Source organism: Thamnophis sirtalis, unplaced genomic scaffold (genome assembly GCF_051295495.1).
Source record: "Thamnophis sirtalis isolate CommonGarterSnake01/CBP01778 unplaced genomic scaffold, rThaSir2_p1.2 scaffold_3, whole genome shotgun sequence".
NCBI classification, from domain to species: Eukaryota; Metazoa; Chordata; class Lepidosauria; order Squamata; family Natricidae; genus Thamnophis; species Thamnophis sirtalis.
In genome coordinates, this window is record NW_028261383.1 from 131,518,088 (window position 1) to 131,590,176 (window position 72,089).

The following is a 72,089-nucleotide window of genomic DNA, read 5'->3' on the forward strand; positions in this document are numbered from 1 at the left end:
CGACGCTGTCCGCCGGGGCTGGCCCCTTCCCTCCTTCCATTCTTCCGTCGCCATACGGAACTGTCCGTGCTCCAGGGCTGCCTCCTTTGGAGCACCCGTGTGGTCGTTCCTTCCTCCCTCCACCAAGCTGTCCTCACCCGCCTCCATGAAGGGCACCCAGGCATTGTCCGCATGAAAAGCCTCTGGTGGAGCTATGTCTGGTGGCCCTCCATGGATGCGGACATTACAGCCTGGGTGCAGGCTTGCCCGGCGTGCCAGCAGGTGCAGCCCGTTGCCTCCCGCTGCGCTGCACCAGGACTGGTAGCTGCCCCATGCCCCATGGAGCCGGCTTCATGTCGACTTCCTGGGTCCTATTGAGAGTCTCAATTTCTTTATTGTCGTGGATGTGTGGTCCAAGTGGGTTGAGCTCTTCCCCATGAAGAGCACAACCTCTGGGGCCACTATCCACGTCCTTGACTCCCTATTCACCACCCATGGCCTTCCGGACGTACTGGTCTTGGATAACGGCCCCCAGTTCTCCTTCTCTGAATTCCAGCTCTACCTGTCTGGCCTTGGCATTCGTCATGCTCCTGTGGCCCTGTTCCACCCTGCGGGGAATGGCTTGGTGGAGTGCGCTGTGTGCTCCGCCAAGGAGGCCCTCCATCGCATGGCTCTGCTGCCCTGGTCTACCCGGCTCTCCACTTACCTACGTTCCCAACACACCACTCCTTGCCCTGTCTCCAGTAAATCTCCTGCGGAGCTCCTTATGGGTCGCAAACTCCGCACTACTTTAGACCGTCTGCACCCCCACTACACCCCTTCCTCTGTTTTCCAGCCTCCCCCCCTCGGGCTTTTCTGGTGGGTGAGGGGATGTTCACCCGGAACTTTGTGGACGACCCAAAGTGGATTCCTGGTGTCATCTCAGACATAACCGGGCCCTGTTCCTACAGGGTCCTTCTCGGCGATGGGAGACATTGGTGGAGGCATGTAGACCAGCTCCGCCACCGAGTTGCGGAGGGGCCCATGGACCATCCAGCCATTCCAGAGACCTCCAGCCCTAACAACGCCGCCTGCTGGCCCAACCAACAAACCACAACTAGCTCTGACGCCACACAGCCTGCCTCGTTCTCACCGGGACATTTACCTTTGCAAACTGGTGCCATGGCCAGGGTGGGCCCTCCAGCGTTGTTCCCACAGCCAATCCAATGGCACAGAGATGCTCACACTCCTCCTTCTTCGATGGCTGCCACACTCTTACTGAGACACTCTCAGCGCATGCACAGATGCCCGGACTACTTTCACGAATATGCTTATGCAGGCCAAGGGAAAGGGGTGTTGTGTCCTGGCCAGCAGATGGTGCTGTGCAAGGTGCCTCTGATTGGCCAGGACGCGCCTGCCTCTTGGCGGGAGAAACCCTGCACTCCCATTGGTTCCCTGTCTGACAGCTCTCTGTATAAATAGCTGCCAGGCAGGGTTTTTGTTGCCTGTTACTTGACTTAAGTTCTGTTGAATAAAACCATTACAGTTGTTGTTAACCAGTCTCCTCAGTCATTTACCTCAGAACGTAAAAATTTCCAGCCTCCAGAGGGCCTCCAAGAGAGCTGGGGAGGCCATTTTTGCCCTCCCCAGACTCCAAGAAAGCCATGTGTGTATGTGTGGGGCAGCTGGGGGGGGGGTCACACGTACATACGCAATAGGCAAAGCATGAGGGGATTAAGTTATGGGATGGATATGCAAGCACACTCGATAATGCGCAGGCTCGTGCTTTTGGCACCCAAGGTGAAAAAGGTTCACCATCCTTATAACATTCCAGACAAATGGCTGCCCAGTATCTTCTTGAACACCTCCAATCAGGGGTGGGTTGCTACCGGTGTTACGGCTGTTTTGCTTTGCACATGCTTTGCTTGCATGTGCCACGGGTTGCCTGTAAATTGTTACATGCATAGCATTAGAAAATGACTAAAAACATGCCGGCAACAGCATGGGTGACTGGGGAACCGATTCGGGGGCGTGGCCAGCCTGCTGTCCCTACCGGTTTGCAACCCAATCTCTATTTCCACTACCAGTTTGCCTGAGCCGGTGAAAACCGGTAGCAACCCACCTCTGCCTCCACTGATGGAATACCCAGAGGTAAGCAAGGTAGGGATCTTGCTATGTAGAGAACTCTGTATTTTTGGTAGGCACAAGGGGTTCTCTTTTAAAAAAAATATTTCTTTATACTGGGGTGTCTAATGGGGGATAAAGAGGAAGAGTTGCAGGGGGGGAGTGGGAGCCACATCTGCCCTTTTTATGTGCATCATTTTGACAGCACAGTCATGGATCCTTTCTGAAAGACAGACGGATGTAGAATTATAATTTTTCATTACAATAAAAGTACATTAAAAAAAAAGATGGAAAATAAGAAAAAGAAAACAATAATAAAATACAGTATTGCCTTCCACCCATCTTTCTATTGTGTAATTATTCTTTTTCTCATCGTCTTTGGGCATTTTTAATCCCCAGATTCAAAAACTATCAATTTTATTTGATTTTTTTTCTTTCAATAGAAATTCCATATAAGGTTTCCAGACTTTCAAAATAATTCATTGTTTTCTGCAGGTTCGGTTAAATTTATGATCCAATCTTCCACTGTAGATATCTCATTACTTTAGCAGCTTTTTGTAAGCAATGATCTTTCCACAGTTTCCCTTTTTTTTCTAATTCTCTGCCTATAAAACTCAATAGGAATAATTCTGGATTCATCATGACATGACTTGCATTTTGACTTTTCACACACACACTCACAGAGAGAGAGAGAAAGAGAGAGAGGGAGGGAGGGAGGGAGAGAGAGAGAGAGAGAGAGAGAGAGAGAGAGAGAGAGAGAGAGAGAGAGAGAGAGAGACTGCAGACACCCCTAGCATGATTGATAGGACTCTTGTGTCTCAGGCAATCTAAAATTTTCCAGGATAATTCCATCCCCTACCAACTGTATTCATAAGCCTATATAACAAGGCTTTGACCCACTCCACAAATTATTCCAGAGATGTATTGATGCCAGATGAGTCCCAATATTTTAAAAGCAAGGCCAAAGCTCCCATTATAGGAGTTAAAAAGCAATAAGGAATGGAGTGCCATAGAGATAGCCTGGAGATGCAGTTGACGCTTCTTGTTTTATCCTGAGCCCCAGTGACCAGCAGTCAAAGAGGGAACTGGCCGCTCCAACCACAATCTCGGGTACATTGGAAAGAAATGCCTTTCTCCACAAAACACAACTCCTTGAAGACACAACAATTGAAGAAGTCCCTTCTCCCATTCAAAAGAGAGATTGTCAAGATGAGCTCAGAAAGATCATCAACTGAATAACAAGGAAAGGTGGCAACAAGGGAAGAAGGATTTGCATGTTAATTTTGCCAAATAGACTTGTGTTGTGCTCTCTGGCTATGCAAGTCCATCTTTGATGTTTATAGATGCCAACTGAGGAATTAGTTTCATTGAATCTAATGAGGTTTTGTTCTGAGTCTGGGACAACAACAAAGGAAAATTGATAATGATTTGCCAAAGGGGAAATGAAAACAAGGAAGGTTTGTTGGAGATATGAACAGCTCCACTCAATAGGAGGTATTATAAATAATAATCCTATAAACCAAATAACAAAAGGCCTTTTTTAATCTTCAGAAATACCCCAATCTGATTGAAGAGAGGAGGAAGCCTCCCAGGGCTGTTGTGGCTGCTGTGGCTGCTAATGAAGTTGCTCTTCATTCAGAAAGGGCTCTGGAGGAAGAGATGAGGAGGAGGCAGCCCAGTCAGTAGTGGCTGTCCTTTCCACTCACTTGCTCCTTCCTTCTATATTACTTCTCTGCTGTGGCTCCTATTGTTAGGGCATTTACCTGGGCTGCAAAATTTGGACAACCACTTTATCTGCAACTAATTTCAGGCCACTGTTCTGTTCACTAGGTCACTTTTTCTCCATCCTGGGTTGAGAAGAAACTGGATCTGCACCCAAACTTCTTATTTTCCAGTCAATGACTATTGACATTCTTGTGTTCCTCTTCACAGACTTTGCCAACCAAAAAAAAAAAAAACTAAGGCTCATGCAGCCCACATTCTACGGCACAGGTTTTAATGCATAACTATCTACTTCATCAAAAATGAAGTTCAAGAATCTCCTAATAAGCAGCTAGTTATGCATTTAGATACACCCGACTTTTTCTTCTTGTTTCCCCGTTCATGACATCTTGATTGAACCATAATTCAGTTACTGTACACATCCTGCCTTTATAATCACTGGAATGTTTAACACAGACAACAAGCACCATGAAAAACCAATATGAAAATGAATAACAATGAAAGCAAAGATAATGTCTCTTAACTCCTCTCCTAAAGTAGAGACAGTGGGGATCAAATGCAGTTTCCTGACCAGTGGTTTTCCCCAAGTTGGAAGAAGGATACAGAAGGCTCTCTCCCACTAAAGGGGCCTCCTTAGAAGGTGTCCCTGAAAATCTGAACACCCAGGAGCATCCGTAATGAGAGAGGTGCTCTCGCAGACAATCAGACTCTAAACCTTTTTATCAATATCAATACTTTTAAGTCATGGCCAGAAAGAAATCAGCAATCACTGCAGCTTTTTTAACAAGGATTCACTTGATCTCATGGACTTCTGAAAACAAGAGCATTGCAGAGCAGTAGGAGGGCTGGTGTGTGGGAAAGGCTGAGCTACGCAGAAGATGAGGGCTGCCATCATAATTATAGGTCCTGATATGAAGTTCAAGCACTTGCAAAAGCTTAGTCAACAGATAATAATTGGTAGTACGAAGCCTGTATATTAAATCAACACCACTTAGGGTGATGCACCCCCGGATGAGAGACAGACATGGGTTGGGGAGGGAAGGGGAGGCTGAAGTAAGAGAATGGGCCACAGGAAAATTGAGATGAAAGTGGAAGGTCATCAAGAAAGACTAAGTTAGTTATCCGAGTTCTCAGAGAACAAGAGCTACATATGGGAATTGAATGTGGATTGAGTTGATTGAGTAGTTTGCCAGAGTACCAGCCACCTGGCTACCAAGTAGAGACGTAGTTGGTTAGTTGGATGGATGTTGGGGAAAAGACAGATCTTCAAGAGGTTAGGAAAGTTGTAGAGAAGGTAATAGGGATAAAATGCAAAAATCTTTAAAAGAAGATAATCTGGAATTCCAGATCCTTTTCATTTGGAAGGTTTAGATTGAGTATGAACGGAAGTCACTGCTGTATATAAAAATGAACAGATTTTCTCAACCAGACCACCCTGGAGAATTCTATTTCTAAAGTCTACTTTCCTAAGGGAAAGAACAGAAGTAAAAAGCAAAATTGAAAGCTTTGCTCTCCAACAGTTTATTGGAAAAGGAAGAGATACACTAATATACATACAATATTCCTATAGCTGAAGGATTTAATAACTGTAGCTTAGCAACAGGAGAAAGACACAATAAAAGTTTCCTGGATTTTCCCTTTAGGGGTCTCACTGACCAATCAGTTCAAATATCCATTTTCTCCAAGACATTTCTTTGCCACATAGAGATTCATAAATTAATAGTTGCGTGCAGCCGAGTCCACTAGTAGTTTCCAGCAGGGCAATGTTAAAAGTATATGTGTATATATACACATGCATGCACACATAGAGATCCATGCATTTATGGAATATTAAGGAATATTAAGATTTAAACCTTTATATTTAATATTTCTGTCTCAAAATATATTGCTGAAAACCCCACCAATTTGTATTGCTGAAGTTATCTATTTTGATAGTGAAACATCTGTAAGTAAACATCCAGGCTGAGAGAGCATTAAGGACTACACAGTTATTCCTATAATTAAAGGTAAAGAGTTGTAAGTACTTTGTTGAATCAACAAAAAAAAAGAATAAGCAATCCAACAAAAACAGTATTCAAGTTCTTTGCTCTTGCAGTAATTTTACACCAGTGACATTTATCATGCTTCTAAAAATGTTGAGTAAAGAAAGATTGCTTTTAACTTTTTGTGATTTTTTTTAAAAAGGGTACAATGTACAAAAGTAGCTGTTTTGTTATAGCTGTCAAATAACAAAATGGAATCAACAGTTTAATGACCATAATCTAGAGACAACACATTTCCTGACATTTTGCTAGCAATTTTGGCTGGCATCTTATCTCTGAAGATGCCAGCCACAGTAGCCAGTGAAATATCAGGAAATTTGTTGTCTATACCACAGTCATTAAACCCTGAAGACCAACACTACCTACCTGAATCTGAGTTTCTTCCTCTCCATCTTTCTGTCCCAGCTGCACCTTTTAAGACTTTTAAGAGTAGGCTAACCCCGTTCAAAAAGTTGCAACGGACTCTCATTAAGCCTGCCAGGTTTAGTTACCTAACTAGCTATAGAAATGTGCCTTCAAATATTTCCAAGAAAAGTGTCTTCTCCACAGATTGCATATAACAGCAAAGCTCAGAGTAACATATCTGTAGCTCGATCTGTTTGGCCTTTCGCCCCATGAACAGAAGAGAGAACTAATACCAGGCATGCTATCCTTTCAAACTATACTTGCTATAGTTTTTGCATGTATAAAATCAAAGCAAACATTTGGATTAAACTCTGAGGTCCTCAGCAAGGCAGACAATGTACTTCACTTACCAAACTCCATCTACTAAGGAAGGGCAGAAGTTTTAGTTGAAAAGAACACAGTAATTACTGCACTCAAAGAATTTGGAATCCACATAGATTTTGCACTTCTGTCACTCATCCCTTTAAAGGCAGCAAAGCAATTATAAATGTGCCCATTTTAGCTTTAGCATATCACCATACTACATCCAAACTTTATTGGCTGTTCCAATAATTCGATCCCTGGTTTGAAGCACATAAGAGAGCGCAATAGATGAACACTTCATCATGTGAGGTCACTAAGTCAGTGAAGACCATTCTGGGAGAACTTGTTCCAAAATCTTTTTGATGAGGCTACTGAAAGATCAGTGAGGCTGTATACCATTATGGATGAGAGGTAACAGGTTACTATCTAGGGATGGATTGTTTGATTTACTGATGTCCCGTGTTCTGCATACTGCATGGTCAAGACAACAGGAAGGAGCAGGCTTCATGTTTGAATCTACAGATGGCAGCTTCCAGCTGCCTCTTTCTATACCAATAGAATGCAACCAGGCAGAATTAGAGTTTACATTGCAAATTGCATCCTGTAATTCCAGGATGTAACCCAGCCACCTCTCAACCTAGGAACTGACTGCTAAAATCTTTGCTGTTTCTTGGGTAGATATGCAAAGAGAGCACATGAAGCACAAAGCATAAGGATGCCCCATATGCTTAAAAGGCTTATCTTGGATAGATGAGAAAAGGAGATTCTGATATAGGCAGAATACAGAAACCTGGTTGTGTCAATGCAGAAAATACGGCAGTGTTGGAAAATGGTCCTGAAAACTTTTTCAAGCCATAATTATTGGTTTGCCATGAAACCGGGTTTCATAAGGGTGGCATCACTCCAAACCAGTTGGAAAGTTCACCATAGAGATCCCCTGCCTGGGATATGCGGTGTCCCATACTGTAGAGGACAACAACAAATTTGATCTCTCAAAGAATGCAATTCAGAAATAGTTCCCCAAAGACGGTTTTAAGAGCTCCACGTCCATTTTGAACAGGCCCCAGCTTTCTTGAAACAGGGAGCACACCTTCACAACATTTGTGTTCCTCTTTCACAATAAAAAAAAAGAAACTGGAAAGGAAAGATCGTTTTATCACCTTCAGGAAAAACATGCTCTGAAAAGGACATGAATAACTAACCTAACTATGTCTGAATGGTGAGGATCACGAGTATCCTCCACTCTTTGGTACAGCTAACCCTTAATTTGCAACCATTCATTTAGTGACAGTTCGCAATTCCAATGGCACTGAAAAAGGTGACTTATAGCTGTTTATCACACTCACAACCATTGCAGCATTCCCCATAATCACGTGATCAAAATTCATACACTTGGCAAATGGCATGTATTTAGGACAGATGCAGTGTCCCAGGGCCACATGATCAACTTCTGTGATCTTCTGACAAGCAAAGTCAATGGGGAAGCTGGATTCACTTAACAACTGTGTTACTAACTTAACAATGGCAGTGATTCACTTAATAAATGTGGCAAGAAAGATCGTAAAAGGGGGCAAAACTCACTTAACAATTGTTTTTTACTTAGCAACAGAAATGTTGGGCTCAATTGTGATGGTAAGTTGAGGACTATCTGTATTTGCTGCCTACAGAAACCAAGTCAAATAAGCTGCTCAGTTTCAGTAAGACCCCCTTAATGAGCTTCTCCTGTCTAAACCAAATGTAATGAACAGGAGCCATCCAGGAGTGCTGATTCATTCTAGAAAAGATCTCATTGCTATAATAGCTATCATCTAGCAAATGTTATATTGCACTATCATTACAGAAGAGGGGAGTAATTGTCTGAAAGTCTTATGGTACAAAGACAACAAGAGCAAGATAACAAAATAACAGAGTTGGAAGGGACCTTGGAAATCTTCTACTCCAACCTCCTGCTCGAGTAGGAGACCCTATTCTACTTCAGACCTATGGCTGTCCAATTTCTCTTTAAAAAACCCAGTGATGGAGCACCCACAACTTCTGAAGCTGTTCCACTGGTTAATTGTTCTCACTGACGATAAATTTCTCCTTAGCTCCAGGTTACTTGTCTCCTTGGTTGGTTTCCATCCATTGCTTCTCATCTTGCCTGCTGGTGTTTTGGAGAATAGATTGACCCTCTCTTCTTTGTGGCAATCCCTCAAATATTGGAAGACTGCTATCATGTCACCTCTAGTCCTTCTTTTCATTAGACTACACATACCCAAATCCTACAACCGTTCTTCATATGTTTTAGCTTCCAATCCCCTAATCATCTTCGTTGCTCTTCTCTGTACCCTTTCCAGAGTCTCAACATATTTTTAATATTGTAATAACCAAAACTAAGTGTGGTCTTACTAAAGCATCATAAACCGGAATTCACACTTCATGTGATCTTGATTCTATCCCACCGTTAATGCAGCCTAGGATTGCATTGGCTTTTTTGGTGGCTTCAGCACATTGCTCCCTCATATTTAAGTGATTGTCCAAGATCCCTCTCACAGTTACTGCTATTGAGTCAGGTTCCACACATTCTACACCTGTGCATTTGGTGTTTTTTTTTCTGTTATTTTCTATACATTGAATTTCAATTTGTTAGATAGGGCCCAGTGTTCAAGTCTGTTGAGATCCTTCTGGATCTTGACCCTATCTTCTAGAATGTTGCCTACTCATGCCCGCTCAGTGTCATCCGCAAATTTGATAAGTTCCCCTTCTATTCTCTCTTCTAAATTGTTTATGAAGATATTGAAGAGTACTGGCCTAAGACAGAACCTTGGAATACCCCACTGCTACTTTGGTAGTTTTGTAGTAGGTACACAGAATGCTGCTCCCCACACCATCAGCCACAACTAGCCACTGTCCTTAGCAAGATTCACACTTTGCCCAATGATGGAGCTCTCCAACAACCATGGAACTAAGGTATGGGGGAGCAGAGGGCAGAGGATCCACACTTGGCTAATGAGAGGGGGAAGGAGTCAGCAGAGAAGAATTCCCTTTTCCATTCATCTGGCAGCAGCAGTAAATCACTGTCTCTCTGTCAGCCTCTTTTAGAGGTGTAACAAAGGAAAAGCTGTGGAGGAAGCAGTTTTCCAAGTAACCTACTTACCTCCTTTTGTTCAAGGACAAGAGGATTGCATCTTGCCAGGGGTGTGGGGTAAAGCCTTGAGATGGTAATAAGGCAATCATTTTGAGGAGGTATGGTACCATTAAGAATTATTTTTACAGCCTGTAATTGATGAAAATGGATGTAAAAGAAATTTTTACATCAAAAAGAGTTCCTGACATCAAAGTCAAATCCTACCTCTTCATCCTAAACTTTTAAGAGACTTTCAAGAAGGAGGTCTTGCTGTCTTTGATTTGATAAAGAATTACTTGACTGGGCCTTTTATGTGAGCTTGGTAATGGCAGCTGGGGAAGAGAGAATCAGTCACCCATTTAAGAAAACCCAAAAGCTTCAAAAGATGTTGTTGTTGTTTTCATTTCTCCACCATTTGTTTTACTCTTCATGTCCTGAAATGGAGGTTACAAAGTTAATACTCCAGAATATCAAACAGTAGTACACGTGGTGAAGTTGCCCAGAGCCGCCTTATCAGTGAGATTGATGGCATGTAAATGTAATAAATAAATAAATAATATATAAGCAGACATACCGATAATTTATAGATCTTTGGCCATTCTTTCTCAAGAACTATAGTGGAACTTCTCCTTGCAATGATTTAAAATAAAGTCTCCATCATATTCTGTGGGCCATGCTATTTGGAAAGAAGTTTAACTAATTTTTCAAAATTGGAGAAAAGGTAAAAACTGCTTGGAAAATTCATACCAATCAACCAATCAATTTTTATTATGGTTGCAGACCAGCATTAAATTCATATCTATCTGCATGAGTCATTGTAACCATAATTTCAAGGTTGGACTCCTACTGTCACACACACTCATGCATACACCTGCGAGGTTCCTCATGAGCTGATATGGTTTTTACACAAGATTTTCATGAATTAACCATCGTATGGCATATCCTTTAATGTGAAGAATAATTTGCTACTTAAATTTGACATAGAATTTACTTCCAATTGGAAATTGTTCTTGGTGTAGAACAATAGAGGTATGAACAATTCATACAATATAATGTTATCTATGAAGTTGTGTCGCATCTGATATTTGGATTTTCATTTCTATAGAATCATATTTCAGCTTGTTCTATAGTAATTTAATAATTGTGTATTGTTTGTAACTAATTAATGATGTGTAGTATGTTAACCAAGTAGGTTCAATTTAAAGTTCAATAGGATAACTTTTATTTTTTCATGTGGTTTTTAAAGAATCAACTTTCACATGACATATTATATCTGTCAGCAAGAATAATGAGATATTGAATTGCAGATGTAGCATTTTTGTTCTTAATTATTTTTATCTGTATATAATATGTTTTTATATCAGATCCAGAGAGATCCCATGCGCAAATCAGTACAAGTCATCAGTGTCATGCATCTGGATTTTCAAAACTTTCATATGCAAAAAACATAGATGTGATGCATCACAGATTCATATTATTGTTTTAAGGAATCTGCATGAAATCATTGTCAGATAATAGACCACATCATTTGCACAGAATGAATAATTGAAACATAAATTTGACTCTTTATTCTCACTAACCTTCAGGTATATATGATATATATTTTAGTATTAGATTCAGTCAGATCCCATTGGGGGGGAATGAAATGTGTATCCCTACCTTGAATTTATACCTTGTATTACTTTATTGCTACTTTGGCACCTTAGGTAGTGAATTTGTGATTGTAATTATTTATTCTGTGCAGATAAATCCCTTTTAGAACCAGATATTACATGAAGATTATCACCAGATCTGAATTTGTGTACAAGATTATTAAAACCTTCAAATCCAGATAATAGGGACCCTGTGCACAGATGAATATCCCTATAATTTGATGGTGGATCTACCTGAATCTAGATATCATTTGTAGAGGATCCATACTTTGGATTCATATTTTTACACCATGCTAATACCAAAAACAAAGGATTCATGATAATCATGTTATCTAGAGCAATTGTGATTTAATTCTGAAAATCCCATGTGAAAATTCTGTGAATGCTGATCCCTGTTTTTGTACCAAAGCAATGCCAGCACCTATTTGATTCTTAGCTTTAATGGCTCATTACATGCATGGTAGCATGAATTTTATTGTTCTTGCTTATGAATCACATGTACAAACCATGAGTAATTAAGTTGATCCAATGACTTGGGTTCATGGTTTTCTGGCACAAAAATCTTCAGATTTTTAATTGTTGAACTGCACTAAAACCTAACAGATGCAACATTAGTTGATAAGATGTTAAATCAAATGGACACTTATAGTTCTGTAAATTGAATAGCAATCTGTCTCATTTTGGGGTCTGGTGACTCCAAATTTTGAAAGTGTGATTTTAATGGTCTCATTGCCTGCAAATATCTCTGATTTTTTGTTGGTTTTATGAGAATCCCATGTGAAATCATTTTGGTCCACAAAGCTCCATAACTCGTCTCCACGTGATATAGCACCTCCAAAATTGTTGGGTTCCTATGTGAGTGTAACTAATGTGATTGTGGTTTCATGGGGATTGCAAATTTTAAAAAGCATGTGTTTGTTTGAAGATCTATAAATCAGATCTATGTTTTTGTGCTATGGTGGTGCCAGAACAATTGGATACAAAATTTTGAAGCACCTTCAATGTAATGGATGTGATCTAATAATGGTTTCACGTGAATCACCTGTATTTATGCACAATCAAGAGGATTTAATGTTTATATAATAAAAAACTTTTTATTAAAAAAGAGGATCCATTCTTTCAAATAACTTATTTGATGAAATAGATTCTTGATGGCTAAAGTTTGGGGCATGTAGTCATACTAGATCTGATTTTATGTGCTTTTATGTACTGATACTGATTTTACCTGCATCTCATGTAAATTAACATTAAAATGAACATTTTTAGTTGAATCCACATTTTTGCATCATGACATGACTCTTTCCATGCCAAGATGTGACCTGTGATTTGATAATGACTTCATGTGGATCCCATGTTAGTTATGCACATATTTTTTATGACAGGAAAATGTTAAAAATCTGCTTCCTAACTGTAGCATCTTACCCATACAATTGATGTGATCTGTTATTAATAATGGAGTTCTTGAAAAAATATGAGGATCTGTATCTCAGATCAATGTATTTGTCTTATAGCACTGCCAGATCCATGGTGATCAGGGAATTTTTGGTGAATTTTTGCCCTTTTAAAAAAAAAAGGCAGATCAAGAGGATACAACCTTTGACACACTTTTTTGCTTGCAGGACAGTGCCAAAATTCATCCAATCTTGATTATTTGAATTATGTATCTGCAGACAATTGATTATTTGTTTCAGGAGGATCCCATGTCAAAATATTATGAAATTATCTATGCTCGATTTCATGTATCCAGCTTCCATCTAAATTCATCATCCTCAGACTTCTGGATAAGATTCAATTTTTCACCTCATAATTTACAAATCAATTATTCCGCATCACCTTGTTGAAATTACCATACTTGTTTCTCAGCAATACTGAAGCTGATGGAAACTGTAGAAACTTATATTTGTTTTCTTTTCAAACATTTAATTCAAACAATAAAGGGGGGGAATCATAACTTTAATTTGTGAACACTGCTGTATTTCTTGACTGATTTCCTGACGAGATCATTTGTCCGTAGGGTGATTCCAGACGCCTAAATCCAAGTCAAGTAAGGGGGTCCCCGCTACGGATTAGGATTGAAGACCCTCAGAGCACTCTAGGAATAGATGGCTGCACCAAAAAAGCTGAGGAAATAATCTCCCCGTAGGAGGCCAGAGATGAAGTCAGGAGTTGGGTTCGACTTTTATCTCTCAAGAGTCGTGAGAAAATGAAGAGCGAGGGTGAAAGTTACCACTTTTCCGGCGCGCTTTACGAAATGATGAAGAGGAGCCGTTGTTAGAATTCCCGCTACCGGATGAAAAGAATTTCGATTCCCACATTTAACCGGCGTTCTAAATCAACAAGCTTCGAAGGCTTGTTGAGCGCTGAAAAGTCGAAACGCCTCGAAACATTCCCACTTCTTCGGGAGCCTATTTCTGGCGCCGCCACACGTTTTAAGAGCCCCGAAGAACGTCTCTGGCGGGTCCCACGAATCTGGGCTGGAGCGGGCAAGTGTCCTTCTTCTGTCAAGGTTTAAACTTCATGAAAGTCCCCTCCCCCGCATTCTCCCTCTCTCCCGACTCGGTCCTTTCGTCCACCCTCTCTCTCTTAAGTCTTCAGGAACTCGGCCGTCGAGAGACCCAGAAAGCCACGCAAGAAACAATAGGCGAAGCTCGGCTTCCCTTTCTCCGCCACAAGCTCTCAAGCCCCGCCTCCCCCTTATCCGATTGGCCGACCGGGAATTTGGGGAGCCCCTGAGCAGGGCGTGTGGGAAGGCGGAGCCGGTTGCGCGCGCGTTGCATTGTGTGCGCTCGAAGTGAAGCTGTGGGCGTCGCGGGGGGGAGGCGTGTGAGGGGGGGGAAGGTGCGCGCTTTGCCGCCGAAACTGGGGGGGACGGCGGCGGCGGGTGAGGGGGAGCGCGCGCTCCCGCGGACGCTAAGCCTTGTTCGGCCACAACGCTGGCTCCGCTAAGAGTAAGTCAGTGTTGGCGGAAGAAGCGGAGGCGGCGGCGGCCAAGGAGGAGAAGGGAGCCGAGCGGAGCCAGTCGGGCGCCATGGAGGAGCTGAGCAGCGTGGGAGAGCAAGTCTTCGCCGCCGAGTGCATCCTCAGCAAGCGGCTTCGCAAGGTGGGCCAGCGAGGCAGCCAAAGCGGCTAAAGCAGCGACGACGACGCCCGCCGCCTCGGCTCCCTCTCTAACGCGCCTCTTTTTCTCTCTTTTTTTCTCCTCTCCCACCCCACCCCCTTCCCTGTCTCCCTCTTCACAGGGCAAGCTGGAGTATTTGGTGAAGTGGAGAGGCTGGTCTTCCAAGTGAGTCGGACAATGAAGCGAGCAGCTGAGCGCCAAGCCAGCCGTTGAGCCGAAGGGGCTCCAGGGCGGGGCTTGAGGGGCTTGGGGATGATGGGACTCGGGCGAAAACAAGACCCGGGCGGCGCGGAAAAGGGACTGGCGGAAAGTCCGGGACTGGGGACCCGCCTGCAACCTGGGCTGGACTTGCGAGCGCTTGGAAGTTACTTCGTTCCTTGCGGGTGTTTTGTTTCTTTTTTTACTCTCCCCCCCCCCCCGGAGCGTTTCCTCTCGCCCGACCTTCTTTTGTTTAGTGAGTTAAATGTTCCTTTATTGGGGTCGCTCCGCCGGTGCCGGCTTTCGGGTGAATTCCATGCTTGGCTTCCATGTGTTGCTTTTGCCGCTTCTGCTAAAAGAACGAACTTCTTTAAGTCCGCGGGGCCGACTTTCTGTCTCCCTGGTTGTAACGGGGATGGAGAGAGCCCGTTGGAGAAGCGTCAGGGCTCCTGCGCAGAAACGGCAAAAGCTTCCTTTGCTCTCCGGTTGACCCACTTCTGAAACCCCGATCTTCCCGCTGGTGCATGTGGTGGGGGTCCTCCTCCGCCTCGCTTGCAGAAGAAGGGGGAAAGGGTTGTCAGACTAAAAGAGGAGCTTCTCCTTTTACCCCTCCTGCCAGCTGCTTCTGAAAGCCAGACTTTCCCTCTGCTTTCATCCTTTTCCTGCTTGACTTCTCTTCTTACACCCCGAGCCCCCCTCCCCACACACGTGCCCAAGTTATCCATAATGCATCTCAGTGTGCTATTCCCCCCCCCCATTGCCTCCCATGCCTTTTCCATTAAGCAAATTGAAGACGTCCAGTCATAAAATACAAACTTTTCATTGAGCGGCTGGGGAAAAAAATTAAATTTCACCCCAGAATTAAACTAGTGCTTATTATTCAGCAAGTTCTCTAAGGCCCCCTGGCCAAGACAGTCTTTAATTAATTATTACTTTCAAGCCAGCTTTCCCTCTGATGCCCTCTGGTTTGATTAAATTGCAGCTCTCGTTATTCATAGCCAGCAGGGCAGGAGTACTTCCATGTTGGGGTTATGAGAGTTGTAGTAACTCAACCAATTAGGGAGAGCTAAAGTGTGTAGTGCGCTTTGGATAGGCTTTGCCTCAACATGCAGCCCTACAATAAACAAAAACCTCTAATTGTGAATTGTATGTTGTAAGAAAGGGTATATATTGTAGTGAGTGATTTTCCTCTTTTCTAGGCACAACAGCTGGGAACCTGAAGAGAATATTCTTGATCCAAGACTCCTTTTGGCCTTCCAGAAGAAGTGAGTAAGCCACCAACCTTGCTGAGAGATGGGAGGAGGGCTTGTCACAACTCCAGACAGGCTGGAATTGTGGAAACAGGATACAGAGTACTCTATTGTTCTGCCAGATTGCAGCCCATTGGTCTGTTTTTCCTTGGTACCTAAGTACTGTTTTAAGGGCCTGGTTAATGAAAAAAGCTCAAGTGTAAAGTTGATTTGTGATGCTTTTAGACAGAGCTTAATCAGGTGTCATGTTTTCTTTGCTTCTGTATTCAGCATAGGGATTGCTGTGTAGATTTGCACATTGATAAACTAATCAATCTGTTATGGAAAAAAAGTTCCTGTTATGTAACATTGAAGTAGAGAGGATTTAGGTCTGTCTCACTGGATGCTGAGAAGAACGCTGCAATCGCTAACTTGATGCTTAAGACTGCCAACAGGCCTTGGTTCTCATGTAAGTTTTATGGACATTGAGAAATTATAAAAATTGTTACTGGTCAGAAAAGAAGATACTAAATAGCATTTTCTCTGAATACAATGTACAATAGTAAAATATTAAACAGTAGTATCTGTGTGGGATGGTTCAAATTGATGAACGAGTCATGCCAATCCCAGCCCCATCCTTTTCTACATGCATTGACGATTGTGCGTGCATACAAAAGGGATGTGGTTCAGATCATATCCACTTTCTTGCCCATTTTGCTCCAATGCAGTTGCCACTGATATTGGGAACTATTGAACATGCATGATATTAGGAAAGAAATGTAAAGCTAAACTAGCTGGCATACAAGATAAAGGTTGTTTGGTGTTGGAAAGAAGTATGCTAAAGATAGAATTGTCTCCAGGATAAAGGCAAGAATGTTTTTCTTAAATTTGTTAACATATAGTAGTTGTGCAGGCTGCATGAACATTGAGAAGTTTATAAAATGGTCCAAATTAATCAAGTAGGTGAAGATACTAAGTGATATATTCTCTCAATACAAAGTGTGATAACAGATAAGCACAATAATTGGAAAGGAACAGAAAGCTGAAACAATGGTCATACAAGAGAAGTGTGTCAAAGGAGTTGACAAAAGTGAGGGACTTCATGTTTAGATTGGCAGTCTGTATTGCTATGCAAAATAAGCCTTAGATTTGTCCTTTGGTTCTGGAACAGCTTCCCCAGAGAACCTTATGTGTTCCATCCTAAGCATCTTCCGAAAGTCTTTGAAAACTTGGCTTTACTCCTAGGCCTGAAGACAGGTAGCTACTGAAACCCAATTTGTTTCTCCTGGGGTGAGCATTCCAGACATTCATGAACTATTTCTTCTATTTTTATAGTCAATGAAGATTCTCAATCATCCAGGCCAAGTTATCTGGAAGTTTAGTCATGATAACTCAGCTTATTTTCTTGTTGATTCAAAATATTTTCCTGCTTTTCCAAGTAGTTTCTTCAGTCTGAACAAATTAGTTTGGGGGACTCTGCTTATGTCCTCCTAATCAACTTTCTCAGGCTGAAGAAGCTACCTGGATAAGCAGCAAAATGTTTTGAACCAACATGAAAAGAAATCCAGTTGCCATTATTTAACTTCTAGACATCTGGGGGGGGGTTTGTTCCTTACTTTTAAAATGTAAGCAGAAGTTGCACTTTTCACAGCCTAGAGTCAGGTGGCCTCTATATATAAAATAAATATACTGACATCACCATTTTCAATGCTTTATCACACTTATGGAATACAAATTCTAAGAATAATATATTGCTGCATCCTCCCACCAAAATTTCCAGTGTGATTCAAGAGGTTGATTGTACAGGTTTGAGCTGTTTTCAGAGTTTGTACAACTGTAGTTTCCTGCATGTATTTTTGGAAAAAACACAAAACTGATTTCCTGTGCAAGTGACAATGTTATAAGATTTATAGATTGGGCCATGCCTTCCCAGCTGTGTGCTATTTCACAGTGAAAAGTGCAACTTCTTTCTCCTATAACACATTATAGATTTGATTGTGTCCTCTTTGTTCCTTAGTTATTTTATCTAAATTTTAATTCCAATAATATAGTTCTAGAAGAAAGATTGCTAAAAATGGCACAGAAATATATGAATTTTATAAAAACAACTTAGCATGTAGTATATAAATGCTAATAAACAAATGCCTGAGCAGGGAATTGAACTAGAGGAACTCCAAGGTCCCTTCCAACTCTGTTATTCTTTTAAATGCATTAAAGCTGAGAAATTATTCTCTAAATGGGAATGATGAGAAGAAGAGTAAATAAGAAATAAGATAATTATATTGTTTGTAAAACAATATAATTATTTGCATGAGATGTATCTACTAGGCCTGGGATTTAAAATATTAAATAAATAAAAGATGGATCTGTTAATAAATGTCAACCAAGAAATTGAAATCTCCATTTTCAGTAGCTGTGTCTTTAGTATTAATAAATATTGCTGTTGATGCCATATTTTTGCTTTCTTATGGGTTTCTGGCCACTGTTGGACTGAAGAATAATATTGGAGTATTCAATTCTCCTACTCTGCAATTTTACTACATAATTTCATAAAGTGATTAAAAATAATTATCATCAAAGGAAAATAACAACATAAGGACAAGTAAATAGAGTTATTTTAAACTTTACAAATTTATATATGTTTCCAAATTCTAAATCTTTTGTTCCCTCTATTTTTCTTTTTTAATCTATGCAATTCTTATAACTTAAGTGAAGATAGTTCAAGTGATAATAATTAGGGTAATAATCTGGATATCCAACAAATGAAGCCCTCAAAAGTAATAATAATGAGATAAAAGGATTTTAACATTTGTGGTACCAAAGCAATGGAAGATACATGACCGGTACAGTGCTGGTAAAACATTGTCATCATGGCATATGAGGGGAGGAGAATGCTTTGGCTGGGTACGATGGGCACATTCACTTCTGTGTGCAATATTCTACCAGTCAGTCCAAAATTTGGTGCAAGAAATTTTCCTTTCATTTACTTCAGTGGAAGAAATTTAAAAAATCAGAAATTGCTATCCCAGGTTGACCACAGCATTACTGATATCAATATGCCAGAATTTAGTACTTGTAGCTCACCTCGCAAGCATAACCTAAATGTATCCGCCTCAGACAGATATCATGTCTTAGAATAAGTGTGCAACATGGGCAGTATTTTTAGCCTGACATTTTGCAAAGAGAGCTCAGATGGAAGAACGATGGGAACATGCGGAGAAAAGATGTTCTGCACAAAAAGGAAGGCTGGTCCACAAAACCACCTGACCTTGCAACACATATGAAGAACATTACTAACCAATTTTGCCTAGACCCTCAACAGGTACTTATCTTGGCATTTCAAACATGTTTGGCACCTAATTCTGTTTCCAAGTTGAAGGACAAGACAGCGTCATACACAGGTAAACATGGAAATGAGGAACATATCTTAAACTGCATCTCTTTCCCATACCTCTTCCCAGTCCTTTTGCCATATATGTAAGAAACATTTGAATGGCCTGGGTTGTTTTAGCATTTCCCATGCCCGGCAGTAGAAGTCCTCATTCCTAAATATCAAGGGAGCCCTTCAATTGGCTAAGATCGGGTGCTTCATTCATACTGCTGTACAGGAGCACTTTTGCTTTGCAAAATTAAAATTTTGATTTTGCATGAGGATGGTCTAAGCAATCAAGGATATCATTCACTCTTTTCTTGACCAAATACTTAAGTATATATCCAGATCAAGGGGCTATGGGCTCCTGCTGTCTATTGCCAGTTCCACTGTCCATGTTTTCCCTTGCTGTCCTACAGGTACAGGTTGATGGACAAAATCAGAAAAGAGATTATAACCTTTGACTATCAGCAAAACCCAGGATTTCCCCAGATGTTCTTCAGTGAGGTATTGACCAGCCTCTCCAGGCAGATTTACATACCTCCAGAGCAGACAGTCATACAATTTGCTGCCCTGCTGTCTGTTAAGCCACTATTTCCAATGCTCAAGACTCTGCTCTTTGTTTCTTCTGAGGCAGCTCTATCCCAAAGGGACCATTCAATAAAAGCTCTGACATTGTCCTATGCATGTCCTATGTTTGTGTTTTGTTACAATGGAATAGTGACTAAGGCTTCTTTTTTATAGACATTGTAGCTGTGAATGTTGAGAGTCCACATGCTTGAAAAGTATCAGGTTGAAATCATTGCCATAATATCTCCCTCTGTTTAGTTTCAAGGTGGAACAAGAGAATAAAAGAGTTTGGTAGACTGAAGACTAGCAAGCGATATGTGCATTCTCATCTATGTTCTGAGGGAAATCTCTGTGAGCTGGTGAGATAGATGCCTGAATCAATTAGTAGAGAATAATCGGGAGGCCGTGGGATACTCACACAAGAGTGCAAAGTTGGTCCAGTCAAGGATGGCAGAGGCTGCAAAATGAAGGGTGGGCCTCTCATAAGGAGCAATCAATGTGTTGGTGCCATTTTTCATCTTGTTATGCAGTGTCCTTGTGTAGGGACCTTTTCTATGTATAGTATAGAACATATTTTTCTGCCAACTTAGTGTTTATTTTGCTCTTGCTTCCGTGATTACTACCTAAAGTTTTAAGGGAGAAAAGAGACATTGCTCCTTATAGATCTGGTTGTTTTGATATAATGGTTCGCTAACAAATTCTATTGCAATTCTAGCATGTTGTGCTCCCTTTTTTGTCCTGTCATTTTCTCCTGATGTCAAAAAGAACGAGTGGCTGTGTTTTGCCAGCACTTCCCCCTGCAAAACTTAAAATGTCTTTTGTTCAGCCCTGTGCAATGAGCCACTGGAGGGTGCTGCTAGCAGTTTATGAGAACCCCTGTTTTCTGTAGGTTGGAAGAGTGACTATGCCATTTCTTCTGCAGCTGGGCCTCCCTAATGCTGAAGTGGTATTTGTAGTCTGTTCAGAACCCCTGCTTGGGAAGCTGTGTTACATGAACTTTCCTTCCTTCCCTTTATATATTGTGCTCCAGAACTGAAAGAAGAACACGAGATTTTTGCAAAAGGGGCAAAAAGTTACTGCTGTCTGAATGGGGAAGGGAATTCTGAGGGGTGGTTGCAATTCCCTGTGTGGATCGGTTTTGTAATGATGCAGAAGGTATGTTGGATGTTGTTTGAGTTCAGTAGCTCCCATTGGGTGGCTGGCATATAGCATCAGCAGTACACAATTTGAAATTGTTGCCCATGAAATGTGTTGCCTACCTGTTGTTATTGTATTTGCTGATTACAGATGTTATTCTGCTCTCTGGGTATTAACTGCCTTAGGTATAGAAGCCAGTTGGCCAGAGGAGTAATGGTGTAGTTCCTGAACACAACTGTTCCAATGACATAATATAAAATCTAAAATATCTATTTTGGGCAGGATACAGTATCTTCCTTAACCAGATATGTGAAATTAAAAATGATATATTTGATGCAGTCATTAATACATATTTTTTCCTAGTGTTTTCTCATAAATCCAAGGTCTGCTTTTTTCCTGGATCAAATGAATGTTAATCTATTGGTTGTGACAATTGACCAACTAGCTTGTTACCTGAGTCTGACATGGGCCGAGAGTGACTGGTGTGGGCTTTCATGCCTAAGACAGGACTAAAACTCACAGTCTCCTAGCTTTTAGCTTGGCGCTTTAACCACTAGACCAAACAATTCCCATAACTAATTGATAATATCAAATAATATTCTTTACGGAGGCTTGGGCCTTAAAAGTTTCAATTTTCCCAGAAATTGAAAACTTACTTTTTGCACAGAATTTCCCTTGATTTTATTCACTTCCCTGAATTATTTAAACTATTTCTTTCATTGGTCTTTAAAAAAAAAGACAAATTGTTTTTATTTGTATTTTTATTTATTGTTTTTATTTCATAGTTTATGGAAACTGCTTTGATATTTGCTAAATGAAAAGTTATAAAAATATTGTAAATGGGGAAAGAAATGTACTTCATAAGTCTGGATAGATGAAATACAAAACACTATACGATCATTTTGGCTTCTTCCATGGTTAATCCAGTTATAGATATGCAATACATTTGTATAAGGTCTTTACAGGGCTGGTGGTTTTAATTTTGGTCCCTCCACCAAGGATCCTTTACATTGAACTGATGATTTTTTTTACAATGCCACATGTTGAGTCAATGTCTTCTTTCAGCTACCTGCTGCAGAAGCCCCATTTTTGTCCCCTGCTTAGTTACAAAAAACTCAGTTCTTATCAACATCGTTTTAAAGTAAGAAAATATGTATCCCTTTACATTTACTTAAACCTAACATTAGACCATTTCTGTGGCCATTTGCTCATTTTAAAGAGGAGCCCTGGTGGTGCAGTGGTTAGAATGCAGTATTGCAAACAAACTGCCCATAGCCTGGAGTTCAATCCTGGCGGGGCTCAAGGTTGACTCAGCCTTCCATCCTTCTGAGGTCAGTAAAATAAGGACCCGGATTGTTGGGGGAAATGGGTGACATTCTAAACCACCCAGAGAATGCCATAAAGCACTATGGGGTGATAGATAAGTTGTGTTGCTATTAAAGAGACCCTTCTGGAGCTTTTACTAACCTGAATCTAAGTAATACTCATTTGGCAATCACAATTGGTGCGGACAGTTAGATCATTAAATGAGGTGGTTGCTAAATGAAACCACAACTGGGCTTATGGTTTTACTTCAGCTTTCCTTTGCTTACAGACCTGCAAAGGTTATAAATGTGAGACTTGGTTGTAAAGTTATTTTTTCCCCACAACTGCAATTGTGTACAGTCACTAAATGAGGACTATCTGTAGTTTGATATCATTTGCAAACTTGGCAGCTTACTACTAACTCCTAAGTTAAGATTTTTTCAGGAAATTTAAAAAAGCTTGAGAGACTCTCTCTTCCCTCCACTGAGAAAATTGTCAGTTTATTCCTTGTCACTGCCTCTTCTTTTTTTTAACCAGTTACCGATGTATAAAAGAAAAATCATATTTTTGAAGAATACAAAATATAATCAAATCACCAAGATGCACAATCGTAACAAAATATAACAATGCATAAAACTAAACATTATTGGGGGGGGGGAATGAAAAGTGGGAAAAGAAAAAACAAATTTTGTATATTACATTTATATTCACTAGTTTAAAAAAAACCATATAATGCTATACTACAGCCAGATATGTTATTACAAATTATAAAATCTAAACATAGGGACATAATTTTACATCCTTTGATTAATAGAAAATAAGACACTTGTTTTATCTCATGAATGCTTCATTTGTGTGAGAGTCTTTGATAAAGTGAATGTTTGATTTTGTCAGATTGTGGGATTCTAAGGAAGTGGCAGTGTCAGCAGAACATTTAAATCTGTTGGTGGAATACATGCTGGAGTATATTGACTTTCAAAGTAAAGTCAACATAGCTTAGTGGTTCTGGTTTTAGCTTAACTTAGTGGTTCTGGCTTGTACAGAACAGGACATACAGTACGTTAGAGTGGTAAAATTGGACTTTTGGTTGCATTTGGGCTTTCTTCCCAAAATATACCAAATTGACCAGTATTGTATTGGCCATTAGCAGGGAATGCTACATGTGGCAAAGGCATAACCTTATAATTCTATTACAAAACATATGAAAGCTTCAATTGACCAAAACCATGTTGGGCAATGGAAGACAATAATTATGGGTTGATCTTGTGATGATCATGGCATTTGGAAGATTGTGGCTTGGAATGGAAGAAGAGTAAATAATAAAGACTGTGAATTAATGAAGTGAAAGAATAATAATTATGAAAGTAAAAGAAATCAGTGGAACAACTTGCCTCCAGAAATTGTGGGTGTTCCACCACAGGAAGTTTTTAAGAAGAGATTGGACAGCCAATTGTCCGGAATTGTACAGGGTCCCAGGTCTCCCGCTTAAGCAGGGGGTTGAATACCTCCAAGCCCTTCTGTGTTATTCTCTATTCTGTATGAAGAAAGAAAGACTGATATCCAACTGAATAAAATCTGGATCTTCCGAATAAGAGTCAATATGAATACATGCAGGAGAGTAAAGGTGTGGGTTTGATTCTGAATGCAAGGGCTAAAATGTGTCAGAAAATATAAATGAGTTTTATTTAGGTTATGGTGGATGTGTTTAAAAATATATTGATGGTAATTCAAGTTATAGACATTTTAGAGTACAGGGGTGAGTTTGAAGAAAAATATTTTGAATGAATGTAATCTGGGGGAAAAATATTGTGACATGAATGGTTAGAAATGTAAACAAGATAATAGTATGAAAAGCGCTACTGAGCCATTTGGAATGAAAATGAGAAAAAGAATAGTGATTGCTTGGTGAGTATCTACTTGAAAGTAAATCTATTGGCTTTAAATAAGCAGTATAACCTGTGTTCATGCAAATATGTAAATATAAGTCTCCCAACAGATTGAATGGAAATTAATACCAGAAAAGATGTGAGTGCTGTAAAATGAATTAAGATGGAGTTCCACATTTATGCTAATAGGATGTCTGAAAAAATGCTTGGTAAGAATGATGAAATGGAAGGGGCTGTGAATAAGAAAAATACATATGAATGCTACAAAAAATAGAATGAGAGAAAGCTATATGTATGGAGGGAGGGTGGGAAGCTATCTAACTTTCCACTTAGTTGTTGGACATCTCAGGAGAAATTCAGTGATCATTTAAGTGTGAGTTTTAAAAGAAAAAAATACAGCATTAAGCATGAATGGGACCTGAATTAATGTAGGTTGAATATTAAGTGAATTATTAGTGAAGAAATATGTTGATGGTTTGGTTATACAAAGAAAAATAAGGATCGAATAGAAGTGTATGGAAAGTTATAGTCAGTGTTTTTGAAAAGTGGACTGAGCTTAACTTACTTTGATTTTTACTTTTTTGTGTTTATTATTTCTTGCTCCATTTTTGCAGTTAGCATTATGTTACCATGAAACAAAATACAGGTAGTCCTTGACTTATAATGGTTCATTTAGTGACCGTTCAAAGTTATAACAGCACTGAAAAAATGATTTATGATCTTTTTTCACATTTATGACCATTGCAGTATCCCCATAGTCCTGTGATCAAAATCTAGACATTTGGCAACATTCATATTTATGACAGTTGCGGTGTCCCAGAGTCATGTGATCGTTTTTTGGGAACTTCTGACAAATTCAATCGGAAAGCCAGATTCACTTAATAACCGTGTCACTACTTAATAACCACAGTAATTCACTTACTGTGGCAAGAAAAATGAAAACAGGTCAAAACTCATTTAACAAATGTCTCGCTTAGCAACAAAAATGTTGGGCTCAATTGTGGTAGTAAGTCAAGGAGTAACTGTAGTAGGATGGCTATATTTGTATCTTAAAAAGCCTTGGTATTGGCAGGGCCAACTCATAAATCTGTTGATACTATCAAAAAGCTCTGCAGAAGGTTGGAGAAGCAGAATTTATCTTTGAGAATCCAAACTTATTATACTTCAGCAAAACGCTTTGAATGTAGTTTTACTTGGTTATCATGGCTGCTAATTTTCCAAGAACAGATGCTAAGCTAATCATGCCTGTGATTTCCCAGATCTTCCATGAATGATGCCACATCTATTACCTAGCCCAGCATGTGGAACAAGTTACATTTTGCTAGTAATTTAGCGATTCCACATTTGCGTTCTAACTCTTAAACAAATACCATCAGGACCCAATGATTTGTTACTGTACATTCTCTCCTAATGTAGACTCTTCTTTGGGTACCTCAATTTGCTTCAGTTGCACCAATTCCCTCCTTAAGAAAGTCAGATCTCTCTTCTATTTTTTCTGTGGTACAAACAGAAAATATAATTTATATATTTCCTCAACATTCCTGGGTGTCCCTTTCACTCCTCTGATGCTTAATGGCCCAGTCACTTCCTGTTTCTTTGCTGTGAATATATTTAAAGAAATTATTTTTGTTCCCTTAATTTTTTTTCCTGTACTATAGTGGAATTATGATTGGTACTTACTGGATTATCATTTTACACTTATCCTGGTTTGTACTTTATGTTCTCTTCATTAGGACAGATGTTCCCTTTCCTGCAGGAAGACTTTTAAACTTTTTACAGCTTCCTGGATACCATTAGAAAAAAACAAGGCATTTTCCTGGACTTGTTGACCCATTCTTACATTGAGGTTATTTGTGGTTTTAAATAGCCTATTATGAAACAAATGGACTTTATTTTCTTCCACTTTCTTTACTAAAAGCTGATAAACTCCTTCAGGGGAGAAATGTTCCTAGATTCCTGGTATATCACTCTGGTTGTACTTTCCATTTGATTGACATTTGGAATGAAACTGAAAAGGGCCACCCAATTATTTTTATGGAAGTTCTACTATAAATGAGAAAGTATAGCCTTTGCAATTTGTACTTTTTAATTATGCATGCACTTGTTATAGCTTACTGTATCTCCTTGGTTACAAGGAGAGATTACAAATGGTAGATTATTGAACAGCCCTGCTCCCCCCCACTTTCCTGGTCCCACCTTTTTCCTCGCTTGTTCTTTGTTTTTTTTAAGATTCATATACTACTTTAGAAAGATTAATCAGTAGAATTCCCATTCTTCCATCTTCCCCCTACCCATCTGTAGAGGAGATCTTATATGATGCACCATGTTTTGGTACTAGTAGTTGCAACATTTAAATTTTAGTACGGCAGGTATATGTCATTTCTACTGCTTTGAATATTAACATTTAATGCAGTCTTCTTAATGAGATGGAATGCTAAGATGTTTTTCCCTGCAGTCAAACATGAACTGATGTTAATTAAATCTTTGAAAGGCAAGCACTTAAACTGCTTTTCTGCAAGAAAACAGACTCCTATTCTCCCTAAAGGTAAATAGTTTTTAAAGAACATGAGGGTGGGAGAAATATTACAGTTTTGATCAATAGTTTTTCTAGATCAACATTTTACTAAATAAGATATTTGATTTTAATTTTGTAGGATAGTTAGTATTCTGCTAACCCTTCCTTGCGGATATATACTTCTTTTGCCCATGCACAAAAAAATTGTTTTCCTCTGAATATTTTTTCTGATAATTCTTTGGTTTTTAAATTTAAAGCAAGTGACTTCAATGATACTGTAATGCTCCTGTACTTTAGCCTTAAGAGGCAAACGTTTAAATGGCTCTTTTGAGTCAGTTGTGAAAGCATCTTTGCTGAAATATAAATGTTTTTTTCTTAAGCAGGTGGACCAGAAAGTGTTATCTTTTTTTGTTTTAACCAGAATTTTTCTACATCATTGTCTTGACATTGACCACTAGAAAAGCAGTTATTTGAGATTGAAGAATTACATATATTTCTTACAAAGCAACAACTAGTTGAGTTAAATTGTTACAAGTGAAAATTAAATAATTATTATCTGTTTATAATTTCCTTCTATCTGAGCAGTATAGAATTTTGATCTCTGCCAAAAATGAAATAGAGCTGGTAATCATGTAATGGTTTAATGTTGGACCAGAATTAGGGAATTCCAGATTCTAATCCATTTTCAGAATAGAAGCTGATTGTCTGACTTTTTCAGGTTAACCTATCTCACTGACTTATTTGAAAAATTAAGAGGAAGGAATCTAATGAATGCTACTTACATATTTCTTGAAGGAAATACATCAATCTCGCAGAGAATAGGGTAGAGTAGAACAGAATAAAATAAAAGTATTATATTACACCAGATAATGATATTCAGAAAGGGGAGAATTTTGTAAATTACTGGCCTTTAGACTCAATCAAATTTAAATAATGTAATATTATTTCATCTATTTCACACAGAAAACAACACATTTCAGATCTATTAATAGCTGTTAAATTTTTATTCTAAATTGTGGGGGACATATAGTAGGCTTACAGAAAATGAAACTTTTCATATACACTTCAGCTCCATGTATCACTCATAATTTGATTGGAAATGAAACCAACTCTGGCTTTCCACCCCATCCACTACTTTCACTTGGTTGTGGACCTGATTAGTCATTTTCCATGACTCTTGATTGGGGATTTCCCTATTTTAACCCATCCTCGACTGGAGAAAAGAGGGGGGAAGTTTTATTATTTATTTTCCTTATCAATTAGGCCAAAAGCAGAATATTGCTGAACTCTTTTTAACCTGATTAAAGGGGGAGAGGAGGCTTGCACATTGGACATATTGATCATTCTTAAATCATTGAGAAATGTTTGAAATCTGTGAAAGGCAATGGCCTTATTGGTACAAAAGGATCTTATCTTTTTTAACTTACTAAAGGTATATAATAGATTTTTTTCAAATAAATCTGTATCCCTAAAAAAAATAGCACATACAAAATTTTAGTAGAATTTGATTAAAGTTTATAATGAGATAAAATGCAAATAGAAATAAAAATCAAGAAAGATAGAAAAAGTGCAAAGATGAAGAAAGAAAAAGGAAAAAGTAGTGGCTTCTGATTTTTTTTTTCAGTGCAATGGAATACAAGAAGAATTAGAACCTCAATCTTTTATATTTCAAATTAATTCAAATCATTTCTATAACAACAAAATCTAATAATGAAAATCAAAATTTCATTTTTCCCCCATTTCAAGCATAAAAGTCCAGAAATGTTTTCCAGGTGGAAACGAAGCTAGATAAGTTCTTGTCTTTAATTAAAACAGTCAATTTTGCTATCTCCACCAATTATATCATCATTTTTCCATTGTGGGAATCGTGTCTTACCATCATTGAGCAAATAAAATTCACACCACTGTCAACATATATAGCAATAAAGTTCCAAATTTTCTTTCAAGTTATTTATCAAACCTAGAAGAAAGACTTCTGATTTCAGTTTTATATTTATTTCAAAAATGTTCTGAAAATAAAATCAAGATCTGGTCCCCAGTATTTCTTTGTTTTCTCACAAGTACACTAGTGATGATAAAAAGTATTAGATTTCTAAAGTATATTTGAAGTTCCCTTATCCATAAATCTCAGTTTCAACATTTTATAGACCTTAGCAATATTGTTCATCATTAGCATACAATGGAATTTCAAATTCCCTTTTTACAAGCTCAAACCTAAGTCAAGATATAAGATTTAAGTTATTTCTTATTTAAATTAAGTCTTTTAATTGTAGATATATGAACAGTGACAAACCCTACCTTCTAACATCAGTTTTTTTTCAACTTCAGGTTAGGTTTATCTTGAATAAAACTTATTTCGTCATAGGTCCACCAGGTGGGTCTAATTATCATTTCTTTTCTTTTTTTAAAGACTTCTTGGGGTGACAACCAATAAGGTGTCTTAAGAGAGAATCTTATTTTATATTTATTACAAACTTTTAAGATGGCATGCCTAACAAAATGATTCTTAAAATCTGTATTTATCTTAGCTGTGTGAGATCCACTGTGAGGTAATGGTTTAATGTTGGACAATGCACCCAAATCTCAATTCATGGCCTTTCTAGCCAAATATCAATTCATGGCCCTCCAGATCTAATAATCTTTTATTTTTATTTTATTTTATTTTTAGGGTAACCCAACCTTTCATCCAAACCAAGCAGCATGCACCAAACTACAGTATAATCTTAAATCCGGTAGACTTTTTCTGTCTTTTGCTTCTTGCAACCATTTATATTTGATTCTCAGATTTTTCCTCTGCCATATGAACTTAGAAATATCTTTTTGCCATTGCTTGATCATCAATATTTGTAAAACATTGATCATCTAAGGTAAAACATTCATTTTAACCTCAGAAATTCTACCAAGATCAATAACTTCAGTTTATCCTTGATAAGTCCTTATTAATGTCATCCCAAACAACAACATAATTGTTCTGAAATAATTAAAAAGTTGTATTAAGTCAATATAACCCCTAGATATTTTACCTTTTTTCCACCTTAAAGCTTGACTTCCTTATTAAAATTTTATGATCATCTGCAGTCATATTCTTTACCAACATTTTTTCTTTTTGTTTATATATTTTAAAACTAGCGAAGGCACCTAAGTCATTCTGTGTCTTTAAATTAAATTAATTCAATATAAAAATATTTATAAATATTAAATATTCCATTGGGATTAGAAACAAAACTAAATCATTAGCAGGAGCTATCAGTTCATATATTTTTTGAAACCTTCACACCTAACATTTTTTCATCTTTTCTGTTGTTTCCTTTCAAAACCTCCAAGACTAAAATAAGCAGAGAAGATAAAGGACATACTTGTCTTCTGCCCTTTTGAATCTTGCAAATCTCCATAAATGATAATATGTGTTTGATGACATGTATAAGTCGATTTAATCCTTTAAATGAATTTCTCCCCCAAATCCTTATTTTCCAAAACTTTAAACATAAAGACCCAAACTAAATAGTCAAAAGCTTTCTCCAAATCCAAAAATATTAATGCTGAATATTGTAAATATTCTGTAATATCCAAGGCATCTTAGCTGCCTTTTCAGCAGAACCCTAGATTGATGTTGAATAAAGATCTGTAGAATATTTTTCAATTTTTTAGCCAATATTGCAGCAAAAAGTTTATGATCATTATTTAACAAGATTTGTTCATATTTTTTTGTTAGAGACACATCCTAGTCTTCTTTTAGCAATAAAACAGTATTGACTTCTTTCCAAGACACAGGCATTGTAGAGTCCTGCAAAGTAATATTCATTTCACCCCTCTGATGGTAAGAATTGTCTTTAAAGCATTTAGAATTTTGATTTGAGAATCCATCCATACCTTATCTATTTTTATCTTTTTAATGGTGTCTGATATTTTAAAAGTTGTTGTAAGTTCATTCATAGTTTGTCTCTCAGCTGTGGAATGTTTGGTAATTGCTGCTTTTGTAGATTCCCCCCCCCCCCCAAATCTACTTCCTGTTTCCCTTTTGATGAAATAAATATAGCTGTTTGCAAGCCAGACATGGATTCAACTATGTATTCTAATTATATTTCTTTGCTAGATATGAATGCTAAGATTTTAATAGATGCCTTAGTCGGTAGATTACAGCTTATTCTTTATCATGCACATAGCCCAGGCTAGATTTATACAGGAATTTCAAGCTTCTGACATAATCAGGTTTTTAATTATGTTTGTGCTGTACTACAAAATAAGTAGAGTCTTAACAGCTATAATTTATTTGGATGCTGAGAAAGGCTTTTATATGTCTTGATTTTTTAGCGCTGATGATGTTACCTAATTTGGGTAATGAAATGTCTGCAAGAAAAAAACAAACTTCGAGAGCACCTAAGGACCCATTTGATTTTTGACTTCATTTCCGAGCTAGATTTTTCTTTTAGCTTCCTCAATAACTAATTGGTGTGTTTGTGTGTGTGGTTTTTTTTTAAATCCATTAATGAGGGAAATCCTTAAAACTCTGGATATCAGGATAATGTGTAGAACTAAGGCTGTTTTAAAAATCATTCTTTTCACTTGCAAAGCACTTCTTCCTAATATTTTTGGTGTACAGCTCTGAAATATATACTGTGGACCCTTTTATCAATAAAAAACTTCCATTGAGATATACACTTTTTTGAGTAAATTGATTATTTCATATTATATTATTTTAGATCAACTCATTCTGAAGGAATCGTCCTTTGTCTGTCTTTTTAAAATGTAGTTTGATTTATCAGAGCATTTCTTGACGATGTATTCAATTCAGGCATATGTTGTTTTATCCAGAAGCCATTGCTATCTCTTTTTTAAATAACTATTTCATTAAAAATTACAATTAGACAAATTAAAAACAAATGCAAACTAAAGGATAAATGAAAAAGTAGTACAGAAAATTAAAAATAGAACGGAAAGAAAAATAAGAAATATAATAAAGAAAATGAAAAAAAGTATATAAGGAAATGAGTTTTCTCTTCACCACAGCATATAGAAACAATTTGAGTGATTTATCATCATCTCTTAAAATACAACAAATAACCATATCCCAATTTCTTATCTATAAATAAATTCTTAAAGCCTTGTCATTCAGTTTTGATCAGCAAAAGTCCATTAAGAGTTGCCAGCGAGAACAGCATATTTATTTTAACCTGGATCAAATAAAACAACTTTATATTTATTCCTTTTTCTTTTAACAATCTTGATCTTTAATCCTTTCCTATAATGTCAAAAAACTTTATTTCTTTTCATGTTTTCTTCGTCCCTTCTCACAAAATTTCTTAAATACCTCCAGTACTTGAAAACTATCAAGAACTATACATTTATTTAATATAAAAGTAATAATAACTATGGACTTCTGGGATTAGTTACTAATTCATACAATGTTAGAAAGAAGACTGTGATCAGATCTGCAGCAACACCTTGCTTATCAAAATTTGTATTTTGAGCAATATATTTTCAAAATTATAATGTTGATGTGTTAATGTATATTAATATTAAGTAATATGCATTGTGTTTCCATTTTTTTAAAAAACCTCTTCATTGTAATAATATCCCAAAAGCAATAATAATGAAGCAATAACATGGAGTGGTGTTTTATGTAAATCAGTTGGGTTGTCTGTATTCACACTATTTTGTTTCTACCATTTTACTCCAAATAAGTCAGTATAGAGCTAAAAAAATTTACATCTCTTTGTGTTGCTTGATGGTTGCTTATTAATCCGATTGCAATCACAGAATATCTGCAGGTATAAATTTTGGGGATGCAGCTATAGAATACTGCACTAATCTCTTTTTTTAATAACAATTTCATTTTCTTGCATTTGTAATATTTAGGGTTGTGTATATACCATTTAAAATGAACTATATATGTTAAATGTCATGTATTTTAAAAAATGCTTTCCAATTTAAAGAATGCTGACTTTTTTATCGTATGTATTTATTAAATTTGTATGCAGCCCATCGCCTAGACATTACCTATAAATAGTGGTTTTAAAGTTTAAAGTATTATAATTGTTGTATATAAGAGAAAATGGCTAATTGGGTAAGAGGTGGAATGGTGTAAACATTGAAAATACATGCCATGTGACCCTGAGGATGCTGGGATAGTTGAAAGCTTGAGGACTGTTTGTAAATCACATAATTACTCTGATATAATTTAGAATTTGTATTAGTAATATAATTCCTAGATATTTAACATTTTTCCACTTTAAAGCCTGACTTCCTTTCTAAAATTTCATGATCTTGTACAGTCATATTCTTAACCAATATTTTTATTTTTTGGTTTGTTTATATAATTTTAAGCCAGCTAAGGTACCAAAGTGACTCAGTTTCTTTATTACATATTCCATTCCATTTTAGAGGTTTTTCAGAAACAAAACTAAAACATTAGCAAAAGCTCTCAGTTCATATGTTTCTTTTTTAAATCTTTACAGTTAATATTTTTTTAATCTTTTCTGATGTCTCTATTTAAAAACCCCAAGACTACAATAAAAAGCAAAGGAGATAAAGGACATCCTTGTCTGGTGTTCTTTTGAATCTTGCACAGCTTGGGCAAATCTCCATTGATGATATAGGAATTTGCTGAGATGTATAAATCATATGGAATGGAATGGAATCTCAACTATACTGGAATGGTGTAAAGATTGTAAATAGACTGACATTAGACTGACATTATCAAAATAAATAGTTCCAGTATTACTTTAAAGATAAATTTATCCCCATTTACCAGGAAAAAAAATATTGGAACAGTTTGCATAAGGCAGTTCTAGAAGAGACCAGACAATTGCTAAAAGTCTGAGAATGTATAAAGGCACTTAGCACTTTGCAATAGCTCTTAGAGTTATATACCGCTTCACAGTGCTTTACAGCCCTCGCTAAGTGGTTTACAGAGTCAGCATATTGCCCCCAACAATCTGGATCCTCATTTTACCAACCTCAGAAGGTTGGAAGGCTGAGTCAGCCTTGAGCCTGGAGAGATTTGAACTGCTAAACTCCATCTAGCAGTCAGCTGAAGTAGTTAGCAGTACTGCACTCTAACCATTGTGCCACCTCGGCTCTTTTTAAACATGTTGGGTGTCTCTGGAGAATCAAAAACACCCTAAAGGTGGCAGGATTAGAGAAAGATACTCCATGCCAGTCCCGGATTGGTACCAGTGTCTGTCTGTGTTAGGTATATCTAGCAATGGAGGGTCCTGTTTCTGGGATTCCTGCAAATGCAACATACTGATTCATCCTCGTTTTGCCCCCAAACAGTGTGAGGAGGATATTTAGCCTTAACAATATAAGGAAGCTCTACTGCAGGGCTATCAAACTCGTGGCCCGTGAGCCATATACATCACGTGCTGGCCATGCCCTCGCCTGGTTTAAAAAGAGCGGGGAGGTTGCGATACGTCACGTGACACTGCCGAAATGATGCAAATTTGACACTCCTGTGCTAGTAGGTTAAACAATTCAGTCTAATCCAGCATTCTTTTCCCAAAGGTTACCTGAGGAACCTTCTGTCCCTCTAACACAGTGGTTCTCAACCTGTGGATCGGGACCCCTTTGGGGGTTGAATGACCCTTTCACAGGGGTCGCCTAAGACCATCGGAAAGCACATATTTTTGAAAAAATACAGAAAACAAAAAATAATTTTATGGTTGAGGGTCACCACAACATGAGGAACTGTATTAAAGGGTCGCAGCATTAGGAAGGATGACACCCACTGCTCTAGCAGCTGATATATTTTCATGGGAATCTTTCAAAAAGGACTTCATCAAGCATCTTTTGAAAGTAAACAGTATCTGCTGGATCATCTATATCCACCGGTGTACTTCATGAAGAATTAATAACACGCTATCTCATCACTCGCTGCACCTCTAAATATTACCTGTAGATTCTCAAAATAATTTTTTAAAAGTCCAAGTATTTGAATTTTTTTCTAATTATTTAGTCTAAATAGATATTAAATTTTATTTAGACTTATTCTCTGCACCTCTTCTTAATATGAATATTGCCTTGACCACTTTGGAAATCTCTGCTAATGTTACTATAAAATGTGTTAATATTTTTGTTAGAATATCAGTAGTTTCATAGTTTGTTTCTCCAATATTCTGTAGTGGTTCTTCCCTGGATTCCAAACTTGAAAGTGTAACTACTGGCTGGTACATCCAATCTATTTCTGTAATAAAGATAGGTGCAAAGAAACTATCATTAACTGTTTCTGAAAAGTCCTTAATAATTCTTTGTAATCTAGTGAATATTTTGCCCTACACAAGCATACATTACACTCCCATTTTCTCACAGAAACAATATTTTTACCATTTCTTCGATACCACTGGATTAGCTATATTTATTTCATTGCTTGCTGTAGAGATGCAAGATGAGCTTCAAATGTGGTTTTGAGTAAGCTCAAATATTCTGGATAGATTTGTTCTTCCTGTTTGGAAACATTCATCTTTTGAAATACAGTGCAGTTACTGGATTTCCGTAGCAATTTTCCACATTGAATTGTTTTTAAAGTTTTTGTTTATGGGTTTCTGTTTTGCATCTAAGCAACCATCACCATTACTTTTGATCATATCTTTCTGCATATGTGGTGTGTATATTTGATATGTAACAAAATGGGTTTTTAAAAATTTTTTAGCTGTTTGTATAGTTAAATCGTATAGTTAAATCATATAGTTAAACTTAGTATTTTATCTTAAAAATTTCTCTAGAGGGAGTAATATCATTAATACATTTAAAATTGTGCCATTAATATTGGAAATATAATTTCTAAGGTAAAAAAATCAGAATAATTTATTTCTGCTAACAAAATATTTGGAGGGAATGACAAAATATTTCAGCATAATAGAGAAGAATTCATTGAACCTAGTCTTCATCAGAATGATCCATTAAAGTGTAATGAAGAATTAAGGTAAAGGTAAAGTTTCTTCTCACATATACGTGCTAGTCGTTCCTGACTCTAGGGGGTGGTGCTCATTTCCATTTTAAAGCCAAAGACCCAGCACTATCCGAAGACGTCTCCATGGTCATGTGGCCAGCATGCCTAAACGGCAAAGGCGCACAGACCACTGTTACCTTCCCACCAAAAGTGGTCCCTATTTTTCTACTTGTATTTTTTTTTACATGGTTTCGAACTGCTAGGTTGATAGAAGCTGGGACAAGTAACGGGAGCTCACTCTGTTATGCGGTGCTAGGGATTCAAACTGCTGAACTGCCGACCTTTCTGATCAACAAGTCTTAGCCACTGAACCACTGCAGTGACCAAATTCTATCAACTGAACTGTGGTGATTTGTGATACAGCATTCTCTTATATAAGAAACAAGCAAATTTGTGTTGTGCTGGCAATCCCCATTCCTATGTAGTGAGAAAGATTTCAGTCTGGATGGATCACAAGATTCTATGAAATTTATAATGAATTTGTCTGGAAAAAAAAAATAAGATGATAACTTTCTGTCTTCCCAGGGAACATGAGAAAGAGGTACAAAATCGGAAAAGAGGCAAACGACCGAGAGGCAGACCAAGAAAAAATGTTGTAAGTAATGGTGATTTATAGGACCCATTGAAATTACAGTCACAGGGGCATTGTTGCTTGTAGGTAGCTGAGTTCACCTGCTATGGTGCCTAGTAATCTCTTGCATGGTCTACTTTGACATCTATCACTTGGAGTCAATATATATTTGTCATTGGCAGTATCTAATTTTATTTAAGAAAATACAAGTCTGTAACAAGAAACTTTTACATATTGAAATATAATAAGCAAATTATTAAAAGCAAATTATGTTGGTTTTGAAAAGTAAATTGTTATCCAGATAGAAAATTGATTAGATCTTATTTAAGAGAATAAAGCTTCGCCAAGTTTATTGAATAAGTGGGCCGTATTCATGTTGCTGTCGTTCTGTTTTGTCTATATTTTAAGGAACCTGAAGCACCCTCCAAGAGCAAATCCAGCAGCTCTTCCTCCTCTACCTCCTCTTCAACTTCCTCTTCTGAGGAAGAGGATGAAAGTGACCTTGAGACAAAGAGAAATCAGCGGAACAGGGAGAGTCACCCAGTGCCTCAAAAGAAAGCTCAGATTTTAGTTGCCAAACCTGAAAACAAGGACTCGGCCAGGAAGAAACGTGGGCGGAAGCCACTGCCTACAGAGCAGAAGACAACCAAGAGGACAGTCAACCTTACCAAGGTGCTTAAAACAAATAGAAAGGAGTTGGGAGGGGGAGGGGGGTCCAAATTGGCAAGCAAGATGCAGCCACAACACAATGCTCAAAGTTCTGGCATTGCCATGCTTAAATCCCACATGAAGGAAGCACAAGGTGCCTTCGGTGGCTTTTGTTCTGGAGCATCCTCCAATGATAACCTCTCCAGCCTAGTGAAGAATACTACCGTTGGAAGCCCAAATTGTGGTATCAGCTGGCAAAGCTCCATTGTCCATTATATGAGTAGGATGTCACAGAACCAGAGCTCCGCAGATGCCTCTGCAGTGGGACGACTGACTCTGAAGTCAGCTATGTCCTGCAAGAACAGCCTAGGTTTGGATTTAAAACTAAAAAACCAGAAAGGTTCTGGAAACCTGGAATTGACTGTGCAAGGATCCAAAGTGACCAAGAGACCGAGTGGCAATTTCTTGGGGGAACAAAAGACAGGAAACTTGCACAATGGGAACAAAGTTCCTTCTGGCTCTCCCAGCAGCCAGCCATCTTGCAACCAAGAGCTCAACCTACAAGCTTTAAACCTGCAAAGTGTGAAGAATGGGCCAAACTCCGCCAGCAGTAGGCATGTCTCTTACCATGGCTGCGGGGCAGTTGGCAAAGGCAGTGGCAGCAGTTTAGCAACAAAGACAAGCGCATCCAAGGGTAGCGGACCTGGGAGTGGCCAGAACATCGCCAACACAGGGGCAACGTCAACAGATGCAGATCCTTGCAAAGGTGAGAAACCAGCACAAAGAGCAGCCATTAGTGAGAGAGATGTAGCTACCAAGAGTAATGCCACCTGTGCCCAGGAGGGATGCCCCACAAAAGACAAGACTTCAGGCATGTCAGAAGGGAGCACCGGAGAGGAGGAGACTAGTTCTGATTCTGACAGAGATTCTGCTTCTTTTCCTGGAGCAGACCAGAATACGTCTGTTTCCATCCAGACTAGCCAAGACTGGAAACCTACCCGGAATCTTATTGAACATGTTTTTGTCACAGATGTGACAGCTAATTTGATCACAGTAACTGTTAAAGAATCTCCGACAAGTGTGGGCTTTTTTAACCTAAGACATTATTGAGTTCCAAGGCAGATAAGCATTCTTCCTCCATCTCATTTGACTCTACTGTCCCCATGGATATTAGAAGGAGAAACAAACCACAGTAGTTAGCAACCAGATAAATAAGCTTAGGGGCTCTTTTTCAAGAGTCTTGGCTTTACTCATGTTACTCGGCAATACAGAGGAGTACATGCTTTCCTGTACTTGTACACTTTAGCTGTATGATTTGAAAGACCAGAGAATGAATATGTATGTATGTGTGTGTGTATGTATGTATGTGTGTGTGTATGTGTGTATGTATGTATGTGTGTGTGTATGTGTGTATGTATATGTATGTATATATATACATACACACACACACACACACACACATACACAGTATATATTCATTCTCCTGAATGGGTTCTCTTAAGAAAAATAGTTCCTTGTTTTTCTTCCCAATAATGAAGTTTCCACACTTCTCAGCTCCTAGAACAAAGTATGTTAGTTTGAAAATTCGTGAACAAATCTATATTTAGGATACCTGCCAAGCGCCATACAAAAAGTTTGTCTTAAGGTTTGTCTTAATGTATGTAAGACATACTTCCAACTTGCTATGGAAACTAGGGGGTATGATATATAAGACAGCATTGGTTTGGAGCTGGGACTAACAGCTATCAAGTAAGTTTGGGTTCAGGTTAAGCATTGATCTCTAGAAACTCCAGAAGTATCAATTAACTTGTTTGAACTAGTGTCTCAAAAACTTGGGAAGAAAGTATGCTTTTCATTCTGCCAAATATATCAGCAGATGCAGGAAATCAACCTTGGAGAACTGCAGAACAATGTTCTCAAGAACTTGAAAAGACAATGTTTTTTTCAACTTGCCAAATGTCAAGAGATGCCACTCAGAGGAGAATGCTGTCTCATTTTTAACAACAATTTTTATCATATACATATATGTAATTCAGGAGATTTTTACACAATGGAAAATTCTATATGGAATTTAGTTCTACCAGTTCCATGTAAAATGTGACATGTGTAAATCATTGCTTAAATAAGCCATGTGTTCTGAGAAATTGCTATAGGATGTGGTTCAGACCACTTGTAGGTCCCCAATGTGTTCACGCACACATGCACACATATACACATTTTGCATGCTGTTGCTTACACAGAAGAAACGGGAAGGAAGCAAGATTAGAGATTTTTGCTGATGTTGAGATTTTATAAGCATAAGATGCCTTATAATGTGAGATGAAATACTGTTGATGTGTGCTGTTCAAATTGAGTTGCGAATTTTTGGAACTTTGGAAAGCAGGTTTTTGAGGTTTCTATGCAATTGATATCTTTCTATAGTCCTAAATGCTCCCTTGAGTTTGGATGTTTGGTTGCAGATATTTCATTACCAAGCTAGGTAACATCATCAGTGCTACTGAGTGTGGTGTTAGCTGTCTGAGTGTGGGGTTACACACACCCATCAATACTGTCAGGGCAAGTTATTGTACTGTTATAAAAATATGGAGCTAACACCAGAGTCACTAGCACTGATGAAGTTACGTAGCCAGAGAATGAAACACTTGCAAGCAAACAACCAAGGTCAGAGAGCATCTAGGACTCCACAATTTAACCCTAAGCTACAAATATTCTCTTCTATTGATAATATCTTTCTACTTATTCTAACCTGCAATAACTACAAAAAACTTATTGCAGATGGCAAGATAACATTGTGATACAGACTGCCATTTATTTTTATTTGATCTTTACATATGTCCAGTATCTCCCAATTAAATTCTGCTACAGGGCATCACTGCAGAGCAGAAATGATTGAAACGTCTCTTTGCTTTATTCTTCCAGCAAGGGATGGCTTTATCATTACCTTGACCAGGAAGGTAATGTATGAAACCAGAGAGGATAGACTGGAGTGAGAACATCCTAGAAGCTATGTTTATTTTAGGCTACCTGCTTTTTCTGAAGTCAAGTGGTGATTCGGTTTAGCTTTCTATTATTTCTCTCAGAACAGGTGCTTCCTGTTGGTCAAGAGCCATGGTCTAATTTTGGGCAGCGCTCGGTCAAGTCAATTGACAGCGAAGCTCAATCAGAATTTGACCTGTGTTCTAATAGTGTGCTTCTAAGTCCCCATACTCCTAGCATATTCAGTAAAAAGAAAGAGAAACAGGGAATGTTAAATTGATGATAAGGAATTTTATTGAAATTGGTATTTTTGCAGCTTTCAAAGTCAATAAAGTACATGATGTTGGACCACTGTTTATCAGACCCATTCTAAGGTAAAGCAATGCAAAGGTTGTGACCAAAACTGTATGTTGAGACTGCAGTTTAGTTTGTTGTGTGCATGTTGTGATGTGACTCAGCAAATGGTTTTCAGACTTTTGGATCATTTGGAGCATTGGCTTAGCCTACTACTTTTCTTGCTCATACTGTAGTTTCTCTTTTATATTGCTGAACCTTTCCACTACTGCCATATGAGCTGTGAAGCTAAGAAAAGGCAAGAAGGCAAATTTATCAGGGATAAAGTGTTGCTCATGCTTAGGTTAGCTAATATGAGTTTGTTGAATACATTGATATGGAAGCTTATTTTTTTCACCAAAGTTTACTCACATAGAAAACAATTTCAAGGAAGTCCATGAGATTTGCTTCCATGGAGCTGTAATTTAAATTTGATATGCCAGGTTATAATAGTGCACTGAATGAGTCTTCTGCAAACAGTGCTACTAGTTCCTTAAGCTTACTCCTCTTGATGTGCACGGCTGCTGAACAAGGTGACAGAAGTTGAGCCGGGATTTTCCAAAGGGCCTGCAGCTAGGTAGAATGCCTCTAAGAATCAGGCATCAGGCTTAATACAATGTTATTCAGGTAATATTTTCAACCTTCCTGGTTTGAGTCCTGGGCTGCCTGGGGTCTCAGCTCACCATATTGTACCACCTCACCATATTAGTTCCAAAAATATTCTTTGTTGAGATCAGAGGGAAAAATCTCTTGTGAGAATGTGACTTCTTATAATATAAAAGAAACCATCCAGTGACTATATTACCCTGACAGATAGCGTAAGAAAACAAGGCATTTGTTCTGAATTGTAGATTTTATGACTTTCTCATTCAGTGCTTTTAATCAGATGCCCTCTCTTCTCACTTGCTCTCCATTTCAATTAGCGCAGTACTCTATAAGTTGTGTATTCCTCTGAGTCAGATTACACAATTCCCATTTTCTATTTTTTTCTGGAAGTCTCCTCACCTCAACAACTAATCTCCTTAGAGTGCCCAATTTTATCTAAGGGGCTTCTGTCCACTTACTTTAAAGCTGTCATTGTGTAATATTGAAGGGGCTGCCTTAGTGAATCCTTTAAATGCCTTTGGTAAAATCTGCCAAATCTAGATGGCCCAGATAAAGATACGTTGCCTGTGTTCTTTGTAGCAATCGGTGCGTCCCACTTAGATATTATCAGTGAAGGATCCGAGGATGAGAATTCCTGCCTGTCTCAGTTTTTTGTTGTGCATCTCCTGTTGGAGCTGTCCTTGGCTAAACTATTTTTAAACTCCTATCGTGTGCCTTTTAATTCTGGGTGTATGTTGACAATATTTTGATAATTCTGCCAAAGTAGATGTTTCTGTGGAGAACTAAGTTTCTGGAGCAGAGTCAGAAGAGGAGGATACACAGCAGTTCAGTTAAATGAAGTCAATTTTCTATTAGACCCCACCACATCTTTCTTGTAGAAGCTATTGTCTTTTCCCAAAGAAGAAAATCCCATTAAAATATTGGCAAATATTGCTTATGGGCTTGAAAAATTTGGTGGTTTCAGAAATAGGAGTTTCTTCCACAAAGCCGTGTTATCCCCTAGTCCAATTTCTCAGGTCATTATGCTGCATATGTACCTGTACATATACACCTGTGTTACATTGCTCTTTGCAGGACTGTTGCTTTTATTAGCTTACATGCACTATTGTCTTCTTGTTCTTTAAGTTTTGCAAGTCGCTTCTGCTTCTGTTTATTTTCTAAACTCATTTTTTCTCCGACTATAATCTATAATATGCAACCATTTCCTCTCACAGAGATGCATTCTTCCTTTTTCCCCCGATCTCTATTACAGATCCTTAATTCTGCTTTTCAGTCAGTTCCATTAAAAATGAGCTTCTTTCTCATCTCGTTTGTTTGGAAAACCGAAATGTTGCTCTCCTTCAGAAGCTCAAATGCTGTTGTGCCTTTTGGTTAACCAGCTATTTCAGTTTCAAAGTCTAAAGTCCTAAATAGCTTATCTGAATGAGCAAGTTGGCATATTCTTCCTTAGTTGTACATGCAACTGAATTCCAAAATGACAACTAAGCTTGTATAAGCAGATTGTGCATGTGAGTTCTCTAGTTAAGAACTCAATTTTATCAGTAATGGATAGACAACTGAACTCGATGATAATCATTGCCCCTTTTTATTCTTACATGTTTTTCTTGTTGCTCTGCCTCTTCTGTGGGTGTTTTATCTATGTTACAAAACTGCTTTTAAAAGTTCTGTTGCTACTATTCTACATTTTTAAAACGTTTTATAACAGGTGTGTTACTGCATTAATCGGGTAAATATTTTTGTTTTGGAGTAACTTGGTTACTCGGTTTACACTGAGCAAAAGTGCTCAGTTTATTCTTGTGATTAACATTAATAACTGCAGTACCAAAAACTAAAGGGGAACAGAGTTACTTTATATTACACTGTTTCTGCTACTCCAATAAATATTCACTCTATTCTGCTCCGAGCTCAGCGAAATGCCTTTGCAAGAGACTCGCAAGAATCAGTTCAGTGTTTCTTGCAATGTGTGTCAACCACTGTATGTTCCATTTTTTTAAAAAGCCAAATAGTTCTTGTATGACATTTTCTAATTGCTTTAACTGGAGCTGCTTCTTTGCTTTTATACTAAGAGAACAAAAGTTGGGGATGTTATTACCCTGGGAAAGCTTAGCTTCTTTGTTTGAATGGGACAGACTTTCCAGGCAGAATATTAAATAAGGCTGACAGCAGTGTCTGTCCACTGATCTCACTGTGGGTTCACTGCTGCACTGGGGTTTATTTGTTTGACCCTGGCTGTGTAGCTTGCTTGGTTCTGTTGTGTGATGTCTATCTCCCCGTTTTCTTGCCACTTACTCTAGTTTAGACTTGAGATTACTATTCTGTTTGTTTTGTTTCTTTAATTTATTTCCCAGCTTAAAAGAACTTTTAGACTACATTATGCTGGACAGTTTTTGTATAACTTTCAATTCTCTGTTTTAGTATCAATAAATATTTTTTTAACTTAACTGACTGTGGCTTGTTCTGCCTGGTTTGGGTTGCCTTTTCACTTTTACCTTGTTTTCCTAAACTTAATCTTAAGATATTAATTCACTTATAACACATATTTACTGACAATTCAATTTTATACATGTTTAATAAAATCACACTGTATTGTATCGATTTTATTTCCAAACTTCTGTATATAATTTCATCTTAAAGACTATTTAACTTTGCCAGTATAAAAATAGCTGCTGATATAGGCTTCAGAAGTAGTAGATGAGAAAAAGAAACATTAGAGGCTTCAGTCAGCAGAACTGAAGATCTTGAGCAATTATTAAAGCATATAGCCACTGATGCAATAACATATTGCAAATCTCTGAGAGGATTTTCAGAGTACTCCTTAACACAATCCCTCCCCCACAAAAATCTACAGTAATAGGATTGGGATGTGTTCTATGCAGTTTTCTTTATCCTTTCTTTGTTGTGGTGTGTGAAATTTCAGCACTGAACTGCTAATTTTTCACCAACCTTGCAGAAGGTTGTATGGCCTTTTCTGCAGCACACAGGGAATTACCAAATATCCACAGTGGGGGGGGGGGAGTTCCAAGCAATAATTTTGCCCCTGGTAGATTATGAGGTTTTTTTGTTATAATTTGCAGATGGCATTAATCTTAAAGGTAGACAAAAATTGAATTAGAATACTTCACTATCAAAAATTTTTTAATGAGATCTAAAATGCCTTTTTAATGTCACAAGATATTTACACTGTCCTTTGTTCTTATCAATGTTATGGTGTATTTTTTAGCCTGGATTAGCAACCGTTTAATTACACCATAAAAAAGAAACATAAATAATCATCTGAAGAGGAATGAAATATGAAACCTACCTTGTTTCATTTAGAGACTTTATCTTATATAGGCCTTTTGAATAGTTCACCATACTTTGGTCAAGCTAATGAAGACCTGATCTAATTGACTTATTTTACTTATTTTACTTAAAGCTAGAGATTGGTAAAGCAAGAGATGTCTTGCTATCTATACAAGAGCAATTCCTTACAGTACATTTTTCTGGGCAAACGTGCAAATTATTTAGAATAATTTTTTTTTAATTTTTTATTTGTTTGCCCTGTCTTGCCACAAGGATATTCCTATCACTCTTGACTGCTTCCTTTCTCATGAGTAATTTCAGCTGGAAAATTGTTAACAGCAACTGGATTCTGTTAAGGCTGATTATAGTGTAGGTAACAAAATAAAGAACACTGAATAAACCAGGATGGCAATGAAATCACTACACATGTCGACTTTTAACTTAAAATATTCCATGATGAAGCCTTGAGTTCAGGACTCTTCAAATGCTGGTAGATTAATGGACTTCAAATGTTCCTGTGCAATGGAACAACATTCCTATAAAACTAAAAATCTGAAACTGATAAATCCAGCTGGAGCAGCTTTGTTTTGCTTTTCACGTTTCCTCCAAATACCGGGCCCTTGCTTAGTCAGCAGTTTCTCGAGTCTTGCCTCGCTAAGACCGGCATAAGAAGGATTTCCTTTGGTCGCGTGTGTCCGTCAAGTCCAAGCCTGACTTCCTGGATGTAGGGCTTCGTCATCAAGTCACCCCTAGTGGCCAGTTTAGAGTGGTACACCCCGATACGGATTTTCTGAAGCTACGGCAGTCAGCCGCCTGAGGCTCCGATAACCACAGCGTGTCCGGCAACCCCGCAGTTTTCCCCAGGGGGCTACCCCTGGGTGGGCATTGGGACAGGATGCAAGGGGTGGATGCAGCACCATCTGTCCCCCGCCTCTTCTTCCTTTCCCCGTTTCCATCAGGAAGAATCACATCACGCAAGGAAGGTGCTGCTGGCACCGTTCTGAATGCTTTTAGTATCTCGAAGATTTGCTACGAATCCCCGGGACACAATGACGCGTCACTCACGTGGAAGGTTTTGAAAAGCTGGCTCCAGTCCTTCGAGGGACTGGAGTCTGCACCTTCGGGCTTCACCGGAGGTGTGATCTCAGCCAGCGGCTGCAAGTCGTTTAGCGTCGGGTGCTGCAACCTCAACAGAGGGACCGGGGGATTCTGGGAGTTGCATCCCGGTACCTCTGGAGGGCGGCCCGTTGAAAGAAGCGTGGCTTTGTGTCGTTCTCTTCATCCGTAGCAAAACTTGGGGTTCGTTTCTCCCGTTCCTTCGCCATTAGAACGGCAAGCATTTTGGAAGCGACATGTGGACTGAATGGGAAAAACCTGTTCGTCCACTTCTCCTTTTACAGCTGGAGGTCGCTGTTTCGTGGCAGACGTTGGTCGCAATCCAGCAGTCCTTTAAAAAAAAAGCTGTTCTAAGTTTTCTCTAGGGGGAACCCCGGACAGCCCTCCCGGGGTGCAAACAGGCGGCGGCAGGGAGGAGAGGATGTCCTGGAAACCAAAGAAGGCCTTGGAGCGAGGGGAAAAAAGCTCGCCGGGTTCGCGAAAGAACTGCCCAAGGACCTCGTCACTTTACAAAAGTTACTTGAATGCAGGCTCATTCATTCAGATTAATCCCGAGCGGGGTGGCGTCAAGCATCAGGATCGCTAAGAAGATAATGGGCACCCACCTTCGTTGGTCCTCTCATGTAAACTGTTATCCAGTGGTCCGTTCATATTTGAATGACAATCTACACAAGCCAAACTAAATTTAGCAAGAGCTAAGAATAGTTGCATACGAATAAACGCGCCTGCGATCGTCTGAAGTTGGAATCTTTAATTCTGAAAAATATTAACGGCGGGTGGCAAGAGCTTTCGCTGGGACTCAACAACAAGCAAAGCTAGCCCTGGTGGCCAGACCATGCGCTATGTTTCCCAAGGATCAAGGGCGCTTTTCTATTCTTGATTGATCGATTCACTTTCTCCCAATTCACCAACTGAAGTCTGACCCTGCCCGATGGAACTTTCGACACGGAGTTTGTGGTGGCCCAGATGACGCACCTTTGACTTCATTATAGAGCCTCTGTTGTCGGGGAGTTGCATCGCTTTCGCATTCCCTGGCCAGGCAGGACCACGTTTGCCTTGCGGACTCTCTGGAGAACATGCCCAGTGTCCATTTCCCCGGAGCCTTCAGGCTGGGCTTTCTTTCCCCGTTTTTTTCTTCTGAGAAGCTGTCCAGAGGTCCTCTCTTCCAGGACCTTCACTAATCCCGAAAAGAAAACCTGGTTCATAGCGGGATGGGACGTCACCATGAAATCCCATATCTATCAGTTCCACTGGGCATATTTTTTAAAGGGGGGTAATGGTTAATCACCTCCCTATTGTTGCAAAGAAAATCGGCTGGATCTGCTCATGAAATCATGTAGAGTCTAATTTGCCTCCAGACAGATTTTACCTGTTACCTCTAAGAAGTCCCCTTTAGGATTGGCTTCTACCCATCCCTTTCTCCGTCTCTCCAGATACTCTTTACTTTTCCATTCCTTCTTAGTCAAAGAGAAAGCTTTCATGTCTTGTCTCATACATATTTGTCCCCTCTTTGTTACGGTAGATCCAGAGCAAATCTGTCTGGAAAGTCAAGGTAGAAAGAGTTCTAGGTTCTCTGCTTTCGACTTGGTGTAAAAGAGACCAAAGGGATCCACTTGGAGCGGAAAGGGGCATGCCTTTAACCCAAAAGTTAAACGGCGAAGGGGTAGGAGAAAACTGGCTTCGAAGGCAGGCTCATACATTCTAAGAAGTAGAAACCATTGTCTGTGTACAGTCCTCTGAGCAGAACTGATTGGGCTTTCTTGGCAATCAATTTTTGAACCTTTCAAATTAAGCTATAATTCTGAGATTTTCCGGTAGTCATCTACAGTTAAGTTTTTCCGAGACCGGCCGTCTAGTATTTTATTGAATGGTAGCCAAAGGGTTCCCCATTTCCAATAACTGTTAAGAAAGTCCATCCGCTGTAAAACCTCCGTTGGCAACGGACCACTGGCCAGGACTGGTCTAAGCAGAGGAGTTTTTTGACAGCTGACTACCTCTTAGCAGCAGCGGCGGCGGCTCCCAGCTCCCCAACAGGGAGGAAAGATCTTAGGCGATCTGGCATTAGTCACCGCCCGGTAAACCAGACGGCGCGAGGCGCGCGTGTGCGGGAACATAAAGGTTTGCGGGTAGAGAAAGCATGTGAGAAGCGGCGATTCCCCTTCCCAGGATGCGGCCGTCATCCTGAAAGCGCTCGCCTTCAAATTCAGAATCGCCGAGAAACTCTCCTGTTTCGATCTTCCGAAGGGCGGAGGGGAAGGATATGCCTCCCTGCCTTTGGTAAGGGAAGGTGGCGTCTTTGAGGTCCGGGAGAGGAAAGAGTCTGATCTCGTCCCAACCCGGGCCAGCTCGAACTGGCTCCGCTCACCCTGAATTTCACAGGGTGAAATTCTTCTGCAGCCACTTCTGCAGCTTTTCCCGAGCAAGAGTTTAACCTGCTTGCTGGAGACAAGACGAGCTGCTCAATCCTGGATCTCCGTCTCTGGGCCAACGCCCCCCCCCAGCCCCCGCCCAATACTTTATGTCGATTGTCAGGGTGCCTTTTAAGAACCTCTCTTCGCCGCGCATTTAGACTTTTTACATTTTGGATGTAAGACTTTTTGCAAACATTGTAAGGTCCTTTGTAAACTAACTTAAGCCAAGTTTCTTCTTAGAGCAGCCTTCCTCAGCCTGATAATCATGAGAAGTGTTTAAGGCTTTTAACTCCCAGCATTGCTAAGCCAGAGTCACCACCGACAGATCTGGGGGAGGCTGCCTTAGAAATTACCAGCCGAGGCCGTAAAGCAACGCCTATTGAGTGGGGAGTAAGCGGCCTGCAACAGGACGGCGTTCACTTCCTTAGTAAACACACCGCGATTTGTTTTGCCCATTTGGCCGGCTGTCTTCGGGGGGCGAAGAGACAAAAAGTACGCGGGTACAAAAGTTGCGGTCTCCCAAAGAGCTTTCGTCTTGCCCTCCCTTCCATTCGCAGCAGCCATCCTGGACCCCGGATGGCGAAATCGGGGCAAGCCGTGCAGGAGGTGCTGGAAACACCGGCTCCGGTCGCCGCCTTTCAACCTCTTCCTCTGGTGTGAGGGGAGGAACCTCCTGCTCTCCCCTACCCCCGCTCCCCCGCGCCGGTCTGGAGGGGGGAGGAGGCGGCGAGAAACCCTCGGCTCCTCACTCCAAGTGCCGGCTCTTCCTTTCCCGGACGAAGGCGAAGGGAAGCAACCCGATGCAACCCCACCCAACCAGTGTTTCTGGACTCGGTAATTGCCTACTTGAAGACGCACGCACATGCACACACACACACCACCGACTGAAAACACGCCAGAATAACAATAATTATGTTGGCGCAGACTCTGGAGAAGGGAGAGGTGCCCATTTAAAATAAATAAATAAATCCGCCTTTCCCACAGACCCGACGCCTTGTCCTCCTCCTTGTCATGTTAACGCGCGAGGGAAAAGGAATCCACTGGATCGATCCTTAGGACCACCGACTGGAGCGGGTGCGGGAACAAGGAGCTAAAGTCAAATTCCTCGCATGGGTTGCGGAGAGAACCCCTCTGCAATAAGTAAGGAGGGGTCCTTATGCCTGCTAGTTCAAGATTACGGCCGTCTATAGTATTCATGAGAGAGTGAATAAATCGACGGCGCTGCCGCGATTAAATCATAGGGACCCACATTTACGCTGGGAAGTCCGCAGCCAACCTTGGGAACGCGGTGGCAGTCACTGTTTCTACGCCTGTCGCCAACTAGCTGCAGTCGAACCTGTTTTACTCCAGACTAAGATCACCGTACCCCGCTCAACTCTTCTCCTAGCGCCTGGGAGCAGGGTGGGTCACGCCAAGTATTTGGCTAGGTTGAGTTGCGGTTTAGGGCAAGTTGAAAAGGAGCCTGGGCTTCCATTTCTGGTGGGCATTTTGCGTGAACTCGACCTTTCGGTTTCCATCCGAATTGTGTTTTGGGGGGCATGCCAGATGAACCTTAAACCAGGGGTTACGACCCACAAACCCGTCTTTTAGAGTTAAGCTTAGCGGTTGTTCGAAACCAGCCGCACAGCAACCTTTCAGGTCAAGGATAGGCATTGTTTCTAACCGCGGGGCGCCCTGTATGGTCCCCCTTCCCACGATGGGCGCGGAGGCGCTAGATTGTCTCCGTCGCTTCTGGCTGGGACGCTTCCCGGACTCGCCAGTTTTACCGACCTCCAAACTCTCCGCGCTGCCACGCAACGCAAAACTGCAAAGACCCAGGAAAGTGCGTGGCCAAGAAGGCCACGGCAAATTCCAAAAGGTTATGTTGGTAAACAGTGTTAAGGCTACATGGGAAAGAGGGAAGGCTAGATTTAAACAACAATTAAACATGATTTTGGTTGTTAACATCTGAAGAATTTCTCCCAGGGATTAGGATTCCTGATCACAGAGAAGCCGCGGGTAAACTACCTCTGCGGGCCTAACCGAAAAAGGGAAAGGAGCCTTGTATTTTACTTAAAATTCAAATCTGCCCATTTTCCTCCCCTACCTTTTCAGTTTGATCTCAAAGATCACAAAGGAATTGAAGCCATAAAGGCCCTTTGCTTTACAGCCTTTATGGCTTTTATTAGTGAAATTTGGGGTTCTGGATTATCACAATTCTATAAGGTACCTGCCAATCCTCTGCTTGGGTAGTCCTATTAAATTGTTTTACTAATTCTTTTCCAGGTAAAGGATACAAGGCTGTGCCTTCAGTTCAATTGAAGGCAATAGGAGTAACTGAATTTTTGTAAAATCCCTGGCAAAGCTGGCCTCCCACTCAAATTAGCAACACTGTAAAATTAATTAACGTCCGAAAATAGATTGATTGATTCATGCTTGAATATAGCAGTAGCACTTAGATTAACATACCACTTCATAGTGGTTTACAGCACACTATAAGCGATTTACAGAGTCAGCATATTGCCCCAAACCATCTGGATCCTCATTCTACCGACCTCAGAAAGATAGAAGTCTGAGTCAACCTTGAGCCCGCCAGGATCAAACTCCAGGCTGTGGTAGTGTTAGCCTGCAATACTGCATTCTAACCACTGAGCCACAAGATTACGAGCTTCCATCCATAACTTGGTGATAAATACAGATACTGCTCCTCCTTTTAATCTTCAACTTCTTAGGGATTCATTTAATCCCAGAGACTGGTGAATGTCCCAAGAGAAAACGGCTTGAAGCCCAAGGTCATCCATTATCATCCAAAAATCATAGAGGCCAGCAACATAATGATATTCCCAGGGAAGGGTTCTTTATTTCAGTTTCTCAGCGATCCAGTAGGATAACAACTTCCTGATCTCCACTACCTGAATTTTGGTCAAGCATGAAGTGCTTCAAAAAGTCTCCCCTTTCAGTCGTGCGTTGAGCAGCTGGCTAGGGCAAGGGGGTAGCACCATATTTTCCCAATTGTAGTACTTCACTCAGGAAATGGGCTGGTGCACTGCAACCCAACTTCATATCAGAGGAACTGCTGAATGAGCAAAGGGGCAGCTAAGTGTTCTTTTCCCACAAGCAGGGCAAGATAGGATGACCCTCAGAACTGTGAATCAGGAAGAGGAGTCTTTTATCCCAGAGAGCAACAAATGAAACAAAGCCAAGTCTCTATTTACAAAGAATCATATATATTTCAATTCACAAAAAAGCAGGTACTGTATTAGACATTCCACATTTGCAGAAGACACCTACTTAAGCTTCACTTATGAGACTGTGAGGCCAGTTCAATAATATTTTTTTTCCTTTTACAAATCTTAAAAGAGAATTAAATAACTCACACCTACATACATTCAATATATGTAACTATGTACATAGACAGATACACTCACATGTCGGTCTAGCTTTTATATACCCATGTGTGTGCCTCTAGAAACCCACATCACAGGGGGCATATACCACCTTTGACACCTGAGGAATTAAGGAGAGCACTTAAAGATCGTTTCTACCCAGGAAATATACTTCCTAGGCATTCTCCCCTCTTCCCCACTCCAGCTCTAAACTATATGGAACCACTGTCAACCAACACATATGCTGACATGCTTCCTCACCCCTGGTTGAACTCAACAGATTTGCAGAGCTACAGAAATGCTTTGAGCTGACTGGAATTTAGAATATTGGTTTTCCTTTAAATAAGAAAGGGAGGGTGAACAGGAGGGGAAAAATGAAGCTTACTTCTTCAGCACAATCTAAACAAAATGTCCATGTTGGTATTGGTGGAAAAATCCCACCTCCAATAAGCAGGGAGGAGATAGTGGGCTATGAAACAATATTTCTATCTGAGCCCAGAAATGACCAGGTCATTTCTGCTTCTTGCAACTTGGGGTTCACCTGATTTTCTCCTTGTCTCTTCTCATTAGGCCACACATAGAGTTTCACTCCCCGCAATTAGAAAGTGTGTTAAAAGGGCCCAGTGAGTCAGCCATTCAGAAAAAGAACAGAGAAGTCAACACATCCCCCTGCTAGGCCCTTAGAGGCTGTGAGGCAGATTTTGTGCTTTTTGAACCAACAAAAGATGCTTAAATCAATATCTATTGGGACACCACAGCACCTGCTAAAAGCAGAGGAAGCAACCCTTCCCCCAATTTCCTCTGCGTGTCCCCTATTAATCAGGAGCTTTACAGAATAAAGCACAACCAAACCCTTTTCATGAAAAGCTAAGGAGAGTTCATCTTCAAGGGAGTAGAGAAATGGTTTAAATGTTTGTTTAAAGTTGACAAGCATTTTTTAATCACTTGGCTTGGAAATTTTGGGGGGGGGAATCAGATGCTTCTTTCTTTAAAAAATGAAAGAAATTTAACTATAAAAACAGCTAACTCTGAAACTCTTTCCTAGCCCCATTACATGGGAAGTTGTCTTTTATCCTTAATCAGAGATTGAGAATGTATGAGGAAAACAGTGATGTTGTGCCATATGTTAATCTAATAGCCTACAAAGGAACTACGAACATTGGGGGAGGCTGGAAAATCCACTTTCAAAATAACAGCAGGAACACTGAGAATATGACCAGTCAGATGCTTTCCTCCCCAACTTTCTGGCATGTAAGGAATGTAAACAGATTTTCTTATTGGAGTGAGCAGGGAAAAGATCAAGAAAGAGAGAGAGAGAAATCAAAATTAAATTAAACTATCAGCTCAATTTCTTCTTCTACTACTCCCACTTTCCCTCTATGACAGTCATATTAAAGTGCATAACAGCAGCTACACTTTAAAAGAAATCTTACACATCCCCTTCTCCCTTGCAAGAAAAGGTATTCAAGTTAATACTTCTTTGCTAAAACATATTTCAACCGGTTTTAATGGACACTTTTTAGAACAACAACTTTTTTTTCAACTGGAGCAAAACAAAGCAAGACAATACTGTAAAGTCAAGTGCTTACTTCAGCTGTCCAGCCAGAACAGTTGTGTATACAGCACACTTGATTGTACAAAGCAACACCTTATAACAATTTTAAAAAAACCTGGAGCTTTTTCAATCCCCAGATGAATATAATATCCCCATATTTTCAGTCAACATCATATTTGTGGGAAAGAAGGAGAAACAATTGGGGGGGGGGGTTTAAACCAAGGTATTATGATTGACTAACAGGATCATTCATTATCTACACACCAGCTCTTGCAGTTGAGGCAAGAGATGCATCACTTCTGTTTTAATATCCTTCTCCAAAGGCCTTAAATTAAAAAAAGCAACAATCAAACAACTTAAGAGCTGAAATATATATATTTATATGTATGTATATAGATATATATATATATATATAGATATATGTATTTTTCTTTAAATAACATATTTACATCTAATAGAAAATATAACTCTAGAGATAATTTTTTTCAACCAAAATTGAAATTGGTGGCAAGGTTGGGGTGGGGAGGGAGAGATAAAGAAAAGAATTAAGGACAGATGTTTGACAAGCAAGCCTGTCCCAAAAAGCTTTAAAATAAAAGTTTTTTTTAAAAAATCCCAATTCAGCCGACCTCTATCCAAAGCCTTTCAATGACTTCTCTGAAGGAATTCACCGCTTTTCTTTAAAGAACCCTTGGTCTGTGCTGCTCTCCTTGATGGTTACTGTCAAGAAATTGGATGTCACGTCAGTCACTACTACTTTCTCCAAATTGTTGAGAGATGGGCTCCAAGGTTCTTCTTCTGGGTCACCCAGGATCCGGGAGACAGGGATGCGGGCGATGAGAGAAGGCCTGCCAGCCTGCGTCCCTATGCCATCACGATATAAGCTGCCTTGGTTTGCAGAGCTATGCAAGATCTTAGAAGCCCCCAAGTCCAAACCACTTTGCCCTTTGGAATCCAGGAAATCCGCCCTGTGCTTGGTCAGTCTAGGAGGGTAAGTCTCAGGTGCACCCAGTTTAATTCCAGTTTCCGCCCTTGGGTTGGGAACAACACTGGGTAACTCAGGCTCTCGTCTCCGAGCTAACTGGATCACACTGTGTCCTGAACTGAATTTTGCTGTCCCAGAGTTATCTGTCTCTTCTAATTTTCTAGCTTTTAGGTAGTCCACCACCATCTTGTCGCCAGGCTCTATTGACTTCCGCTTTGAGGCAACCTCTGTCATTTCGGGCAGGTCTTTCCTGGGCTTTGGACCTCGTTTTTTGAAGGCGGCTTCAGATCGGTCTTCCTCTATCCCCACCCTGTTTTCCTGGATTGGCTCCATTCGAGGCATGCTGGGGGTAGAGGTGGTGGAGGTGCTTTGAGGGGGCAGTGGAATCTGTCTCAGTCCTTCTCTAGCCCGGGAAGTAGAGCCCAGTTCCTGGGGAGATCGTCCAGGATAAGGTACCCGGAGGCCCCTAGCAGAGTCACTACGGAATTCATATGTTTTGGCTTTGGCTTTGGCCTGGGCCTGCAAAAGAATGAAAGCAACTACACTTCTTTAGTCCTGTATTCCAACAATGTTGTCAAAACAAAGGCAGAGGGACCCCCTCCCCACACTCAAACACAGACATACACACACATATTCAGACACAGAGAGCAGAAAAGAAGTTGGTTCTTCATATTTTGACCTTTTAATTAAGAAAAAAAAGTTGCATTTTCCATTATGATCCCAGCAGAAACTCATAAAACACATGGCTCTTTGCACTTGTCTTTCTTACCTTTAAAAGGAAGGTTTTGGGTTTGGGGCCACGTTTCTTAGGACCATAAAGTTCCATTTCTCTTTCCCTATGTGCGGTTTTTAAGGGGGGGGAAACACAAATGCAGGCATTATGAGGACATAGAATGATTTAATAGTGCTCTAAAACACAGTTATGACACTAATAAAGCTGTAGGTTTTCCTCAAATAGACATACCTTTCCTCAAAAGCAGCAAGGAGGCGGGCATCTAGAATGTTTTCCTCAGGTTCCCAGGTGCTGTACCTAGCAAAAAGTAAAAGAAAGTCCAACAGAGAAGGAGGAGGAAAAAAAAAGAGAGAGAAAATAATCCCCCCCTCACGATGTTCCATAACACAGCAGTGGAGGATAGCTTGGGGGGAGGGGGGAGTCCCTCGGTCTACTCCACAAAGCATTATTTCCAGTCCTACTGCAATTTTTGCTACCAATCTACATTAGACTGCCCTGAGCTCTACTTACTTCTGAGACCAGCCTTTCCATTTCACCAGATATTCCATCCGACCCTGCAGTTGCCAAGAAGAAACAAATGAGCCCGCATTTCAGGAGAGCCTACCAAATTAAACGGCGCTACAATTTCATACTCGCTATGAAAACCAAAGGTGTTCCCGACCGCATGCGTCAATTACCAAAAAAAAAAAAAAACCCAAGCAGCCCCCAAAAGCATGCCACGAAAACGCAAAGGCAAAAAAAAAAGCTGCAAGGGCGGAAAAAATAAAATATCTCCATGCATGAAAAAGGGGGCGTGCTGCAAGCCGGGTTCCAATAGATGCATGCAGAGCTGCGTGCAAAAAAAATAAAATAGCCGCAGCAGCCAAAAACGTGCATGCATTTAAGAGGTTGGAGGGGGGGGAAGGGTCCGCGACGCTCGAGAGATGGTGGCAATCTGCGCAGCGCGAGCCGAAAGGGGGAGCGGCAGGCAGCAAAGCACTGCTGCAGAAAGGAGGGAGCCGCGCGGAGCCCCGCTCCTCTGCCTGCCTGCCTGCCTGCGGCCTCGGGCGGGCCTGGCGGGTTCGGTGCCGCGCGCACAAAGCCGACCCTGCGCTGCCAGGCAGCGCCGGAGCACCTACTTTCCGGATGCGTCTCTTGAGCAAGGCCTCGGCCGCGAAGACCCTCTCGCCCACGGCGGAGAGCTCCATGTTTACTCGGCCGCTGGCAGCAGAAAAGCGGCGGCGGCGGCGGCGGCGGCAGCCAGCACAGCCCAGACCATAATAGTCCGCTCGCTGACGTCAGCGTTCGCCCTCCCTCGCCTCGCCTGTCTCCCTGCGCACTTGTTGCTGGCTTCGCTTGTCCGCCTGCCTTGCCCGCCCGCCTGCCCGCCCAGCCGCTCTTCTACGGGAGAGGGGCCGCTCTTGTCGAAGCCCTGGCTCGGCTCGGCTCGGCTCTTCCCCAGCCTCCCCTCCCCCCCGCCCCCGCCTCCTCGCGACGTGATCGGCGTTTCAATCACAAAGGGGCGGAGCCAAAGGAGTAGGGATCCCGGAGGGGGGCAGGGAAGCTGCGTCCCCAGCAGGGGGAGCTGGGAGGGGGGGGAACCTCCGGAGCGGCTGAGGGGGAGAAAGCGAGGCGGAGGGGGTCTTCAGCTGTCTGGAGGGGGAGGCAGGGGGAGGGGAGCGGGAGCCCCCTCCCCACCTCTCCTCCTCCTTCATATCCCTCCTTGCTCACCACACTCCTCCAATCCGCTAGCCCAATTCCAGTCCCCTCCCCTCCGTGTGTTTCTGGGGGGGGGGGAAGAATAAATCAATGGCATTTATAGAGCCTGGAGACAGGCGAAGCTTTTCTTTCTTTTTTTAATCGACTTCCTTACTCCAGCTAAATAAACAACGACCAGCCCCCACCCCACCCTAGCCTGGAAAGACACCCCCCCCTACAAGTAATAAGGAGGCGGAATAATACAGGATCATCGAGAAGAGGAGGTGCCCCAACCAGATTAATCTGGGAGAGAGGAGGAGGAGGAGGCCAAGTTAACCCTGGGATTCGCAGGATCTGGCCATTGACGCATTAGGAATTCGATCTTGAGCATTGGTTCTGGAGCCCGGTGGGTTGAATGTGTTGCAAAAAGCGGAGGGAGGAGACACGCCGACCACACAACACTGTTCCTTCTCCCTCGGCTGACGCCTCTCTTCAGAGTGAGCGGGTGGGGGAGAGCCAGAATAACTGAGGTTCCGAAACTGCCCCCCCCTTGCTCCAGCCCGTCGACTTTCCTGAAAGGAGACGTGGGTGGGTGGACACCCACGCGCATAATGAGCTGAAATGTCGAAGCAGCCGCCCAGAGCGCCCTCCCCCGTCTCATTTCTAGTGGTTCCGGGGAGAATCACCTCCTCCGAACTGTCCCTCGTAGATCCAACTAGACCGGGACTTTTCTCCGACAGTCTCTTGGATCTATGCAAATCTCTAGGAAGAGCGAGCGCCTCCCAGGCTCCACTTCGGTGCGTTCCGCTAAAGTAACCTACCCGTCTCTCTGCTTTCCCGCTGGTGTGCAATTTCCCCTTCATCTGTCATTCTGCAGAGGAGTGGAGAAATGCAACTATTTTTCCTTTCAGTGCAGCGTTTTGAGCTAAACTCGGTGAACGTTGACTTCAGCCTATTTTCTGGGAGAAGCATAAAGACGCGGGGAGATGAGCGAAAGACACGGGTGTGTTTACCTCCTACTGTAGCTCATAACTTATGTCCAGGGAGAAAAGCTACTTACCCACCGAAAAGCATGTTGGTCTTTCCACTCTAAGCCTCTGAGTTTAGCGCTTTGAGTCACATATCGGTAGTTAGGAAAAACTTCAATGAACATCAAGAATCTTTGTTCCCCAGTAAATCCTGGTGAGATCACGGACATACCTATATATTTGCTTGACCCTAAGAGTTCTTCAGACTCCTGGGAAACCGTGGGCTTCCCAGACGTGTTCCTTACGTGTAGAAATGCTAGATGTGTTCAATAGATGTATTTGTGTGCAGAAATCGCTGTCACGATCTATCCCTGCCAACAATCTAATTGTCCCGGATCATTTTGATTTGCATCTAAAAAAAAAGCTTAAAGTGAGTCCTGTTCTACTCTGCTTTTCTGCTTCGAATCAGAGAGGATCTCGGACTAAGTTTTGTACTCTACCACACGATTTTCTGAAGCTGATGGATTGGCATGAAAACCAAAGAGTTCATAGAAGTATACCAGCTCAGGCAATAGTTTTATCATAATATCTAGAAATTCTACAATGTACTTAACTCTCTACGATCGAATACATTAAAATAGGAAACCAAGTCTTATCATCAGTTAATCAGTATTTGCAATTTTAACACACTTCCGGGTGTGTGTGTGTGAAGGCGGGGAGGAACGAGGAATCTATTTGCAGGCTGTTTTGTTTTGTTTTTAAAGGCAACCGAGGCATCTTCCCTTCTAAAACGCCAGTTCTGAATTACAAAGTCGACTTTCGCAGCAACAAAAAGCAGTAGCAGCAATCCAGCTGTTTCTGCTTAAGTTGAAATACTTTCCAACAGTTTGGGCAGTGAAAATAAAGTCGACTTCAAGAGTCTATAATGCGCGGTTCTGGTTTCCTAACTCTTAAGTACCTGGGGGTAGGTTATTCGCTAGTCTTCTAGAGAGAGCGCGACTGGGTGGGAGAAAGGAGAATGGCGACGGGGTAGGGAAAAGTGTGGTGTAGGTCAGGTCCCACCCGGGTCTGGAGGTCGGGAAGAAACTGCCTGCCGATCCCATCCTTAAAGGCGCGAGCACTCACCCAACAAGTTCTCCCAATTTTTGAGCCTCACCATCAACTTTGGGTGAGTCTCCTCACTGAACCGTTTACCAGATCTCATTTCGATCCGCCAAACTCTTAAGAACACTAACGCCTCTTGAAGAGTTCAGGTATTTGCTCTAAAGAGATATTTTGCTGTATTTCCTCCCTTCTTGCCCGTTAACTATATTTACCTTTTGACGCTTTGAAGAGACTCGAAGGATTAGGAGACGTGAGAGGAGAGAACGAAGGCAGAAACAATTTTCTATTTTGTGTTTTGAAGGGTGTGTGTGTCTGTTTTTGCACTTTTCGGTGAAACCTATACAACAATGATCCTCTCAAAGCGAATGTTGTCTTCGCTTTCTAGTGATTCCGGAATGAATCGCAGCCCTTTTGTGTCGCACCAGGAACGGGACTGCGGGGGAGAAGGGACACCAATAGCATCCTAGCATAGTGTCATGCTTGTGGGAACTTAAAACACGAAAACAATCGGATGGGAAGCGAGGGTACGACCTAGGCAGCAATTTCCCCCAAAGGAGTGAGGTGTTGGTTCCAGATGAAACGCAAGATAAAAAAGAATTCCGTTTTTCTCGACACTGTCCCAATGCCCACCTCTAGCTTCTGTGCCTCAGCAGGGGGAAGGGGAACAAGGGCTCCACCATATGGGACCACTCGTCAAACTTGCCAGTGTAGCAATTTTATAACCCCCTTAAATCTCTAGCATAGTGGCAGATATTGGGAACAAAGGGTAGCAACAGAATCTTATATCGCGCCTATATAAGTCGGACAATTGGAGGTTGTTCAACTGTACCTCTCGAGTAGCCCTGGTTCACTCACGTGTACCTGCTTGATTCCTTTTCGTTTCTTCCTCCGGCTCAACAGGGTACAAATTAGAAAACATTTCGCAGTCTCTATCTCTGTCTCTCTCTGTCTCTCTCTCTCTCTTCCTCCCTCCCTCCCACTCACTCACTCACTCACTCACAGGCGCGATTTCCAAAAGTAGAAAGATTGCTGCTGGCTCCACCAAGCGTCAATCTCCGTGCGTCTCTGCTTGGATAAATAAGGTAAAGCTTTCTCTTCCGCTAGGTTGTCTCTATCTGCTTACAATTTTGACCGTTTCGGATCGAGTCGGCGGGTCTGGTGAACGTGGACATAAAATGCTTTCACCACTGCAATTGTATAAAGAGAAAACGGCAGCGGATCCATTTGCACCATTATTATTAACCGCTTGGTCCATGTACCTGCCTGCCCGCCTCCAATTCGCCCGGCCTCCTCCCTCTCGCTCCCTTTGTGTGTATCCCCACAGCCACCGAAGGCGATGCGCGTGGTCGCCCAACACCTGTTTCTTTCCAGGACTCTTAGCTTTTCCTCCCTCCCAGCCGAAACCGAGGACGGGAAAGTGCTAGAGCTCGGGAGAATCAGAGAGCAGCTGCCGGATTACGCTTTCATCCTGGGATCGCCTCCCTGCCTGGCACCGGGAAAAACCATTTGGCCAGAGACAGTCGCGGTGGGAATGGATGAGGGCCGCCTGCCGAATCTCTCTCCAGCCACCTGCCCCTTGAGAGGGACGCCAGCCTATGGAACCCGCGTGTCTAGGAGCAACGGGGGGAGGAAGGGAAAAATCTCCCGGTCCTGCGGCGGAAAGCGCGGCGGGAGGACCTGCTCTTTCAGCCAGGAAACGAGTCTCCGCGGAGATCGGTGCTGCGCGCCTGCGCGCCAGCCCGGCTCGGAGAGAATGCGCGTTGGTGGGTTGCCGGCTCCGTGGCCCGAGGTCACTCCATTAAAGCCCGACTAGGAGCAATTGCTATATACTGGCGGAGGGGCACGATCGGTTTTGACCTCGTCCCCAACGACAAAATAAGGGACAGCAGCCTTCTCCCCAGAGAAAAAGATGTCCAAATTTAGCAATCGGGGACCATTTAACACCTAGAGGGAGAAAAGGTTCTGTGAAATTCAGACATTTACACACACCTCCTTACGGGATCAAGATGGAAAAGTCTTTTTAAAAAGGAAGGAAAATGTAATCGGAATGGGGAATAGAAGGGACAACAAACAGTCCGCACTGTATATTGCTTCTTTGCCGAGTATGAATAGTAAAGGTAGTCCTCAACTTACGACCACAATTGAGCCCAAAGTTTATGTTAAGTGAGAAAATTGTTAAGTGAGTTTTGCCCGGTTTTACGACTTTTCTTGCCACCTTTAAGTGAATCACTGCATATTTTAAATTAGCAACAGGGTTGTTGATTGAATTTGGCTTCCCCATTGACTTTGCTTATCAGAAGGTCGCAAAAGGAGATCATCTGACTCTGGAACACTGCAACCATCATAAATGTGAGTCAATTGTCAAGCCTCCAAATGTAAATCACGTAGCCTTGGGGATGCTGCAATGGTCATAAGTAAGAAAAATGGCCATAAGTCCATTTTTTTTCACTGCCACTGTAACTTTGAACAGTCATTCCATGAACTGTTGTAAGTCAAGGACTACCTGTAGTAATAGCTGGGGAAGGGAAGACATGCTCCAGTGCAAACTTTGGCCCCTGATACAGCAATATCTGCTCCCTTGCCAGGCACCCTGCTTGCCAGATCTTCCTTTGGTCTTTTCCTATCACCAACAAGCCATTAAGTAATAGGGGGACACACACACACACACACACACACACACACACACACTAAAACAATCCATAGTTGACCACGTGTTGATAGAAGAGCTTGTAAAGTTTTACTCTGGCCCTGTACCAGCGAGCCTAGGAGTGTCCATGTTGAAATGACCGGGGATAGACTGTGACCAGCTTTCATGCACAGCATGTTTTCTTTCTGTGCACCAAAGCATGGTGTTTAACCCTCCAACCTTTGAAAGGGCATGGGCCAAGGTCAAAACCTGCTTTAGGAACAGCGAGGTCGGAAGCGCTCCTCAGGTGAACCCAGGTGGAAGGCAAGTGCCCAGCTCGCCAAAGTCAGTCTGACCCCCGCCATCCCAACTCCGGCTCCTTCTGGGCTAACTAACACTCGATTCCTTTTCTTTTCAGCAAACGACTCAAGTCAGGTAATGAAGGGACTGATGCGAACAACGGCAGCGAGGTCAGAGTAAATAATCCCAAAGTTAACCTATCTTGATTGTGAATCTTCTTGCTGGCGGCTGACGTCAAGCGAAGGGAGGGGGGCTTGTATAAACGCTCGTGTTAAAAAAAAACCTTTAAACTAGTATTGAATTATGAATAATAGAGCGGTGAATTATGAGAACAAACGGCGCGTCTAAGCCAATAAATACGGTTCGTGCCTCTCAATCTGTCAGCCGCTCAGTCTGCAAGTGAGCCGGCGAAACGAGTGTGTGTGCCTGTGTGTCTATGTGCAAATGATAGAAGCACGGCACGTGGACAAAGCAGCTGCGGCTTCTCGCCTGGCTCAAAAGTGTCCGGCCCTGATAGCATTCTGCTGTGTGCCATCTCTCGATCTGGTGGAAAACACCCGTAGGAAGCCAAGCGAAGGGGTTCCGCAAAGCCAACTTCGCAAAAGTTTTTTACTGACCACATCCTCAGTCCGTATTTTCCACCCACCCACCCCTCTCGATTCAATCGCCTTCTTTGCCTGACTCCTACCCCGCTGTAGATAGCAGAGATAACCCATCGTATAACGACTGTCCTTGATCCTTCATTGGGAAGAGGAGCAGATGAGGTGATCTTATTCAGCACCACCGGGACTATTAATTCTTGGGATCCTGTACGAACCTGAGAAAAGGAAGAGAGACAAAGATTCCCCTCCCCTCTTTCTTGCAATCAATCTGTGATAGTAACGCCAGGTAGATTCCTCCTAACCTTAATTTTACCTGGAGTCTCGGCTCAGGTTCTTTGACCAATCACAATTACTTCAATGTATTTCTTATGGAATGAAATTGGGCCAGCTTCCTAAACTGTGCTGGTTAGTACTAGAAAGACTGACAGGCGTTGTTCACACACTTACTAAAAGGACCTAATTTTTGGACCCACCTAACACGCTGAACCATAAAATAACCAGATGAACTCAGCTTCTACTACAAAATCACAAAAAAAAGCAAAACAGTGTGTGGGGGGGGGGGGGTATCACAAATTAAATTCAGCACATTGTTTGAATGCAACTGCTAGAAAATCTGTCCTAAACTTTCATTGTAGATACATTCACGTTATTGATGCTGCCTTTGATTTAGGAGGCCTTTCAGCACTGGAAATAGTTCTAAGGCCTATGGGAAGGTTGATACATAGCACTAAACCATAATCAGGTTTATTAGTTCTAACCAAATCTGTTAGCCTTTGTTGTTTATAACAGACTATGGTTTATGGCAGACACCATAATCAATTACCAAAAGAACATCATCTGTGTATTTATAAGAAGGAGAAAGAATAAGGAATCAAGAGTCATGTATTCCAGTCTTCTGTATTCCAGACTGACCAATCAAGTTCATTCTGGAATCTCTGAAAAATGAGGATAACCTCTCTTGCAAACCCACAAGCACAAACACACCCCACAGTAGCTGGCAATTAAGAACTGCTCCCTTTGATTTAAAAAGGCAGCAAACAGTTGTCCAATCTAGTAGTGGGTGAAAGCCAGGAGCTCTCAACTTTTTTTGTCCCCTTTAAAACTATCTGAACTAGTGACTGCCATCACCTTTGATGACAAGAGATTCCTAGTGTAGGCATGGAAGAAAACAATGGTAAATTCTCTCCTGCTAATAAGATTGCGTGGACCCTGTAGTCTCCACCAATCAAGCTTGACCTGAAGCCTCTTATCAGGCCCAAATCACATTACTTTTAGTTTTAATGAAGGAGCTGGAGTTAGGGAGCCTCAGTCTGAGGGGATAAGAAAAGTTAATGGGTACCAAGGACATCTATAAACAGGACAACCAAGGGACAATAAGGGAGATATAAGGTTCTCCAATTGGCTCTTTCTTCTAGTGAAGGGAAGTACCAGCAAGTTTCTCATCCTACTTGCTACCACCAAACGTTCTGGGCTCAAAGAAAGCTGTGATCTAATTATCTCTGCCCACTAGTTACCAGGGCTAGATATCAAAATATCCCCCCTTTAACCTGCTGCTCTATAAGTGTGTTAGATGACAATTAGCATAATCTCTAGCTCAGTCATACATATGTAGGCTAAAAGGGCAGTTTCAGGGGAACTAGTTTTATGATGCCTACATGGACACATCCAGGCAAGTTTCTTGGCAAGAGTAACATATAATTGGCCTTTGTCTTTGGGTGTATCTTCATCTTCACAGTCTGACTACAAACCTGGGTTGTCCTGGTAGCTTCGTGCTCAAGTGCTAATCAGGTCAAAGCCATTAAGTTTTTTTAAAGTTCAGATAAGATTTTGATTAGAGCAGCAGAAATCTGAAACTCCCCACTCAGAATTGGGTGCAAGAAAAAAATCAACCAAAGTGATGAAGCTTCTGTTGAAGATTTAAACCACAGAAGGATGAAAGAGCCAGAAGTTTCTCCCTGATCTCTCCCTGATATATTCAATTTGTTCTTAATCCAGATTTAGTTTTACCATAGCGAATCGTAATATCTTCTTTCTTGGTTTCCAATTTTCATAATTTTGTATAGTTGCCAATATATATCCCAGCAATGACATATTGTTAGATACAATATCTCACCAAAAGTTAGGTTAAATACCAACTGATAATACTGATAAAAGTTTTTGATTTACAGATTTCGTAGTTGGTAGGGAATAAATAGATAGGTATCTGTCTGAAGTGGGCAAGTTAATAATTGTGATTTTTCCTGGACCTTCTCACACAACCTCAGGCCTTCCTCTACTGTCCCAAGGCCTTAGGTGGAAGACTTATCCTGCTAAGAAACCCTAAAGCTGCTGGCTTGTTCTGAATGGCAAATTGAGGCTGGCCCTTTCCAAATGAAGATGTTTTAGATTCAGGGTTTAGGTCCATAATCCCATGGCTCAGCCTCTTCAAAGAAGGGACTATGACCATCGATTCCTTTGTTAGGATGATTGTAGTAATCATAATCCTGTTGCCCTCCTGCTCATTAGCTCTTCAGTTTGAAAAGACGGTGGATTTAAACAGATCTGTTGCTGTGTATATGGTCTGCAAATGGCAAGGAAGCTGGTTGACAGCAGCTGTGTTCATGTAACTTGCTTAATCCTATAATTCTCTCACAGTGTTTTAAACTTGATTAGTCTCAATCTTGATGTTTATGAAGGGTTTAGTGGGTTGTACAAAGGAAACCTACTTTGTTCAGTTACTTGATTCAGGGATCAATGTAAGCACACTGTGTGAATAACAAACCAGGTGAGCGTATTATCCTTCCTGTATAGCCTGTGAGTTAAATAACTCTGGCTAAGTATAGAAATGTTGTCCTGTAAACACCACCATTGGGGACCAAATATTTTGGATGTCTTTTGATGACTCTAAGGTCACTTCCTTTCCCATTAATCCAGGCTGAGTACTCTTTTTCACCAGAAGCTTCCAGAATCATTGGAGTGCATCCCCCCCCCGCCGATTTCCCCGCTGGTGGGTGGTCATAGCTTTAGTAAGTCCTCCAGTGGTGCCCATTCGCTCTTTAGCAAGTGGCAGACTTAATGGCAAGTGAAGTTCTGCCTAAGTTGCCCAAAAATCGCTGCTGTTTGGGAGTCGGGTGGTGTCTGTCCAATCCCATCAGCGCCGTTGGCTGCTCCAGAAGGGAAAACGAAAGCCAAAAAAAGGAAAGGAAAACCAGGGGAGATGGGATCAGGAAAGAAGAGGCTGCGGAACAGATGAGAGAAGACACGCAAGGCTGAGCCCTGGGATAGCTGTTGCCAAGCAGATCTTCTGTCTGCCGGAGACAATGAAACGTCGCTGACCTTTCTGGGACTGGGCGGAGGACTTGGAAGACACACATCAGCGGGAGAGCGAGGGTCGTACAGCTTAAGGTCCCCGTTGTCCCGAAGGTGGGGAATCAGTCTGTAGGAAGGATTGGTGGTGATTCCTGAGAGATTATGATCACTTCACCTATCTTCCCAAACACAGTGCCTTCTAGACGGGGTGGATATACCCCGCGCCGCCGCGCTGCTGCAGACCACCGGTTTAAGGAAGTCCCTTCCTGTTGTTTGGGGCTCAAGGTTGTTTCGGCTGGGGTTCCTTCCGATGCAGCAAGGCTTAACTTCGCGCTGTTGCAGAGGATGCCTACACTGCAATCCACCGACGGGGAAGTCCTCCTTCTTTCTCTACCGCTTCGACGTCCGGGTCCGACTTTCCCCCGAATAGCTCAATCTTGAATCCGGTCACAGTCTGGGCTGTGGAGCGTTGCGCTCCTAATATTGCCATTCGCCTGCTTTACCCGCAAAATAGAACCGCTACAGTTTTGTTCTGATCGTGTAGCAGGAATCAAGGTTACAAAATGCCCCACTGTCCACCATAAGGTCTCTAGAGCTCCGTTTGTGAAGAGATGGAAAAGAGACTGAGGAATGGGATTCCCCTTCACTCTCAATTAACTGGCTGAAGGTGTAACTTTGTTGTTCAGGTGCTAAGTCGCGCGACTTAGCGATCCCATGGGCCATAGCACCTCAAACACACACCCCGGTCCTCTAATGTCACAAGGAGTTTGCCAACATTCATGCCCACTGCATCCATGACACTATCTATTTCCTCCTCTACCGTCCCCTTCTCCTTTTGCCTTCTATCTTTCCCAACGTCAGAGTGTTCTCCAGTAAGTCCTCTCTTCTCCTTTGGTGGCCAAAATATTGACGTGTGAATAACCGCCATTAGAAATGAGCTGCTCCCCGAAAGCAATTGGGACAGAGATTCTGAACCATCAAGTAATGTTCCAGATACCATCCAGCTAGACACGCGTGACTCTATCAATCTAGATCACATCTACTTTCTAAATAGGTTTCTTCTGGACTAATGATTTAAAGGGATTTTCAAGCGTTTGCTCAGATCGCAGCGCCGAATAAAAGATTCGTCCATACTAGAAGTGAAAAGGTATATATCTCTATTCAGATAACGTAATGGTAAGCCCTGTTCAGTTCAATATAACTACCTTTCAAATAAATGATCGCAGAGCGTGAAGAGCATAGATGGGGAGGTTTAGCTTTACTTAAGGCTTATATTTTAACTCCTCTGGTTTTAGATCTAATACACATTTCAGTCAAAGCTAACCTTGTGGAGGTTCTTTTTTTTTAAAAAGAGAAAGATGTCAACTACGTGTGTTTTATCATCCCTCTAAGAAACGCGAGCCCTTGCGCCCCATCCACCTACTGCGTCCCATTTGTCTTAGTATCCAAACATCAGGCAGCGGCTGAGAAATGAATTGACTCGCTTATGGGACAAGCACTCCGCTGCCGAGTCTCCTCTCTCGCAGAGATAGCGCAGGCTTTCCCTGCCGATTGACAATTGACAGGATATAAGAGGTCATAAATCACTAGCGGCGAAGTTTTCCAAAGCTCGCTAGTCAGCCAGATAAGGCTGTAGTTCAGAAGCGCAGGACAGCCGGCATTCGCATCGCGCTCTCTCATCCAGTCTTTTTCCTTTTCCCAGATATATTTATATATATAGGAAATATTTTACATATTTTGCGGAAAGGGTGATTTCCCACACGCGTGGAAGCCAAGCCTTCAACCTTTTGTATTGTGCAGGAAGGTAAAGACTGACGTTCAAGTAAAAAATGGAAATACAGTAAACCTTTATTTCCTTCCACCTTGCATTCTTCCAAAGCAGGGAAGTGTAGCTGAACGTTTAGCCATAGTTAACGTCCGGCGCTTTGGAGGAAAATAATAATAATTAAAAGAAGGAAGGGAAAAAAAACAAGGAAATGGAGTCACCACTGATTCTGCGCCTCGCAGGCGCTGGACCAATAAACTCACAGCTGGTTGTTTATTGGCTGGCGGAGGACTGCCTACTGGCTGTTGCTACTGCTCTTCTTTCTTTCCCCCGCCCCCGCGGAATTGTGGCTAAATCCTCTTTCGTGTTATGTCGGGTAGCTGGTTGTAATCCCTATAATGGAACAGGGCAATGGTACGTCTTCTCCCTTACATCACCGATCTATTTATATATATATATATATATATATATATATATATATATATATATATATATATATATATATATATATATATATATATATATATATATATATATATATATATATATATATATATATATATATATATATATATATATATATATATATATATATATATATATATATATATATATATATATATATATATATATATATATATATGAGAGAGAGAGAGACTATATTGCCAAAAGTATTTGCTCACAACTGAGTCTGATTATGTGGATGGGTGAGCGAATACTTTTGGCAATATAGTGTATCTGGCAATATAGTGTATCTGTGATAGATAGATAGATAGATAGATAGATAGATAGATAGATAGATAGATAGATAGATAGATAGATAGATAGATAGATAGAGTGTATGTATATAGAAGATATGTACGTGTGTGTGTGTGTGTGTGTGTGTGTGTGTGTGTGTCTTTGCAAATATTAATGTAAGATATGTAAGGGTTTTTTTGAAGATTTATTTTGTATAGAACCCCTTGCTAAGGAAGGAGGTTCCTAATATAGCATTGCAACACATTTTCTGAGGAGCAAAAGCTCCTGGTCTGGTGCCTCCAAGTAGATTTATCTTGGAAAGCCTTCTCTCTAAAACTGGAGCAGCCACTCTGTGGAGTGTTAGTGGAAGTCTTTCCCCGCCTGCCAAAGATACCAGGGAGGGGATGTAGGATCTATCTTCTGTATGCAAATTATTTATTCTACACCCTATTCCTGAAGTCAGGCCATTCCCTTTCAGACAGACCTGCATAAGCCAACAATGTCACTCAAAGTGAGAGGTTGATGCCATCTAACCTATTCTTCCCTGGCTTGAATAAAGAAAGACAACGCCTTTCCTGTAGCCCACATTTATTTCAAAGAGAAACGCAGGAAAAACCCTGACTCTGGCAGAACTGGAGAAAAGAGTGTTTGAAGGAATATAGCATGGGAGAAGAATCTAATAATTGAACATCGCTTTCCTACTCCCACCTCCAACCCACATACTGAAAATTTAATAGAAATGGATCTCTCCCCCCTCCCTCCCCCCCTCTCTCAAACACACTACAGGACAAAACAATGTTGTTGCCTTCCAGTACTGTTGGGTGAGTTCTGATGTTTTCTACCATCCCATCTTTAATCAGATCTCTTTACAACATTGAATAACCAGCCTCATCCAGCTTAGTGAATGATGGTAGATGTAGCTCAGCAAGTCTAGGAAATGGATTGGGACAGTAAGCATCCAGTTCAGGTCTTGAGAGATTACCTTCTTCTAAACACACCAGTGCGCTTCCTTCAGTTTTGCACAAAGGCCCTCTGCATTTCTCCAAGTTAAATTCAGTCAACTACAGTTGTTGAAGGGGAAACCCAAGTTCATGGGGCTTCCTCTTGCATCAGAGGCCAAGGGTGAAAGGAGAGCAAGTGAATTAAATGGGTTTTAAAAGAAAGCCATCCAATGGCTACCATGAGAGAAAGAGGGAGGGGGGAGGGAGAGAGAGTTTAAATCATAGATTTCCTTTCTTCTTTTCTCCTCACCTTGAGATGCCAATATTCTGATTAGAAATTCTTCCATTTTGTTACAAATATGACTATACAGTGAAATAATGTATAGTATGTGCATATTATGAACTCTATAACATTAATACCCCAAAATTCTGAACTGAATAAGAGTTAGTTATTAGAATCACACATACACATAGACACACACACACACACACACACCTCTTTGTATATCTATACTCTATCAAGTATACCTTTACAGTACATAGGCTGCATAGAATATATAACCCCCCATACATACTGTACATATACAAAATACAGTACACACTTGGGTATTTCACTGCTTTCAATGACTATAATTCAAACTAGTTTGTGTATAGAGTGAATTCCAGCCTTGTTTGAGCTCTCTGAACTGATTTTTTTAAATAAACTTGCCTCGAAGTTTTTATGTGTGTATCTGAGTCATAGGAAGGCAACTAGATGCTGTACAGTTGTCTTCAATGTACTGTGCTTATAATCCTTGGCCAATTTACCAGATTGAGTGAGGTTTATTGGAATTATGGTTCTTTCCAGCTGGCTGGAGATTATCCATCCCATTTTTTCAGTTATCTGCTCCACCTCTTATCTAATGAGCACAGTTCATTCCTTCAAGTTCTCTTCAAGCTTGATTGAGAATTCTCACTTCAGATGCCTGAAAGGTACCCCTTCCTCAATACCATCACATCTGCTGCCTGGTTTTCTGATGAAGAGGAAACCACCAACAGCTGTGTGACTAGAGTCTAAAATTTATTTTCCTTTTGAAAGAGAAAATTGGAGGTGCATTAAGCAAGGCAGTGAAGATGGGCGGAGATCCTGTCTTTTAACACACACACCCAGCACACATGCTTCATGTGGACATGATATTCTTCCACACCAAAGGAATATCCTGCACCTAAGAATGGGAAGTATAAAAAGCACTTAAATTGACTTTCTACAATTCATCTTGGAGTATAGGCCTAGGATTTATAAGAAGGTTGCTATGTAACTGACAAGTAAAGAGATGGTGGTTAGTTCAACTCAATCAAGAAGAAATATATTAGAAATTACTGTGGTATTTAATCCTTACAAAAGTTCAGGAGCACAAGTAGGCCTGGGTATCTCTCCACTACTTGGCTATGACATTATTCTACTTCACCAAGACTTCTGCTGAACCACAATTACCTGACAAGCCATAATTCAGAAACTTGAAGTTATCCCATCACTGCCCTGAAAATCTAGAATCTTTACCTGTTGAATGTTCTCATGAAAATTTTAATTGGCATGGAAAGTCCATCATAACATAAACTGAGACCTGAAAGAGACACCTACAATAATAGAAAAGAGAGAGGATGAGAGGATGAGAGGAAGATAGGGAAAAGAGAAAAGAGGTAAGGAGAGGAGGATGGAAGGGAGAGGAAGAGAAAGAGAGAGGGTAGGAAGGGGAAGAGGAAGAGTAGGAGTAAGAGGAAGGGAAGAAGGAAGGGGAAGGAAGAAAGTAGAGAAGGGATGGAGGGAGAAAAGAAAGGGGAAATAAGGTGGTGTTACAGCCGGAGGAAGAGATGGTAAACAAAGCAATCCAAACTGTATATTATAACCTATTAAATGAAATAATAAATGTATAAGAATGATAAATGTAAAGAAGAATAACAATTATGTAAGTGAATACTTAAAATGGTATGTAAGAGAATAAAAAATAAATGAAATTTCGGGGGGGGGGGAAGTCCATTATATATCTCCACATACTATTAAGTGTGAAAGCTTCTTTTGGTTTATCAATGCCTAAGCAAAAGCTTGGGTTTCCTATGAACCCAGGAAACTGTTTGGTTCACTCAACAATATGTAACCTTGTTGAATGGAAACAACTTATGTATTATCAAGGGGCCAGATATTCCTTAGTTGTTCTGAAAAAGCATCACTAACACCTGATTCTGAAACAAGAAGAATCATGGTAAGTCACTAATTTTTAGATTTGGCTTGTTTGCTCCATTAGTTCCTAGTTGGAGTGGCTCTATTCACAGCATCAAGTTTCTTTATCCTTTCTCTTTCTCTTCAAGCATCCCTCAAAAGTTAGTTTCTCCTAGCTCTGCATCACCCAAGCCCCCATTCACTACTTTTCTTTTGGAAGGGCTAAAACCACTCCGTGTTGTGCTTTAGGGGGGGGGGATATCAATGATGTCACAGGCATCTCAGGAGCAAGGAAAGATAGTCATACCAGGACTTGTTGATGTCCCCACCACCATCAGGTCCTTGCCAGGCAAGTGAGGGGTGTTCCTTGTCATCTCCAAGCTGTACGCTTTCTGGCCCAAGCACCTACCTAGCTTCCTTTGCTCCCTTTTTCCTCTGAACCCTGCAAGCAATTCCTGAGCAAAGCAGGAGTGGTCTTGGCAAGGGACTGTAGAGCTGAACCTCTGGAAGTTCCAAATTGAAATCTCTGTTAGAGCAGCGCTCACCTTGCATTCAAAGCTTCCCCAGGAGGAAAACAATCGGAGAGGTCGAATAAGGGATGGGGGTGGTGAGAGAGAAAGCGAGAGTCGGTGAAGGTATCCGGTGCAGATATCCGCGGCTGAGAAGATCTCTGGATTGACGTCCTTATCTGGGGTTAGCAATGGGAAGGAAGAATTCAGTCTTTCCCTTCTTTCTGGCGGAACCATTTAGAGTAGAGAGATCTAGCGACCTCCGCTCCATTTGATTCATAACCGAAACTTTTGCTGGCTTCAAGTCAGAGGACCAGAACCGGCTGGGAGTTGAAGAGATGCGGGAAGGAAAGAGACACGGGGACACGCCTGCAACCCAGCGAGTCGGACACTATATAAATAAATAACTCAACATCCTCCCGACCTCCACCGCTGCAGCACTGCTTTCAAGAACAAATGGGCAGATTTTCCTGGAGCAATCACTAACTTGCACAACGAATCAAGCGCTGGAAAAGCAAAGAACGAAGAACTTTCTCCCGGCCTTTTCTGCCGCTTAATGAAGTCGCAGGGGCGAGGTGCGATCCAGAGAACGGAGTGGCGGAGGCATCCTTTCGCGGTGCAAAATTGACTTAGAAAACCTCCGTTTTATATATGTCTACAGGTTCCTGTACCATCGAACCAGTACGGGCAGTGAAGGCAGTCTTCTCATTGATATTGATTATGTGTGGTCAAGCAGTTATGGACTCTTAGCCACCACATAGACAGGTTTTTCTCCAGGTTGTTCTGTCCCTACTTGGTCCTTCAGGTCTTTCATAGTCACTAATAGTCCATCCATCTTGCTCTGGTTATCTACTTCTGTTCTTTCTTTCCACCTTTCCCAGAGCCTTTTCCAGAGAGCTCAGCCATCCTATAATGTATCTCACTGATGCATTAGTCTTGTATTCTATTCTCAGGGAATATTCATTAATATGTACCCAACCCATTTTACCCAGCAGATTAAAAAAAACAGATATTAACTTACAGCATATGCCTTCTAAAATGATAGCTGCCTAGAACTTTGGAACTGAAAGGGTTCAAGGAGAACATCGAGTCCAACCTTGATCAGTGCTGAATCTCACATTCCATCTCTGCAATGCTTTTCTTTCATTTAAAGCCTAGGCACTAGGAATAGTCATAAGATCTCCGTTTCCACTGCTGACAATACTC

The 72,089-nt window shown here is 41.0% G+C and overlaps 2 protein-coding genes across 2 annotated transcripts; one reads left to right on the forward strand and one right to left on the reverse strand.

The window, feature by feature from the left end:
- Positions 1-14,191: 14,191 nt before the first annotated feature.
- CBX2 (chromobox 2) lies at positions 14,192-38,128 on the forward strand. Its single transcript, XM_014057999.2, has 5 exons — positions 14,192-14,412; positions 14,552-14,595; positions 15,828-15,893; positions 36,113-36,182; positions 36,567-38,128. Exons 1-5 carry the CDS (start codon positions 14,341-14,343, stop codon positions 37,914-37,916), a joined length of 1,602 nt encoding a protein of 533 aa, XP_013913474.2. The 5' UTR covers positions 14,192-14,340; the 3' UTR covers positions 37,917-38,128.
- A 13,738-nt stretch (positions 38,129-51,866) lies between these two features.
- On the reverse strand, positions 51,867-55,599 carry CBX8 (chromobox 8). Its single transcript, XM_014057997.2, has 5 exons — positions 55,287-55,599; positions 54,679-54,722; positions 54,400-54,465; positions 54,205-54,271; positions 51,867-53,954 (listed from the first exon to the last, which is right to left on the reverse strand). The coding sequence occupies exons 1-5, from the start codon at positions 55,353-55,355 to the stop codon at positions 53,118-53,120; spliced, it is 1,083 nt and encodes a 360-aa protein (XP_013913472.2). The 5' UTR covers positions 55,356-55,599; the 3' UTR covers positions 51,867-53,117.
- Between the last annotated feature and the right edge of the window lie 16,490 nt (positions 55,600-72,089).

Coding starts and splice junctions, on each gene's coding strand:
- CBX2 (XM_014057999.2), top strand. CDS start 14,341: ATGGAGGAGCTGAGCAGCGTGGGAGAGCAAGTCTTCGCCGCCGAGTGC. Junction 14,596..15,827: donor TGGAGAGGCTGGTCTTCCAA/GTGAGTCGGACA, acceptor CCTCTTTTCTAG/GCACAACAGCTGGGAACCTG. Junction 36,183..36,566: donor GCAGACCAAGAAAAAATGTT/GTAAGTAATGGT, acceptor CTATATTTTAAG/GAACCTGAAGCACCCTCCAA.
- CBX8 (XM_014057997.2), bottom strand. CDS start 55,355: ATGGAGCTCTCCGCCGTGGGCGAGAGGGTCTTCGCGGCCGAGGCCTTG. Junction 54,723..55,286: donor TCAAGAGACGCATCCGGAAA/GTAGGTGCTCCG, acceptor TGGCAACTGCAG/GGTCGGATGGAATATCTGGT. Junction 54,272..54,399: donor CTTGCTGCTTTTGAGGAAAG/GTATGTCTATTT, acceptor AACCGCACATAG/GGAAAGAGAAATGGAACTTT.